General features: G+C 56.8%; 1 protein-coding gene across 1 annotated transcript; it reads left to right on the top strand.

Moving 5' to 3' along the window:
- The first annotated feature begins 12111 nt into the window (after window positions 1-12111).
- LOC121232628 (guanine nucleotide-binding protein G(s) subunit alpha isoforms XLas-like) lies at window positions 12112-47511 on the top strand. The gene is made up of 2 exons (XM_041120365.1): window positions 12112-12507; window positions 47260-47511. The coding sequence occupies exons 1-2, from the start codon at window positions 12112-12114 to the stop codon at window positions 47428-47430; spliced, it is 567 nt and encodes a 188-aa protein (XP_040976299.1). The 3' UTR covers window positions 47431-47511.
- Window positions 47512-69606: the final 22095 nt, after the last annotated feature.

Genomic DNA, 69606 nt, shown 5'->3' with positions numbered 1-69606 from the left:
CGGCCGAGCCAGACAAGAGACAGCTTTTGCCTGCGGGAAGTTTAAAATCCTTCTGCACGCTGGGCTGGTGTTATCTGTGTCAGCCCAAGCCACCCTGCACCCAGACATTTTCCAGGTGCTCTTTCAACCAGGCCACTCGGCATCCAGCCCAGGAGCTGCAGCCGATGCTCATCTCCCCCAGAGAGGTCTTCCTCACCTTCAGCAACCCCTTCCCACCGGTGGGACCTGCAAACCTCCCCCTGACCCCCCCACCGAGCTCGGCTCCTGCTCCCAGCCTCAGCACCCCAAAATAGCAGCAAACCTCCTACCTGAGCACTACTGGAAGTGCTCTCCCGGCTTGCAGCGCTAATTACTTGGCCTTTAAATCAGAGCATGGAGGGCTGCAGCAGCCCTCAAGGAGCCATTTTGTTATGTGGGTGCTGTTTCTCTGAAATGGCCTGGTTTTTAACTGCTTTCCTCTTTTTTCTTGAGGGGGTGGTACATTATGGAGGCTGGATAAAGCGACTGAAGGGAGAGCTGCACCGTAAAAGCCAGTCTGCTGCTAAATCTGTTGAAAAAATGATGCTGCAAAGTGCCTTTGCAGTTGTTTAGTCATTTGTTAGCCTGGCCAAGGGGTGATTTGTGCGGCCGTGCTCTGCTTGTGTGCACGAGCACCAGCTGCAGAGCATCATGTAGGGTAAAATGCCCTCAGTGTGTACGGGCACCAGAGGAAGGATCAGGAAAGGAGGATGAGAAAGCACTGAGAGGAGATTTTCTTTTTTCTGGGTGACTTTTTTGGCTTGTCTGCCTCACTCACCCATTTGCAAAATGATGCTCATCTTCTCCAGGGCTCCCATGGAGGTAAATTCAGCTCCCACCGCCTTGCAGCTTTTGCCTCCCCGAGAACCATGCCCGTGAAAGACACTTTTCCTGCAGCCCTGTTGTTTCTCACAGTTAGCTTTCATGCTTTAATAAAAAAAAAGAGTAGGTGCCTGGGGTAGCAGATGGGACTGGCTTCTCCTGCCTGCTATAAATCACAGAGGAGGTTTTACCTTCCCAGGATGAAGCCATGCTCTCGGAGCACCGACCCTGCTGGAGTCGGCCGGGGAGCGGTGGCACGGCCGGCTGCCAGCACCATCGCCGCTCATTGCTGCATCTTTCTGGGAGAAGACAAACCGACCTGCTGTGCCTCTTCTGCAGAAGTGGCAAGGACCTAATGGGATTGCTAAATCACGGCCGTACTTTGGAGCGTCGTTCTGCCGGCGTAAATCAGCCCCGCTGAAATCGCCTGCGTTGTGCTGATTTACACCGGGGAGCGGGGGGAGATGCTGGATGGTTCATCTGAGCATCCCTGTCCTCTGAGCGGTGGCAGGCGGCCGCAAATCGTCTGGTGGCAATGGAAATAACTCAGCAGCCTGAGCTTGGGCATTGGGATGAGGGAGATATGTAAAGTCAAAGGGGTTTTGAGGTGGCTGTGGGAATGAGTTTCAAAATATAGAATAGAATAGAATAGAATAGAATAGAATAGAATAGAATAGAATAGAATATTTTCAGTTGGAGAGGCCCTACAACAATCATCTAGTCCAACTGTCTGAGCACTTCAGGGCTGACCAAAAGTTAAAGCATGTTATTAAGGGCATTGCCCAAATGCCTCTTAAACACTGACAGGCTTGGAGCATCGAGCACCTCTCTAGGAAGCCCGTTCCAGAGTTCGACCACCCTCGCAGTAAAGAAATGCTTCCTAATGTCCAGTCTAAGCCTCCCCTGGTGCAGCTTTGAACTGTTCCCACAAGTGCTATCACTGGATACCAAGGAGAAAAGATCTCCCTGGAGAACTCCCAGGCCTGCTGGAAGCTGGGTTTCTCCAGGATTTTGGGGGGGTTAGCGTGTACCTCATTTAGCTTGCAGGAGATGCAGCCTTCCCAAGCGTGGGTGGTGCTGGATGGGGCGAGCAGGCACCGAGCTCAGCCCCGGGCTGTTTGCAGGAGGGCAAATGGTTATGAGCGGTTGGTCGCTCCAAAATTGGAAGGGATAAATGTGGAGTGGAATGCGTGCCAGCCAACTCGGCTGTGTTAAACCCGGCGTGAGCGCTTAGCTGTGACAAAGCATCGGCATCGAGGGGCTTACACGCGCGTGAGCTGGCGGCCGGCGAGTCGGGCCGTGCTTTATCGGTATTTGCAGCTGCAAAGCGGCGGCACCGGCTCCGGGGAGCAAGGCTGGCTGGGACCTGCATGCTGCCGAAAGCCACCGTGTCCTCGGGTGACCATCAGCTGTACCTGTCCCCACCCCAGGGGAAAAACTGCCTGCGGCCCTGCAGGTTGCATTTATCCCTCTAGATGACTACAGAGTCGAGGTGCCTATGTAATATAGCCTGCTATGTCTATTTTATAAGGTCCGTGCAGGATTGTATTACCTGCATGTGCTGGGGTAGACCAGGGCTGGCGAGATCCCAACCTCCCACACGGCATTTCATGCCCTGATGGTACAGGACAGGCTGCAGGACCAGCAGCAGCTCGGTGTGGGAGTGAGGGTTTCTGCTCTGCACAGGAATATCTTGGCACGTTAGGTGTGATTCCCAGGAATAAAATTTGGTATCGTGCCAAGGGCAACACCTGGGAGGGAGCAGGGGCTGTCCTGCTGCCCGTCTCTTTGATCTCTCATGCTGGGCTGAACTGGTGGCTTCTGCCAAAACCCCCATGATGGTCATTTGATTTTTTTTTTTTCCTCCGCATTCTGTGCTGCAGAAAATCCAGAGCAGCATGTCCCCAAAGTGTCAGCACTTTATACAGCACAAGACCCAATGTGATTCCATAGGCACAGAGACACAGACACGCACACAGGCAGGATACAACTCCCAGGACTCATTTACATCCCTGTGCTTCTTTATAGCACTGCAAATCCCCACGGTGGGTTACCAGGTCATAGCAATACCTGCAGCAGAAATACCTCCTTGCCTTAAGCAGCAGGTTTTTATCCCAAGACACTATTTGTTTAGTGCATTGTGATTCTAATTCAGCAGATGGTACCAACAGCTGCCAACCCTGCTTCTTATCTCCCTCCTAGCAGGCAGCATTGACCCGATCTGACCCGGAGCAGGGCTCAGCCTGACACCCATGGCTTTGTGGGTGAGGACGTCCCCTGGCAGCACCCCCAGTGTGGTCTGCACCCAGGCAGGTGTCAGCCAGGCTGGGAGCCCTGGGACCCAGAGGATGCTGCAGCCCACCCTGAGGATGCTGGTGCCCAGGTCCTGCTGCCCGGGCAGTGCCAGGGGCTGCCCCAAAGCCGGGCAGAGGCTGCCACTTAGTGTTGGGAAGGGAGCACGGCTGCTGCAGGGACCTGGCAGAGGGCCTGAGGTTGGGGACAGGCCACCCATCTGCTCCTTGGGGGGGTCCCCAGGCTCCTTGCTCACACCCTGGGGTGCCTGAGCTCCCCCGGGTAGAGCCCAGCCTGCCTTGGGTGCGGGCGGTCCCATCTAACCGCGGCCCCGTTAATTACTGCTAATGGGGCCGATGGGGTTCGTGCTCCTCCACCTCCCTGCCCTGTCCCTTGGGGTGCTGGCGGACCTCACCCCGCTGCCAGCGCTGCTGCGTAATCCCCTGCCAGCCCTGCACCCCCGAGGCAGCTGATGAACATCCTCGCCCCTCCCTGGGCACTGCCCGCATCAGCCGTCATTGCGTTTTCCAGCATCAATCAAGGCAGCCCCCAGCCCGCGCTGCTCCCCGGCTCCTGCTTGCCAGCTGGCAGAGGCACCCCAAATCCCACAGTCTGGGTGACCGCTGGCTCCAGCTGCCCTCCTGGACACGTTTCTATTTCAACAAGGTGCCTCATACACCTTTTTCCTAGGCAATGTGGCACTGAGGCACCCAGGTGACTCTGACAAGATCTCCCGTGCCTCAGTTTCCCCAGACTGTACAGTGGGTCGATGGCAAATAAGCCCTTCAACCAGCTCCCAGGGTCTTCTGGCTGCTGGAACAGAGCTCGCTGCCCCTTGGCCACATGGGGAAACTGAGGCAGGGCACAGTAAAGCAGGGGTGGGTGGTCCTGAGCTGGTCTGCATTCCCACTGCCCCGAGCACACTGGCTGCTGTCATCTCCTGCTCTTTCCCCTCATTACGGCCCGATTCCCCGGAGACCACGGCGGCAGAACGTCCTTCCCCCGTGATGTTATATTAGCTTAATAGCATTTTTCCACTCCATTTGAGAGGGGAATTTACAATGATCTCCAATTAGGACTGCCTTGGCAGCGCTGTACGTCTGCCCGCTCAGGCCGGCCACCCGGGCTCACCCTGCCCTGCTCCGGGTTCAAGGGCTGCGGGTCCCAGCTGGCCTCTAGCCGCTCATCACCCCGCGGTGAAAAAGCCTCCATCTCCCTGCGCCCCATTTCTCACCTGCTAAAGAGCTCAGGAGCAGAAAACACAGCTATTCCCATGGCTCCTTTTGCCCACGCATCTCACCCCGGTGGTGCTTGCAAAGCCAGCCGGGCACCCGTTTCCTCTTGCAAACCTTGCTCACGGTCTTGCTTGCAAACCCCACTTGCGATCCTACTTGCAAACCCCGCTCACGGTCTTGCTGGCAATCCCCACCGGCAGCCCAGCAGGCAGCCCCCCGTGCGAGAGCCCTCGCTGCGGGCAGCCCCAGCCCTTGCTCTGGGCAACCCTGGCTCTGGCAGCCCTTGCCCTCCGGAGTGCCGGAGGCTGCACAGCCTTGGCCCCCTCCTCGCCCGGAGCTGCCGTTGCTCTTCCCTCGCCTCTGCCACAGACGGTTCTGGGATCACTTACCAATTAGTGTGGCCTGCTCATTAAAGCTCATTATCTGCCAGTGTGAACTTGGATGGGATTGTGCGGGCTTGGCGGGGGATCAAAATCTTCCTTCTTTCCAATTGCATCCTGCTCAGCCTCCCCTGTTCTGGGAGCAGCCCCGCGGCCACACCAGAAGGCTGGGGGACACGATTCTGCCTTTTAGAAGGAAAAAAAAAAGCACCCAACAAATTAAGCCGACCCCTCCCCACAGCAGGGACGGCTCGCTGCGCTGCACCGATGCTGCGATAGGAGGAGGATGATGCCAGGGCTCGCCGTCTCCCATGGCTTTCCAGGAAGCTGGGGACACACAAGGGGTAAATGGCTGGACTTCTTGTCAAACCCTAAATCTCAGAGTCAAGCTTACAGCCCAACTAGTCCGGACCAGTGATTTTGGAGGCCAGGAGGCAGCTGCAGGTACCGGCATGCCTGCAAGGACACACTTGCCAACTGGCTGTGGCTCAGCCCGGTGGTGGTCCCCTGCGTACCCAGGGAAATTGCCAGGCAGGTCCTGGTCCGGCAGCCCCAGCTGCCCCTGGGCAATGCCCGAGCCCCCAGCTGTGCCCACATAGTTTTGGGCAGCCCCCAGCACTGTGTGATAGCGAGCTCAGCTTGGCTCCAGGGCACAGAGCCGGCAGCAACTGGGAAATACCAGCTGCCAACCACAGAAATTAGGTTTCTTCTCCATGTGCTATGTTGTCGGAAGGGGCTGGTCTCAGAGGTGTCTTGGCTATTTTCTGCTTTTAATTGCAAGGATAGAAGGGAAAACACAAAAGTCTGACAAAAGCATTCTTCTCCCGCTGCCTCGGTGGGTGTTTGAGTTAAGTAAGTGCTAGAAAACCCAATAGATTACATGGCTTGGATGAAAACATCTCTGCTCACGGAAGGGGACTTCACTGCACGGGGACCCCCGGCTGTGGTCCAAGCTGGCGGGCAAAGCCCCGCACCTCCGTCCTGCCCCGCTGTACCCCACGCCACGCCATCGGTCTGGGGCTGGCTTTGCTGTCATCGCACGTGTCGCAGCCTCTGCCTGACACCGGGACGTCGGTGCCTGGGGGGTGACATGGACCCAGGTCCCTGGGCAGGGATGGGGCTGTTGCTTTGCTGCCACGAGGGCCGGTCCTGGGCATCCTGCACCTAGAAGGCAAACAAGCCAAAGCCTTTCCGTGCTGGGAAAATCAACCCCAAATGCAGTCTGGTTTCATAAGAACCAGGGACATGGGAGAGGGAGTCCTGGCTTTCCCAGTGTCTCCTTCCCCTCTTTCCCAAAGCCATCCTTCCCCAGGGAGTCACCAGGTCTGGCTTTCATTAGCAAATGAGCCTGTTTTGGTGAATAGCTCTTGTCAATATTGATTAAATTCCATCTTCCCACGTGCAGAGAAATCCTCTTGCAGTCCCTTCAGCACTACCATCCTAAAATAACCGAGTAACAAGACCCGGTTTAACCCTTCCTTCCTCCTCCAAAAAAAAAAAACCCCAAGGTGAAATCACCTACTAACTGCTCCTTTGTTCATCTCCCGCACCGAGCCACCCAGTAACAAGACAAAAATCCACCAGCCAGTGGAAAGCAGCTGGTCTAAGTTCAAGCCAAACAGCCTCAGCTTGCGTGAGCCAGGGCTTTAGCACAGGCCAAGCTGGGAAGGCTGCGCCTGCATCATTAACAAAATCCCCAGCAAATGCTCCCCGTGGCATCCAACCAGCTCTCCAGGGCTGCAAATTGTGCCCAGGAGCGTATTCTTCCCCAGCTCCTCCTTGCCAGGGTGCCTTTCACCGCAGACATCAATGTGCCTGCATCCCACGCTGGCCTGGATTAACTGCCTCTTTTATTGCTGCCAATTACTGGCAGCAAAGATGCCGTGGGGATGGAGCATGCGAGATGGGTTACCACCTTCCCGGCCCTAATGACGTGAGGCTTTGCAGGCTGCAGCGGCAGCCTTAGCTCCCCACGAAGGGGGGGGATCAGCCCACAGGCCCCCCACCCTGCTTCCCTGCACACCCATCCTTTGCACCCCACTGCTGGATGCTGCAAATGGTATTGCGGAGAGAGCTGTTATCCCTGAGTTGTGGCATGGATCAGGGGACGCGAAGGTGATGCCCATCCCTGGTGACCCAGAGACCTTCCCGCGCGGGTGGGAGCAGAAGCAGCACAGGGCTGCAGGCAGCAGACCACACTCGGCTGCTGCTGAATGCTCTGAGACTTCACACTGCGAGAAGAATGAGCAGATAATAGGATTTTCCGTCTCTTCAAAGGGCGCGCGAGCCAGGCCTCGGCACTGTGCGGCACCCTGGGAAGAGCCGCCAGGAAGATCCCGCACCTCCCGGCCAGCACTGCAGCCGCAGGGATGCTCCCAGCTGCAGAGCATCCGCTTGCGTGCAAATGGGGACTGGGGACCCGAGTCCTGCGAGGGCACAAGGCTGGCGGGCACCACAGGGTTTATCGCTGCTGCTACCAAGGGGAAACGAGAGGATGCCAAACCCCGGCAATGCCACGCCAGGAGCCAAGGGAAAGTTCAGCCGCCTCCGCCGGCCGCCCCGACACGGCGCGTTTTCGCCAGGAACAGCTGCTCTGCTGCAAAAACAAACGGGAAAGCAGACAGCGGGCTTTCCACTTCATGCTTCTAACAGCCAGGGCACGCACACATCGCCACACCGAAGGCATGGAACACTCACACCTCCTCTTCTGCGCACATATGCTGGCACCGGCCCGGGGCAGAGCAGCCGCCCCCGGTGAGCCCGGGGTCCCTCGGCCCCCGACCGCCGCGCAGGGGCAGCCGAGGGACCATCTGGAAGCTCATTTGAAGAGCTCCCACGTCCCTGCATCCCTGCTCCATTTCTCCTCAGATGGCTTATCAGCAGTGACTTTCCCGACAGCAATCGATAGAAAACATTTTATCGCCTTCCCAGGCGGCAGGATCCTTGGAGTGGGTCTGATTTCTGTTTCTATGGTGACATCTTCCGGGCTTGTGAAAGATCTTGCCTTTCTTGGTTGTTGTTGGGTGGTGGAGATGGGGGGGTGGAGGGGGGCTGGTGCTATATTTTTTGTTGTTGTAGGTTTTGCCTTTTTTTTTTTTTTTTTTAATACCATTTTCAGCGTAACAAGGAAGTCGCCAGCCAGACAAACGCGATGCCCGCAGCTTACTCGCAGCGCTGCTGCTCGCTGGGAAGGGCCCCAGGGCAGCTTTCATCCCCGAAACACGCCGCAGCGTTTGAAACCTATTGAGGCTCAAATGCACGTTGGCTCGGCCAAGGCCGTCTCGCTCCTTCCTTCATCCCCGTCCACCTTCCCACCCCTCCGGGCTTCTCCTGCCAGGCCTGGAAAAAGCCACTCGGCCACACAGCAGGGATGGCCTCAAGCACAAGTGACTGCTCCGGGCGTTTTGTAGCGTAGCTTATTTTGCTCCTCAGCTCTGCTCCCTCCTCCTTCCCTTTCCTTTTTTTCCTCCCACCACCTGCTTTGGCAGAGGAGGAGGGGGTTTGCCACGCAGCCCCCCGCTGCCAGCCCCTGCCCTGCCGGCTGCGGTGGCCCTGGGACCCCACCAAAGGGGCAAGGAGGGACGCTGGGGGGTTCACTTTGTATCTCTAGGACAACGATCGTTTGCCATCTCCTGCATACAAATGGCCTGGTGATTTTGCTGAGTTATCTGCACCTGAGGATCTCACTGCCTAATTAATGTCTGCATGGTTCTCTCTCGTTAGCGGTCCCTTTACCCCAGGAATGGCATCGCCTCCTGCTGCCTGTCCCTGCCCAACAGCCCACGTGCTCCAGCTGGAAGCCAGCCTGGTGCAGCCACCCTCCTCTGGGAGATGGATGGATGGATGGATGGATGGATGGATGGATGGATGGATGGATGGATGACCTCTCGTGTCCAGAGATGCCCTGTGCTGATGCATTTAGCAAAGTAGCCCCCAGCTCCTTGGCCCTCATGGCTTGGGGACCCGAAGGGGAGCCCCTCTTCTCCGCCACCGAGTCCCCAAGGGGGTTGCACCCATGTCCTTACTGCAAAGGGAACAGACGCCCGGCTGAGGTGGCCATACCCCAGGCTCCAGCTCCCCAAAAGCCTGATTGTATTCAGCACGCAGCAACCTGGAGAGATTGAGCAACACAAGGGAGCCAACAGCCCCGTGCTCCTCCTGATGCGACACCGGCTGTGCTGCCCAACCTGGGATGTGCAACGAGGGCTGGCACAAGGGCAGGACCGGCACTGAGCCGCTGGGAGGGCCGAGGTGTTGCTGACGGCTTCAGTCCCAGTTACCAGAGATGGGTCTGAAAGGCATCGCTGGCTTAGCAACACCTTGCCCGCACCTTTCCTGTAACGATGAAGACACGCTGTTCTATTTAGTTAATGTTTCTCAGTGGCACGGCCTTCTGCCTGCACAAAAATAAATAAATAAAATAAAACAGAGGTTTCTTCTTTTTTTTTTTAATAATGGGAAACTCCAAAGCTCAGAAAGTTGGATTCGCGTCCTGGAGTTAAGTGACAGCGGGGGATTACTCCTTGCATCGGGCACAGACCCAAAGCACTTAAAAGCAAGGGCAGGAATGGCTAATGCGGACCTGCCATCACCTTACCCAGCAAAGAGAAACGCACTGCCTGTGACACAGATCAAAAACCCTGCATATTTCATCTCAACACAATGCCCTTATCTTTGACCCAAAATAAAAATTATTCCTTGCTCAGCAATCTCAAAATACAAAATTATCTACGCGTGCATTAATGCCATGTATCAATCAACTTCAAATGCAAATCCACTGAGCGTTTATTCCTAATTTTACCATAAAAGGATGGTTACTCGCCAAGCACCTCGCTCAACATTATGCTAGGGAACGGCAGTTACGATCAGCAAATCTTCTCCTGGCCATTGACAAATACTTGGATCCTCAGCTTCTCCTAATGGAAACAATCTGGCTGGCTCCTGAGAAAGGGCAAAGCACGGAGGCCAGGAAGGAGAGCAGCACGTTCTCTTCTCTCCCCCTTTTTGCAGCCTCCCTCCCAAAAAACCTCTTCAGTTCGGGAAGCCGGTGTGGGGACGGGTGCTGGGGGGGGAAGGAGAGCAGAGCCGGCTGGGAGCTCGGGTGGGAGCAGTGAGCGAAACCCCTCTTTGCTCTCCCTGCGAGGGCAGCGGGGAGGATCGGTGTTATCGGCCGCTTCGGGGAGAGCCTGTAGCCCGTCCCTGCTGACAGCAGTGCTGCTCAAAGGGAAGCCCGTTTGCTAGGACGTGTGGAGGGTAATTAGGGACTTGCAAGGCTAGGCATATTCTGCAAGTGTTTTTCTTCTGTTTTAAAGAAATGGGGGACCATTGGTGGGAAAAGGTGCTGTACGAGCAAAAGGAAAACACCAGGGAGCACTTAAAGAAATGGCAAAGCGTGGATCAAAACCAGACCACATGAAATGTCTTTCCAGGTGACTGCGAGGCTGCTGCAGGGTGCTGGCGGGGGTGCGGACAGACAGCAGCACTACCACAGGGCCATGACAAATATCAGCAAGAGCTCTGGAAAGGCTAAAAGTCCTTGGGCACGTTCCATGCTCCAGCTGCGAGAAGCAAGAGAGCCCCCTCAAGCAGATTGTCCCACCAGGGTTGTCCCACCGCTGCCACCAGCGGCTCAGCTGCCAGACATGGGGTTTGATGAATTCCCAGCCTGATCCGCTTCAACAGCTCCTGGGTCCCGCTCACAGCCCAGGATCAGTCCCCAGCAGCGCGGGGAGGGTGGCACACAACAGGTCCATCCCAATTTCCACCCCTCGCGCTCAAGGAACAATGGCCCATGTGTCCCTCGGAGGCTCCTCCTGCCGCACGTGGCCGCAGCCACCCTCCAAACACTCTCCCTCTTGTTCGCTTTGGCCGGGGAAGCGGCGGAGCAGCAGGTATTTCCTGCCATCGGCCGCCATCCCCGCCTGGCCGGCCCCGCGGGGGGGACACGCTGGTCCAGCCCACGTCCCTGGAACCCCCAAGGGACCTGACACCCCTCGGGGACAAAGCAGGGACCCGCAGAGGTTGCTGTCTCTCGGCAGGCAGGTGGCCCTGCTCCAAAGGGACACCAGCAGCTCAACGCGCACACCCCCCCCCCCCCCCCTCCCCGCTGTGCACATCCTGCTGGAAAAGATTTCCCTTCTGCGGTTCCAAGTCCCAGCTAAAACGAGGCTAAAAAACGTGCAAAACGCTGTTTTTGCTTCGTTTCCTTTGTGCATTTCACAGCATGTTCTGCAAACAGGGCACTTCCTCATAGTTTCGCTTTGGCTCTCACGTTCGGGAATAAGAGAGAGGCTTTTATTTTAATAGGAAAACAGGATTATAAATTAGCAGCCGGGCGGCGAGAGCCCAGAATCTTCCCGTTAAAATACCTGCACGCATCGCCGTGGCCAAAACCGGGTGTCAACACCAGGGACACAAGCAAGGAGGGGTCCTGGGTGCCACCCCTCTTGGTGCAGAGCGGGTGCCGGCGGCCGGTGGCGCATCTTAGATGCAAGCGGTTAACCAGCTGCAACCGCTGAACAGCGAGGGCTTATACCAGATACCTGATGGAGAGGAAAATCCCAAGCAAGCATTAGGCAGCAGCGCTGGCTGCAGCCAATTTTCCTCGCTTAATATGTTTCCTGCACTCGTCCCCCTCCCTGACCTCAGCTCCTCCTTGGAGCACGTTCAGCCCCAGACGCACCGCTGAGCAACAGCCAAGGCCAGCGGGACCGCTGCCATTTTGTCCCTCCCCTCGGCTCGGAGGCCAGGGCTCCTGCCACGGCTGCTGCAGCCCCCGGCTTTCCCCCGGGGCTCCCCAAACCGCCTGGGGCAGGGTAAGCGTGCAGCACCCTTGGGTGGTGAGCACCCCGTGGCGTGAGGGTGCTCTGTGCGCCCGCTGGGGCTGCCGTGGGATGCTCGGAGAGCGGGGAGGGGAGGGTCGGACATGCCACCTCCATCCTTTGCAAAGGATGCGTGTTCCAGATGCAGATCCAGATGCGGATCGGAATCCAGCTCCAAATGCAAAACCAGATGCGGATCCAAATCCAGACCCAGATCCAAGCGCAGACCCACATGTGGTCCGACCCCGATCCAAATCCAGACACCGCAGACCCGGATCCAAATCCGGACCTAAGCCCTGACCCAGGATCTGGCGCACGGTCCCCGGTGCCCGGCGGTGCCTGGGACCTCCCCGGGCCCTGCAGCACCCGGTGCCCGGTACCAGCAGCACCCGGTGCACCCACCGCCACCGGTGCCCAGCACGCGCAACCCGGTAGCTCCCGTCCGACGCCCGCTGCTAGCGCCCAGCAACCCCCTACCCGGTGCAGCGTCCCGGTGCCCCATCTCTCCCTCCCCAGCCCCTAACGTGAAATCCCCGGTACGCGATGCCCGGCTACCGGCTGCCCGTTACGCGATGCGCGATCCCCATCGCACCGGCGGCCCCCGCTGATCGACGGCCCCGCCGCTACCGCTTGCCCGTTACCGGGCCGCCGCGCCGCTCGCCCGTTACCGGCGGCGCCCCGGCGCGGCCGGCAGGTGTCGCCGCCGTCGCGGGCAGGGCGGCGGGCGCGCGTGCACTTCCGACGGCGCTCGGTCATGCCCCCGACTTTCCTCCCCTCCCTCCCGGCGCCGCGCGGGGCTCCCGCCCGCTGACACCGCTGAGGCGGCTCTCTGCACGGCGCGGCGCGGCGGAGAGCGGCGCGGCCGCCCGGGGATGGCCGCCGGGGCCGCCCCCGCCCAGCGCCGCCGCTGAGACGCAGCGGGGCCACACGGCCCGCCAGGTAAGAAGCCTCCGGTTCCGGGGCGGGGGGGGGGTGGTGTGTGGAAATCCGGGTGGGCCCCGGCTTTAGCCCGCCGGCCGCGTCGCCGAGGCTGGGCCCCGGGGGAGGGCGGGGGGGTGACAGCCGTTGTCTGGCGGGGGGGGGGGGGGGGGAGAGGAGGGAAGAGGGGTTGGCCGAGCGGGGCGGGGGCCGCAGCCCCCGTTGGCCTTGCCGGTGTACCGGGGCGGGGGCCGCGTTACCACCCCGCTTGCTTCGCGTCGCAACGGCGGCTGCAGCCGCGGCTCCCGCCGGGGCCGCTGCATTCCTGCTGCCGCTGGAGTGGCGGTGGCATCGCGTCTCCGCCGCGCTGCCGGCATCTTCTTCCCTTCCCTTCGCTTCCTTTCCCTTCGCTTCCCTTCCCTTCGCTTCCCTTCCCTTCGCTTCCCTTCCCTTCCCTTCGCTTCCCTTCCCTTCCCTTCCCTTCCCTTCCCTTCCCTTCCCTTCCCTTCCCTTCCCTTCCCTTCCCTTCCCTTCCCTTCCCTTCCCTTCCCTTCCCGCTGCCCAGCCTTGCGTTCCGCCCGCGCTCCCATCGCACCGCACTCACATTTACAACCGCAGCCCGCTTCGGTCCCCCCCCCCCCCCCCCCCGGCCTCGACACCCCCCCCCCCCCCAACCCCGCCAAGCGCGAGCCTGGCCCTAGCTCGGTGACGTCACGAGGGGGGGGCAGCGAGGGGCTCCCCGGCCCCCTCGGCCCCGCGGGTGGCCGCGGTGTTCCCGCCTGGCAGCGTGGGGATGCGGAGGGCATCTTGGTGCATCTGAAGCCCCCCTGGAGGAAGGGGTGTGTGTGTGTGTGCCCCCCCCGCCAAGCCCTTCTGCTGCAGCTGCTTTTAAGCTGCTAAATTCCAGCTAAATTCCAGTGTGTGTGTGTGTCCCCCATTCCTACCACCCCCTGGAAATGTGCAGCTGGAACAGCAGCCTGAGCATGGTGGTGCTTGCACCGCCGGGGATCCCAATGGAGATGGTGACCGGCCTCTTCCCCCCGCCCCGGCCCAAGGGTCGGCATCCCGAAGGCTCTCCGGCCGATGGCGAAGCGTCGTGGCTGACGTCGCAGACCTGCCGGAGATTTTCATTGACGTCAGAGCGGCGAGCTGCTGGGGTGCGCGTTCGTTCCCCGCCGCCTTTGACGGAGCGCAATGCCGTCCCTTAGATGTGAGCAAATTTGGCTTGGCAAAAGCTCTTGTGGCCACTGGTTCCCGCCTGTTCTCCCCTTAGCCGCGAGTGGTGCCCGGGCTGGCTGCCCTCAGGTGACCTCCCAAAGCGATGTTTTGGAGGAACAAAAACAACAGTGGGGGTATTGCGTGGGAGAGCGCTTCTAGGGCCCCGTGCAAGCGGAGGGAAGGCATCTCTGGTGGTGCCAGCACCTTCCGAGGGTTCTCCCAGCTCAGCTCCAGCTGCCCCAGCTCGTGGGTATCACTGGAGCCTCCTTGAGGGTCCAGAAATGGTTTTCTCCTGGCTGCTGGGATTTGCAGATCACTCCTACCCCGCAGCCGCCTTCTGCAGGGTGGCAGCTCATGTTCCCCAGGTGGGCAAGCAGCACCGCGGTGGCTCTGCGGATGTGGGTGCCGGCACCCGTGCGTTGGTGGGAGAGGTGGGGACCCACGGGGGGTAAAGTGGAGGTTGGCTGTGCATGGTGACCTGGCGTTGCACGGTCAGGTGCCGAGCTGGTGCTGAGACTGCATCTCCTGGTGTCTGTCACTGGCTGATGAAAATGGAACTCGAGCTGCTGGGGGATGGAGTGGAGAAGGATGGGAAGGAGCCAAGTGAGATGGAGAAAAGGACACATTCCCCCCGAGCACTCTTCCCTCCCCGTTTCCCGTGGGATCGAGGTGTGCCTTGAGGCATGGCGAGACCCACGGTGTTGGGGGGGTTCAGCGTGGGTCTGCGCATCGGGCTCAGAGCCCAGGCTGGGGGCATCTGCACCCTGAGCAGCAGCTCTGCAGCCCGGGGCCAGGAGCTGTGTGAAGTTCAAGGCAGGAAGTGAGAGATAAAAAAAAATAAAAAAAAAATCACAACCGGTAGAAACTGCCAGGGAGATTTAGGGAAGCAGCACGGCTGTGCTGTGGAGCCCAGAAGAAGTGTGCATCCTCATCTGATGAGGAGCTGCCCGTGCCAGGGACCGCAGACCCACCTCTCTTCTCCCGGCTCTGTCTCCTCTGCAAGCCCCAGGGAACAATTGCATACAGAGTGCTTCGTTTCAGAGCCGCCACAGTCATTTCAGAGACCTTTTAGGCAGGAAAAGTGCTCTGTAGCGTGTAATTTGAAGGCTCTGCTCTGAACCTTCACTGTCGCTCTGCTAAATGATCCTCTGCTCTTCCAAACCTTTGCTGCCTGGAAACCAGCGGCAGTGACCTGGTTCCTGGCCTTGTTTGGTCCCTGGTCTCCCTTCAGCCTCGTGCTAAGGTGAGGGGAGTCGTGGGTTGCAAGGAGCAGCCCGGGGTGTTTCTCTGTCTTGCATGGGGCCTCTCAGACGTCAGAGTCCTGTGAGATTTCAGCCAGTCTTAATCATCTCTCGCCTCTGCCTGAGCTGCAGAGGTTGTCACAGCTCGCTAAGGATTTTCCAGCCTGGAGGGTCGAGTCTTGTGAGGGCTCTGCAGGAAAATCTAGGGACCCCGACTGATTTCCTGCAAAATGGGGAAGCTGCAGAATTCTTTTCTGCACCTTCCCTCAGGCTTGGAAGCTCACGGCAGGGAAGGACGGTTTGTTCTGCCATCAGAGGATACAGCGCAACTTTGGTTTACTTGAGGGACCTGTGCCGTAGCCTCGCCGGGGGCACGGCGAGCTGAGCCCGGAGGTGACAGGCCATCATTTAGCCAGGGAGTGTGATATCGCCGGGGGTTTCCTCACCCTCGTCTTTCCTCTTCTGCCCATCCCAGCGCGAATTGCCCTAAAACTTTTGTCGGTTGGAGGCACACCTGCAGGAACAGAGCAAGCTGCGGGTTTCCTCTCGCCGTGGGCGCTGCCTGCCCTGCCAGATGCAGGCAGGGTTTTGAGTTCCCAGCAGCTGGGGTGTGCAGGCAGCTTCGCAGTGGGGCGCAGGCAAAGGGAAAAAGATGGGGAGAGGGAGAAACATTTGCATGTGAAGGGCTCGGCTGTCGCACCTCGGCCTATTCCCGGCTGGTCCGATCCCGTGCTGCGGCACAGGGCTGAGTGCCGGGCTGGTGTGGCGGCAGCATGCCGGCTGGCACCGTGCAGGCACGTGCACGTCTCCTCTTGCCTCGCACGGCTTCGCTCTGCTTTGGATTCGCTCCTGGTTTCCGCCGAGGCAGGGAGAGTCCCGGTGACAGCGGATTTATGCACATCACCGAATCAGACACGCGGCCAGGGCAGGAGGAAACCGTCTTGAGTCCGTCCTAGCGGGCTGGATCCGCCATGCCAGGCAGATACCTGGGTCTAACCTGCTCTTAAAAACTGCGGGTGTTGGGGACCCCACCCTGTCCCCAGGCAATTGCTGCCACTGACTAATGACAGACTTCCAGCAAGGCGACTTGGCTTCCACTCGCATCCTGTCCCCCGCAGCAGGGCACGAGGCAGAGGAAAGGCAGTTTCCCTTTCCCTTCTTCACCTCTCAGAGGGATGCTCCGCAGCTACAGCCCTTCCGAAGACCAGGCAGGATGCATCCCAGCTGGGTTGGAGCGGGCAGACCCACGCATCGTCCTGCCGGCGTCCCGTCCCACCACCCGCTTGGAAACATGCTTAAAATCCACCTGCTCAGCATCGTGTGGATTTGGGATTTTCCCCAGGAGGGCTTGTACAGCTGCTTGGGGCCGGCAGCAGCAAGGCTTTCACCCCGGGCCCGGTGTGGAGGAGGAGGAAGAGGAGGAGGAGGGAGGCAGGTGCAGGTGCTGGGGAGCTGGCGTCACAGCCGAGTGCAAAGAGCTGGCTCCGAGCAGCAGTGGCCACCTGCGCTCGCCAGCGGCCAGCCGGCAAAAACTACACGTCCCAGCAAGCTGAGGGCCACCGCCAGCTGTGCAAGATGGAGAGCGGCTTCCTAGGGCTGGCAGTCACCCCCGGTCCCCAGTGGGAGGGTGGGCATCGCTGCGGGGAGGCCACTTTGCTGTGGGAAGGCGGCCGCTTGGTTTTTGCTTCGGTTGCACGGCCTAGTTTTAAGAGCTGGAATATGCTCAAAGATGGGCTTTCTGAGTTGCTTTTTTTGGTTTTGTTTTGTTTTAAATGACAGCATTTCCCCTTTAAATTTACATCTCTAGCTGGGGAACACAGAGCCTGGTGAGAGAGGGAGTGTGAGACTTTTATAAAAAGAACGAGTCGGGTTTTATTATCCCTTTGAGACGAGCAGGGAAAATCTATACTGAAGGCATGAAATAGCAATAAAAATGGACTTTTTGCCAAAGCAAAATTAATTGAGTGAATCTCAGTCCTCAAGCCTGAGCTCTGAGAGGCTTATGAGTTGGATATGAACCACGCTGCCCCCTTCCAGGCTCTCATCCCCCGAGGAGGGGAGGCAAAACCTCCCTACGGTCGTCAGCCCCGAACAACGAAGCGCAATGTGATCGGCGCACAGGAGCAAAGGACTCGTGCTTGGGACACAGGCATCCCCACCGCTTGCGAGGCTGGGGTTGCTTCCAGCCCTGATGGTCCCCAGAGCAAGGACCTTCTCCAGATCCATTGGCTTGGGGACCTGCTCCAATGGCATAAATACGATGCTGACGATCATTCAGCGGTCACCTCTCCGGTGTTGCTGCTCTCCGCCATCATCATCAGTCACCTGAATTGCAGATTTGGGGGAGTCTGACATGAGAAAGAAAGAAGGCTGGACGAAGAACCTGCTGTCTTATCCTGGACCTGGGCTTGCTCTTACTAACCATTTTCCTCCCTTGTCTCTGCTTCCTGCTCCTGCCCCACACTGGGGTCTGGCTCTCCAAGGCGCTTTCTGGGCAAAACCTTCACAGAAAAGGAAAACCCCCTCCTGGGTTCGTCTGGATGTACACGTGCGGTGGCACCAGCTCCACTCTCCCCTTTTTGGTGGGGGAGGATGGCAGGAGGAGCCGCCGGACAGAGCAGCAAGGGGAAAGACGGATTCTTTTCAGCAGATGGTGCAAAGAGGACGAAGCTGCGTAAACCTCCTGAGTCTACCAGAGAGACAGAGATTAAATAGCGAGAGGGCTGAGAGGCAGCTCCAGGCGGGAGAAGGAAGGAGAAAAAAGGAAAATGGGGGTGGAAATAGGATTGGAGAGTGGAACTGGGGAGAGGAGTGTTGGTTTGAACAGGAATCTCCTCCCACTTGATGTCTCCCCTCCAATTCAGAGGGCCTAGATTCCGTGCCATAAAAATATAGCCCTTTTCAATCCCTTATCTTGCAGGAGCAGAAACAATTGGCCTGCAAAGAAGGAGAAAACAATCTGTTTGACTGACAAACAAAAACACATTTCTGCACAAAAGGAGGAGGAGGAAGAGGCAGCTGTCTGGCTGCTGCTTCGGCTTTTTTCCTTTCCCCTCCCTCTCCTGTCCCCTCGCTCATGGTGTCGGAGCAGAGCCGCTACCCTTGCCAGCAAAACACCCGCCGTTCTGACTGGCTGGGTTCAATGTCAGGCTCCCGCAGCAAATGTCATTGTCCGCCCCGCTGTCACCAGCCATGGCGGAGATGCACAAGCCCTGCCGTGATGTCCTCCTGGGGATGGTGTGGGGAAAGGTGGTACCCAGAGCATCAGTGGGACAGAGACCAGCTGCCGGGAGAGGTGCCTTTTGGGTGCCAGAGACACAAACTGATGCTCAGGAGAGAGGGACCAAGGCCAGCAGCTTGTGGCGGCTCAGTTGGGGATGGAGGGGATGCAGGAGATCCCTCGTCCGGGGATCTTGGGGAAGTTCAGCCGGATTGTGGGCGATACACTGATACTGCGGCATGTGGGCAGCGTCGTTGGAGCACCCGAGTGCTGCAGCTTGGAGATACTGCTGGAGCCTCGGCCATCTCCAGAGTCAGCTCTGTGCCTCGGTTTCCCCGTCTGCAGAATAAGCAAGATAACACGCAAATGCTGTAAGAGAGCTGGGGCGTAGAAGTGCCCTGTGCACCCTAAGTCATTATCCCAGCAAGTTGTTGTCCCAGCAAATGGTTATCCCTAAAAAATAATTATGGCAACCACCATACCAGCCAAATTGGTGCTGGGGGGAATCTGTCAGACAGGCGGGAGCAGAGCCCATGGGATCTCAGCAGTTCTCCATCTCTCCAGAAAAAACTCCTCACTCGGAGGCTTTTTTAAAAGAAAGAGAAACTGATTTTCCCCATGTGATTCCCTGACCAGGAGCAGCAGCAGTTTCCTGCCTGGGACAGCCTTCCGAGGGGACTCTGCTCTACAGGGACACATGAAGCAAACACCCATGCTCCAAAAACAGGCAAATGCAATACCCAGTGCCTGCCCAAACGTGGAAAAGCAGGAGGCTGGAACAGGGCAATCTCTGCAGGGGCTGGTTAGTGCTGCCACTAGGGAATCTACAGTAAATAAAGGGGCACAAGAAGAGAACCCTGAAGCCACCAGGATGATCTTAATTGGTTTTGATCCAGGTTGCTGGAGACCTGCTAGAGTCCACTGGAAAGATGATCCTGCACTAGTGGACAATTCGCTTTTTCCTTTTTTTTTTTTTTTTTTGAAGGAGCTGTTTCACTCCGCAGCCAAATAGCAAAATAACATGTAAGAAATCACAGATTCCAGGTGAGTTAATAACAAATAATGACTCTCAGTTCCTGAGTGGTTCTCTTGATGCCTCAGTCCAGGCACATAACAGCCAGGCTTTCCTGTGCATACTCAGCCAGGCTTGTTGAAATGCTGGTGCAAAATGATAGAACCATCCTGAATTCAAGTGAATTCAAGAGATCCAGCCTCTGCTTTCTTAGAGTACCACAACAGAAGCTTTGGGGAATATTTGATCTGAAACATTAGAAGGATTTGATTTTTATTTTTTTTTAATTCCTGCACCTAAAATGCAGAACGTTCTGCATTTTCCTTTCCTCTTTCATTTCAAAGTAAGATGAGAGGAACCGTCTCTCCACACGTCAAACTGCAGGCAAAAGAAGATACGAAAGATGACTGGACTCCTTTTACAACTTTGGCGCTTGACTTTCCTCCCCAGAAGGGGAAGATGCATTGTCAGCCTGTCTTGTGATCGGGCTGTAACCTTTTGTTACCCTGATAAACGTCAGCTGACCAGGCTGGGATGTAAAAAAGCTCCATCTCTACCAGACCGTTGCTGCGCTGCCTTGCACACAGTATTTGGGCAGGAAGAGGCCCAGCGTCTCCCTGCCTGAGCGGTGCTTGCAGACTTTGCCCGGCGCGGGGGCAGTTGCATGCTCTGCAGGGAAGCACAGACAGCGACTGCAAGAGCAGGTTTTGCCCGTGTTGAAGTGGGTGGCAGCACCCTTCAGGGACCGTGGTTCTCAGCGTGTGGTCATCCAGGCTGGGCCGAAGGAGTCTTTGCTGGGATGGGTGGTCTGCAGAGAGTCTGTGCACCAGAGAGGAAAAAACAGTGTTATCGAAGTGGCATGGCTAGACCCCTACCATCAGTGCTGCTCAGGGGCAGTTGTTCCCTTCCATCTCAGCAGTGCCACGTCCTCTGCAGCCACCTGCCCGGCTTCCCTGTGCTGGTGCCTTCTCCCAGCTCCTCCATGCCCTGCTGTGACCCCCAACGTCCTCCAGCGCCCTCTCTCCTTCTTTACTTACTCTTGCCCCCCAAACTCTCCCTGCCTTTCTCCCTCTCAGCTGAACCCCGTTGGCAGAAAAGCAAGCCTGGTGAGGGTTTAGCCTCCACACTCAGTGCTGGTAGATGCAATGCAAAGCTAATGCTGTGGTAAAGTAAATCTAACAAAGATGTGGAGTTTGGCTCCCGGGCAAGAAAGACTGTTCAGGTTTTAGCAGACGTCTGCTTCTCTGGTCCTGCACGCTCTGAGCATCAAAGGTGGCCATGGACAGCAGCTCTCGGGGTGAAGCCAGAGTTTGGCTCAGCCCAGGGCTTGAGGAGAGGTGGCTGAGACAGGGTGGGATCTGGTGAAGCCCCGGCTCTCAGCTTCAGACCCTGCAGAAGTCTGGATGCTTGCAGCCTCTGGCCGGCAGGACGGTATTTCCCATTGCAGAGCCAGTATTTGGTGAAGCAGCATCTACCCGTGTTTTATCCAGACCTACCTGGAGCCTCTCCTTTCCCTGCTGCTGCCCTGCTTGCCAGCCATGCACAGGAAGGGAGCAGGCATCTCCCACCCCCTTCTACCAGTTATAGTCACACAGTCTCGAAGCTCATCCTCGATGTTACTCTGCGCTAGTGCCTCTTGGGATTTGGCCAGCGTGTGTCAGGGCTACGCGCCTCTTCCTCTACAGCTGCTCTCCGCTCGGCTGCGTCACCCAGAGCATCCCTTCCTCCTGCCTGGGGTTGCTTTGTACATCCCGTTTCCCGAGTTATTTCACCCTGATTTATACCAGGTCACGGGCGCGTGGTCCCTTACTTGGCCGTGGTAGCACAGCCTCTTCGATTAGGTGTATTTCCAAGCATGACTTCCATCTGTCCGTCAGTCGCTATAGCTAATTTCTGCAGCGTTTACAGCCATACAGGGGCATCGTTCATATGTAATAATCGCTGATGGTGGCAGGACTGTGATAAATGATCTATTCCACGTATTTCACCTCTTTTCTATTCACAAATTGTTTGTGATTTTTTGTAGTTGCATTAAGTATTCAAAGTGACTGCGATTTCCACCATCGTATTCATTATTCAAAATTGTTCTCCAGATAATTTCTGCAAATAATTCGTGGTCTTTGCTCTTTTGTGAATACTCGGTCTCAAGAATGAGAGTCGTTTTAATTGGGATCTTACATCACATGATGGATTTCGGCTTCCCGATTGGGCAGGCTTAATTTTTAGACTTGAGGTTTGGGGAGGGAACTGTTGCAATTAAGAATTTGAAATTCACTTTCTTCCAATATCTTCAGTTGCCGCTAAAAATTAACAGTCTGTCTTGTCTTTTTTTTTCATCCCTTCCTGGCCAAAAATCCCTGCCGGTAACTTGTTGGCAAGAAACACTTGGAGAATATAAACAAAAAGGTGGCACCAAAACAGCTAAATTTAACATATCTAAAAACTGGAGTGATGATTCACAGTGGTTTGTTTTGTATTATTCACCTCGCTCTGGTAAAAATAATGATCAAAATAATTTAGAAACATAAAAAGTCACATAGCAAGGGGACATTTATAGCACTCGGTTTCATAAAATCTTCCATCGACGGCTCTCTGGGTGCCTGAGAAACATCCTGTGGGCTGGCTGGCATGTGGCGGTGAGTTGGTACCCTGGCCCTGCTCAGCGCTCTGGCCCCGGGCTGAGGCTGCTGCCGGCTCGGTGGAGGCGGAGGGAAGGAACGTGCAACCAGCCTGGCTCCACATACTGCCTTGATCCGCACCCACAGCAGACAAGACTCCGGTTGTCTCGCGCAGAGCTCGACTCCAGGCAGAGGGTGACCGTAAGTGGCTTGCCCAAGGTCGCGCTCCAGCTCCCTTTTTCAGCTGGAAATAGCTCCAAGGTCTCCTGATCCCCCCCCCGCCCCGCACCAGCCCCCTCCCGCTGCGAGGCGAGACAGAAAGGTGCAGAGTTCAGATGTTTTCTCTAACCGACAGCCTGGCTCCTGCCACCTCTCATAAAGCCTCCTTGGCTGTATTTTCTGTCCCCCACCATCAGGCTGAGTCAATGGGGCCCCACTTGTCCCCCCCTTAATAGCGTGAGTTCCCGGGGCATATTTATGCCTCCAAAGTGGAGCGTTGTGCTGGTGTTCCCATTCGTGCAGCACCCGCACACCCCGGCTGCTTGCTTCCACCAGCTGCTGCTGCCGATTTCCCTTAAAAATAAAACCCCTCTAAAGGTACAGCAGGGACACCTTAAATGCAGAGCTGTGGCGTGCAGTTAATCATATCCTCTTAACGGGTTTATTCGCTCATTAAATATTTAAGACTCGTTTCTCTTTATCAATAGTGTGGAGGCGTGCAGGCCCCGGTGCAAAGATTTATGCACACAATAGGATCGGTGCATTTAGATTTGTTTGAAGGGATCCGAGAGCCATTTAAAACTCGACCGGGGGGGACGGTTTCTGCTGCTGCTGTTTTCCTCCGGTGAGGTTTCTGCCTCCTGACTGCGGTTGGGAGGTAGCAGGAGGGAAGGTCAGGGCGCATGGGCTGATGGCTGCCTCCAATACCCCCTTGGTTGCTTTTGAAACAGCTGTGCCCCTTTTTGAGGGATGCCGAGGTCTCGGAGGGGGCCACTCGTGCCTCACGCGAGTGTCCTGTAGTGATGAGGATGGTCCGTGGAAAATGCGGCGCATGGATGCAGGACCTGGGGCTGGGAGAGCGGTTGTGGAAGTGGCATTTTGATCCCCGCTTCCCACCGCTGTCTGTGGGAAGAGCTTTGCCGTTGTGGCTCAGATGTGAATTCCAGCTCGTCTGGCGCCGTTCGGGAGCTGTCATGCAGGTGCAACATCTGTTGTTCTCCTCTTATTAGCTGGGCTCTGCTCTTCACGCAGGTGTAAGAGCGGTGGTGGCCTTTTTGGTTCATAGGATTGGGAGGGACCAAACCCACACCATCACCTTGATCCTGCCTCCTCATCCTTCCCATCATCTACCCCCCTGCCCACCGCAGCTCACCAGCCCAGACCACCATCCAGAGCATCCAGTCTTCATCCAGTACCCACCATTTCCCACCCTGCCCCGTGCCTGGTCTCCAGTCCCTATGCAGGGTTCCGTGGCTGCCAGCTGTGTTGCTTGCCCTCGGTGCAGGGAGTTGATCCCTTCTGCCAGCGTGCACCCCGCTGGCACGTGCGTGTGTACCTGTTCCCCAGGCTCTGAGGGTTGCAACCTTGTGCTGGAGCAATGGGGGGCCTGAGATGGGGCCATGAGCCTGACTGCGCGTCCGATGCAGTTGCACAATGTGACCTGTACCCGTCCTTCCATTGAGCGCGTTGCCGGAGCTTGCAGGGACAGCAGGTCCCGGCACGCAGGACTCTATCACCGTCTCAGCAGCCTCTGCTTAGATCAGGAGGGAACATCTCATGCCAAGACCTGTCCTCCCCAGGCTGCAGCTTGAGTCGGAGATGGCAGCAGCTGACGCCCATTTTTTTTGGCCCCCTGTGGCATCCCAGTGGGTTCTTCCCACAGCTTTGCATGCAGCCAGACGTGCCCGTTCCAAAAACTCCTCTCCGGGAGGTGCTGGGGTGGATGGGGAGGGTGAGTGGCTGCAGTGGCAATAGGCAGAGCTGGCAGCTCCCTCCTGGGGGTGTGAGAAATACCCCGGCTGGCTTATTGACAGCCCAGAGCACGGGAAGAGCGTGCGTGCGTCAGATATTTCCCCAAACCTCTCCTGCTTTGCAACGTGCCCACTGAAAAAAAGGATCTGACAGCAATAAAACTGTCGGGCGGCTGCTGCTGCTTTTTTTTAAAGTTCTATGATAGCTTCTCCCCCCCTTTTTTTTAATAGCTAATGCATCTGTCACTACTTTCCTAATGAGCTTTCCGAAAGGGCCTTGGGGACCTCTACCTATCCATGTGGGTTCGGATAGGAGCTTACTCAGGGGAGGCAGAGAGAATTCAGCTCCCTATTTCACCCCCATCTCCTCCCCACCGCCCTCCCAAACTCCTCTCCGAGGGCAGGTTGTCCAGAGGGAGGGGAAGACAGCAATATCTCAGCACTCGGCAAGCTGGCATGCACCCCCTGCAATCACAGCCAATAATGACAAAAAGACGGGGCTGCTGCCAGAGATAGAGAGCTGAGCTCCAAGCGTTACAGCAATGTCACAGCCTTGGGACTGCTGCTGGCTGCTACTGGAAAGAAATTTCCTCACAACAGGCAGAGTTATAGGAAGGAGCCATTGATTGCATTAAAGAACACCCTCCCCACCTCTTTTTTTTGGCATGGATTTTCAAGGCTTTTTTTTTTTTTTTCTCTCTCACCCCCCCCTCCATTTGCCATTGAAGTTGCGTTCAATAAAACCCATCGCCCGAGAGCGTCTGTTCGCATGTTCTCAGCAGTACAATGGGCAGAGGACTGCAGTGTGCAGAGGCTCAGCCAGCCTCATGCAGACAATGAGGGGGTGGGAGCGGGGCGGGGGGGGTGGCTTTTATTTTATTTTATTTTTCCCCCACCTGCCAGCCCCCACTACTAATTGTAATCACAAAAGGCAAATGGGAAGGGACTGGGGGAGCAAGGCTGTGGTTCACTGGGGTCATGGTCTCCATCAGTCATTCTCCCAGCCTGTTGCTGGGTAAAAGCCTGGCTCCTTGGTTTATCAAAATGACTGTGCAGCAAAAGCCTCTTCGCCCCAAAAAACAACAAAAAAAAGCTGTTTCAACTGACTCAAAAAGCATGAACTTCCCATTGCCATCCATGGGAGACTTTCCATTGACTTCTCTAGGCGCAGAAGGGAAAACAGAGGATTTGGTGACTCAGGCACAAACCTGGGATCGCTTCCTCTCTCTGATGCTGTTGGCAAATCGTTTAGGGCCCGATTCAGCAAGGATTCAGCAAGGGGCTGAACACTGCCATCCCTGTGCCATTCGATAGGGCACGAGAGGATGCACCACTTGGCAGGACTGAATCTCTAACTGTGCTGTGCCCGAGTTCCCCTCAGCTGTAAAATGTAACGGTGCTAACCCTACATTGCATGATGGTGGAGAAGCTAATAACTATTAATGCCAGGGAGATGCTTCCAGATCTCTAGATAAAAGGTGCTCAAGGAGGGAAAATTATTATCAACGTGGGCCAAATAGCTACAGGGGATTCGAAATCTGTTTGTATTTGTAGGATGTAACCACTAAGGAGGGAGAGACTGGGACAATGGAGCATGCACAGCACTAATGGAATGAGCATAGGAAAGAGGATATCTCTGGAGACCCTTAGAAACCATTTCCCAGTGGTAAGATCTGCTTGGGTTGTTTGTTCTTCTTCCCAGATGAGAGCTGCAGTCATGGACGCTTTTATCACTTACGAACTGGACTAGACGGAGGGCCAGAGAGTGTACTGTAGGGACGAGCCTGCATGGCTCTCCAGTGGGTGGGTCTATGGATTTAACAGGTCTCAGCTTCCATTTCTATCTTTCAGAGCTGCACTTTATAACAGAGGAATCTGGACTGGACATTTCAGACCTGTCTTTCAAGCTTATGGGATGCAGGTTTGGCCTCTGGTAGAGATGCAAGGGCATGACTTGGGCATCTTGAGGCTGCAGCAGAAGGGTTATTCAGGGTGGGCACATCCCTGTCCCATCCCGGGATGGAGCCTTGGGATACGGTTTGGGCTGAGGTGTGGATTTGGAACAGACCTGTAGTAGCACGTGAGCGTGGTGGTTCATTGAAGCCATTTCACTCAGAGATTCACTTTTTCCAGCTGATTCACGTTCCTGGTGCAAGCCCATTTCTTGCCGTGGTGACAGTAAAGCTTGCTGAGGTTCTGCATACTAACACCCAATGGTCCAGGCTAGAGTCTCCTAACAGGCTCTGAGCCAGGTGGTGCCAGGAGCTGTACAAACACAGGTTGTTCCCTTGAGATTAAAACCAAGTCAGACAAGCTGTTTGTTGTCTGTGGTCTGGCAGCGCTGGGAGACCTGTGCATTGCTGTGCAAAGCATTGGGCAAGCATGTAAGAGACAGGCAGCGTCCGTCTCGGCTCCCCTGGAGCGTACATCCTTGCTTACCCACAGTTCCTCGCTCGCGGTGGCATGGACTGCTCCGAAATCACGACGTCGCCTTTCCTTTGCGCCCGGAGACAGCCCCATTTTGTGCTCCGGGGAGCTGCTGCCTTTCTCACTGAAGACCTGCAGCACACCATGCTTTTTTTTTTTTTTTTTCTCTCCTGGACACTTTACTTAGGTTCTTTCTTCCCTCTCATTTTCTCTACCATCAAATGAAAGCCATTCAGACCAAAACGGTTCAGTCTGCTCTTTGTGTCTGGAAAACAGAACACCAAAGACAGCTGGACCTACCCGAGATGGCCACGGCCGTGGCAACAGTGGCTCTTTGTTAGCGCTGTTGTCTCTGCCCCTATCTCCAGTGTCTGGGGCCCTGTCTCTTTAAAGCTTTAGTGTGCTGTGTCAAAGCCAACAGAGAGTTCAGCTTATTAATGGATTCGCTAGGTTAATATCCCAACAGTTTGGTTTTTTTTTTTTTTTTCCACCAGCATAATTTAGAAAGGGGGGGAGGGGGAGAGAAAGATAACCCAGTCCCATTTCTGGGGAGGAGGGCATGGCATGGCTCATTGCTTTGGAGAAATGGAGCTGGAATGGTTGGTCGGGGCCACGAGGAGGTGGTGGCCCAGCCCTTCGCCTTCCTGTCTGGATGTACATCTCTCTCTATATCTCCTTCTCCTGCGGGGTTCCCTGCATCAAAGCTTCTTCCAGTTCTTATGCTAATGAGGTGCATTAATGCTTAATGACTGTGAACAGGCTTGTTTAATTGCACCTATCTGAGCAGGAGGCACGTTGCTGTATAAGAGGGAACGACCATGTAAGCAGCTGCATGCCCTCCTGGACAGTCTTAATTACATGTAAAACTGATGTGATCTAAACCACCAGGCTGGTGATTAGTTTAGTGAGGCAGGTGGTACTTTGCAATTCAGTGCCTCAGAAACTCTAGAGCAAGTGAGATCAGATTCTTTCGTAGGCTATGGAGGATAAGGCAAGCCCTGATCATCCTTGAATTTGATGTTGGGTGGGGACAAGCACGGCATAGTAGATTAATTTAATTAATTTATTGCAGTTAGTTTGCAAAGACATTATCCGCGAGCGTCTGTGCAGAATACTGAGCAGTCCCATTAATGCAATGCTATTTTGCCTGTAAATCCTCTCCCCCCGCCCCTTACAGGAGGAATGAGCTGCGATGGTCTCAGCTTTCTGCAGTGTTATCTCGCGCTGTTTGAATACGACTGATTGTCTGAACTACAAAGGGGCCCGGCGCTAATGCAAAGCCATCCCTATTGGCACTAGACCTAGATTAATGACTCTGCATGCATTGCCTTGGCTCTAAACTGGATTTCCCTAAAGCAGCTCACGGCGCTGCTGTCTGCACTCCCGTATCGGTGCCTCTAGCCGGGCTGCGATTGTTCAGCTGGCGAGAGCGGCGGATCTGGGAGCACCTCCAAGTGCGAAGGCTGTTAAGTAGGGGTGCACAGGTATGAAGGTACCTGTTATCGCGAGCCATCTGCTGCTAATTACCCGGCCTCTCGCTTCTTGCGATTATTTGTTTTGCTTTTATTCACCGGAGGGGGGATTTTAAAAAGAAAAAAAAAAAAAGCAACCTTTTTTTTTTTTTTTTTTTTTTTAGAAATCGCTTTGGGCAGGGGAGTAAACCGAATCCAGCAGCATTTTGGGGTCGGTTGTGCTGCCAGGGCAGGCGTCTCCCAGCACACCGCTGCCCCGGGGGTTCACCCCCTCCTCCCCGATCCCACACCGGACCCTTCCCCTCGGCCTCCTCTCCCTCGAGAGCTTCCTCCCCGTCTCCGTCCTGTGAACTCTCTGATCTTCCCTCTCCCTGCCCGCCCGGGCCCCAGCGGAGGCTCTTCCTGACGTTACTCCCACAACAACCACTTCCTTCCCGTCCCGGCAGCCCCTGGCTCTGCAACCGTCCCTGCCAGGCCCTGGCCAGCCCCGGCCCCTCGCTATCTCCCCGAGACCCCTCTTCTGTTTCTCCACTTCCAGCCACCGCTATTTATTTTGTAAAAAGGGCTTTATCTCGGACGCGGAGGCTCTTTCCGCACGGGGTGAAACCCTGTGGCCTTGGGACCGCCGGGTGGGAGGTGACTCACGGCCCCGCTTCTGCCAAAAAAGCCCTCTCCTGGCATCCACAACACCCGCAGGGTTTTGGGGTTAGAAACCCACCACGTGGGACATGTTTTAGCCAACTTGCAGGGACCAGCTCCCCAAAATTAAGCATCCCCCCAACGCTGCCATGCCCCAGGCTTGTTGGCAGGGAGGGAGGGCCCAGCCATGGCGGCCGCCTGCTTGTGGCGGGAAGGCAGCAGGGCAGGAGCTGGGGAAGAAGCAGGCTAGGTGCATGGCAGGGGGATGAGAGTCCTGCGGCGTCTTCCTCGGCATCTTCCTCCCAGTCGGCGCGTTTCCTGGCAGAAGAAGGCGCGCGGCCATGGCGAGGGCAGCGGCTGAGGAGAGGGGTTGGCAGGGGGAGATGCAAGATGGCGGCTACCCTGAGGGGAGAACAGGGCCCTGCCTGGTTTGGGGTGGGAGCTCTCCCTCCATGAGAGTGAGCCCCACTCCGAGGGGCCGCAGCTGCCTGGTTCCCCACGGGGGAAGACAGAGGCCCCGCTGCCATCTGCCTTCTCCTCGCCCACCCCGTCATGGCTGTTCCCACCCTTGTCCCGCCGAGACGCGTTTTGCTGTGCCAACCCTTGGCCTTGCGATGGCCCCTAGGCAGACTTTGGGTGGAAAAGAAGACTTTTCCTCTCAGAAAAGCCACCCGAAGCACAGCCCCGTGGTGGCAGCGCCAAGGCAGCCCCTGAGTGTCATGGCATTACCGCTCCCAGGGGACCTGCCCCGGTGTAACACCACCACACCAGACCTCGCCGCCCCGGCGGGCATGGCTGCCTGCAGTGCCGTCCCCTCGGGTGGGCCGAGCACCCCAGGACACGCCATCGCTGTGAAACCAGGAGCGTTTTTGCAGAGAGATGCTGCGAAACCGGCACCGCTGTGGTGGTGGGGTGCGTCCGCCCCGGGAGTTCAGCCCTGCCTCGTCTGTGGGCAAAACACCCTCGCGCCAAACCTGAGCCCCAGCGAAACCTTTTTTTAGCGCTCCCCTATTTGCCAAGCGTACTTCCTTTCTTTTGATTCTTACCACCTACATACAGTCTGACTGCAACGGCAGAAAAAAAAAAAGAAAAAAAAAAAAGAATTGCAACATTCAGTAGAAGGCTTTTCTGTCTAATGACGTTAAATTTATTAACCAAAACTCCAGCTGCACCAGGCTGGGATCTAATAATATTCAGGCTATGGAGACATCAAGTAGAAAGAAGCTTAAAGCCCTTTTTATTTCACAGTAAAACTGTCAGTAAATAACTGGATTGTCTTGAGACTGAGAAAATGGGGATTTATCTTCCTGAACATGAAAAGTGTGCTTATTTTTTTTTATCAGCTTCAAAAAGCCCCAGCAACCTTGATTTTCCTTCCACACCGTTCTCAGCAGCTCTGCCAAGCCCCAAAACCACACAAATCAAGAGACAGGCTCTAAAGATATTTTTAATTAAATTAATTCCTTTTCCTTCCTTCCCCATTTCTCCCTTGTCCCCTCCTCCATCCTCTCTTTCTCTCTCCCTGTGTCCCCAGCTAATGACTTCTAAGCACTGTGACATTTCAGCACTGGCTGTCACTAACACCACACCTCCGTGCTGGTTATAAATTGGGCACAGAGACATAAAATTCCCCGCAGAAGGTCCCCGTTTGATGATATTCTCCGAGGTAAATCTCCAATAGCTCCCTGTTTTCTTTAATAACGCTAATAGGCATAGATTAATTAAACTGTTATATTACTTCCTTCTTTCTACCAGCACCAGTTAGAAATCTTATTACCTGCTCCTCTCCGCTTGCCTTTTCCCCAAGGTGGTTATATTCCAACCAGTTTCCAAGGTTTCTCAGAGGCTGTAGCACAAGGTGAAACGGCAGACATCGTCTCCGCGAGGCCAGATCCTGCCCCCAGCCCGTGGCTCCGAAACCCCACCGACCTCGGCAGAGTCCGGGCGGGCGTAAGCGGGGTCAGGATTAAGCCCGGTTTGTCTGAAGAGGTTCTGTCTTGAAAGCAACAGCGGGGCTATTGTTGAGTCTGGATGCCCCCTCTAAAAGGGACCACAGCTGTAGGAAAGGGAATTGTATACATCCATCAACTCCTCCAGGGCCCCAGGATGTATTAGTTAAGATTGCGGGATAACATGTCTCGGCTCCACTGAAGGGGTCCTTTGAATGACATGTTGGATATACTGTTGCACATCTGGCCGCTGTATTATTGAATTGCTCTACGGTTGCATTTTCCAGACCGCGGGAATGTGTTGGTCGGGGTGGGGGGGGGGGGGATGAAGGGGACGACATGTGGGAAAATTAGAGGGACGCATCCCGCGGGGTGGGGTGGGTTTGGATGGAGCCGCGTGGTGGAGGCGGGGAGGGAAGGGGGGGAGCAAGGCAATGCTTTCACACAAAATGCCGTGTTGCCATTTGAAATCCACTCCAGAGCTTCCTGCTCTAATTAAATTTGTCACCATCGTTACTATAATGCCTGCCATTCCTCCGGTGCTTTTTGTTCTCAGGGATCCCAAAACACAACAGAGGCAAGGGCAGAATTTCCAGGTCCTCCGTGTTTCTTCTGCGGGAGCTTTTCTTGAGCAAAACCAGGAAAACCAGTCGTGGGAGCTGCTTTGGGGCAGGAGCGCAGCTACTTCTGGTTTGGGGACACTGGAGCAAGGGACACTGAGGCTGGGGGATCTGGGTAGCTCTTGCACTTACACATGAGGTGTCTTCTGGGACTGCTAATTTGCAGGAGCTTGGGCAAGCACCCCGGGAAGGCCCGTTGCAGCAAAGAGCCCTTCTGGGGCTCTCCTTTGGCTCGTCCTGCTCTCAGCCCCTCTGGACCCGCGTGGGAGTCCAGCATCCCCACAGCCACTGCTGCACCTTCGCTCTTGGCACCGTGTATGGCCGGCCAGCCACCGCCAGCCTGCCATGAGGTGCCGCGTACGGCTGCTCCGCGCTGCGCTGGGGCAGGAGGAATTCACTAATTACTCGTGGCTCTTAATATGGCCCCTGAACGATGCCAGAGTGGCGTGAAGGGCTCAGAGCAGGAGACACAACCTGCTCCATCGTGTCTTCTGTGTCAGCTTGCAACGAACTGAATGCAAAAAGGCTGTCTGAGCTGCAAACAGCAGAGCCCTTGGAAATTTAAAGGTGCAGAGCACAGAAAACAAAGGCGAGGCGATCGCGCTGCTGAATATTCATCCCAGCGTCTGATCCTGCCAGGAGCAAAGCCTGCACAGCTCCCGTGAAAGCTGGTGGGAGGGAACCTTGGTCTGAACCTCATCTTGGGCTCCAGCCCAAATCTGAGGGGGGAGGGCAAATTAGTCCTTAATGCACATATATCTTAGACTAAAACCTGATAAGGGAACTCTCCTATGTTAATTTACCTGAGTTATTTACTATACTGATTGCTGAAGGTACTCTGATTAGCGCATGAAATATTTCTATACCTTCGGTCTGATTAACCCATATCTGCAAAATAAATATTTGTCTCATTATAGTTATGCGATCATGCAATCAAAGACCCTATCATAATGGGAAAGGGAGAGAGTATCCGTGTGGAAAAGGCAGGGAATGGCGACACAGAACGAGCGAGTTTGAGAGCAGGGAGATGAAAAGCAGGGGCATAGCTGGAGGGGGAGGCTTAGTGGTCACAGCCTCCGGCCGGAGGGGTTGAAATGCCGGGGAGGGCACGATTCTCCTCCCGTTTCACCGGTGCTAATTGGGACTAACTCCGTTTGACTCGGCAGCGTTGCGCCAGTCCCAGCGAGAGGAGGGTCAGACCTTGGGAACCACAGGGGTGAGTCCCAGCAGGGTCCCAGCCTCCAGCTTTTTTGAAACAGAAGCGGGGAGTTCCCAGCAGCGCGGTGAGTGTGCCAGTCTCCCAGACGAGCTCTTAAAATAACCCAGCACACCAGGCTGTGGCACCAGGGGAGAGCGCAGAGGATGAAGTGTTCGGTCCTTCTGGCCCAGATCCGGGGAGAGGGGGGGCTGGCAGCTCCCTGCCCAAGGCGAAGGTGGCTTAAAGTGCGGTCTGGGGAGGAGAGCAGCCGGCACCCCACGACCAGGTGGCAGGGAGCGGAGGAGGTGGCAGCCGGCGATGCTGGCACCGTCGTGTGTGCTGGACATCCTCCCTCGGCGAGGGGAGCTGTAAGTCATCTGGAGGAGAGGATCCCCCCTCTGCCGTTACAGGGCTGTTTTGCATATGCTCCGTTAGGAAAAGAGAGGAGTTTTATTGTGGCTGTGCAGAAGAGCTAAGTCAAGAGGTTGCTTTATGGCTCGCGGATCCCGGCGTAGAGAGGAAAGCGTCCCAGATGCAGCATATAGTAAGCCTGGCAGCGTTGTATAGCACTGCTGCATCGCGGAGTGGCTGCGAGCACTGCTCTGCAAAAGAGCTGAAGTCATTTTTCTTCTAAGGGCAGGGGGTAGTGGGGAGGAAATATGAAGGCAGCCCTGTTGCTAAGGAAATCTGCTCTTTGTATGGTCGTACATTTAGGTAATGCTAATGAAAGGCCATATAGTAGCGAGGTGCAGATGTCAGCACTGTGCACTCCTGGATATTTGATTAGCATTTCTTTGACTTTGCCTCCTCTAACAGAAATACCTGAGTACATGGATATTAGGAAAATAAAATCCCCCTTCTCCTCTGCCAACAGCCCAACAGCACACATTACGCAGAGAAAGGAAAAACCTTACCAAAATAAGACACTCCATAATGAATGTGTGTTTTTTTCCCCCCCACACACACCCTGGGGAGGATGAGAGCAAACATGTGATGAGAACAGAAATAGTCACATTGCTTAATGCATTGCTGGACGGTACCCAGCCAGCACAGTGATGAACCTGGCGTAAGACCTGATAGCAGCAAACCAGCATAGCATCCTATTTAATGGCTGGTGGCCCACAGATGTTTTAAACCTCGAGACTGCATCTCTCAGAGGTTTCCCTTTCAACTCGAGCATCAGCGGGCTGCTTTTGGAAGCAAAGGCTGCGGATGCTCTATCCAGGGACCCAGCGCATCCGTGGATTAGCTGGTGCGTGCGTACGTGCGTGGTGTCCAAGCTCGGATCCGGTGATCTGGCTTACGAAGCGGGAGAGGACCCACATTGCTGCTACAGAGCGCCGTGTCCTGCTCTCAAGCATCACTGGAAGAATGAGTCAGCCGTTTTCCTTCACACGGGGGTCGAGTGGATGCCCCTGTCTGAGTGTCACGAATAAAAGCACCCAGAAATGTAACTGCTCTGTGCTTGCATGTTGTGCTTGCAACTGTCTTAAAGACCAGCTGCTCTGCGTGAGACTTCCAGAGAGCAAGAGCGCTTGAATGAAGCCCTTATATCTCTCTTTTGCTTTTGCCTTTTTTTTTTTTCCCCCACACAGTGCAACGTGGGCTCTGTTCCTCCTCGCCTTTTGCTCTTGCTCCCTGGGGCAGCCCGCTATGTCTCAGAGGCATGAGGAGTGAGTCCTCCCGGGAGTCCTCCAGCTCCTGTGAGGAATGGCCCCTCGGGGGCTAAATCCAGCAGCGGGGCCCCGAGGTGGCAGACACGTCTGTGCGGGCAACGCCAAGCGTTTCTCCTCGATGACAGCAGTGCCTGGGACGGAGGTTTGCACGCCTTTTGGTGCGGCAGCCGGGGACGCCTTCCTCCCTGCCAGCACCTGCCCCTCCCTCTCGCCGTTGTGCAACATCCCAAGGGCAATTACAGCAGTGCTTACGTGGAGGAGTGATATTGGGAAAGTATTTAGTCATTTTTAACTGTTCTGCTGGCAGCTCCCCTCCCTTAAGGTGGTTCCTATTTCTTCTTCTCCCTCTCCCAGCATGTCGTGGCAACTCCTCGCAGCAGCCCCTGGCCCGACGACCCTTCTTGGTGCATCCTTGGATACCGAGAGCTCCTCTTGGCGAGGGGGAGCCCACGCTTCCGCAGAAGAGCCACATTCCCATCGAATGACTCTTTTCCTTTCCTTTCCCCATCCCTCTTGTGCTTACTACAGCAATTTTAAAGCTTCCGCGCCTTGACAGCAATGGGGGGGAGAATGGTTTTGAAAGCAAAAGTAAGAGGCAGGAGGATGCAGAGCTTCTCCTGCTCTCAGAGGCGTCTGGATGCTTCTCTGACTCCACCTCTGGAGTGATTTTCCCTGGACCCAGTGTAAACAAGGCAATCCGTTACAGCAGTTTGAGCGTTACTCCACAAACACGCCATCAGCCCCTGCCCCCACCGCAGGCTCCCTCCGCTCCTTCTCTTCCTGCCGCCGTGCCGCACGGCGAGCGTTGGCGTGGCGCAGGGGTTATCAGGCAGTGGTCTGCACGCAGAAGCAACCTCTGAGCATTGGCAGGCGAGGAAGGCTCCAGCGGGAACTGGAGTCGAGTCTGCAACGGCACCATCCCTGTGCTGCACGGTTCACCCCGGTTTGGAGGGACAATTGCAAAATTGAGCCTTCAGGGAAGTTCGGGGACGCTGATGCACTCCCAAGGAGGGACATGGAAGAGTCCGGCTATTGTTTACCCCAGAAAGACAGTGAAAGGCAGAGGCCACGGTAAAAGAAGATAAGCTCATGTGCGCTCAAAACCAACACTAAAAAATACATGATTAAGGTTACAAAGTCAGGCACTGAATGCGTAGGAAATCCCTGTATTAAAGACACCTGAGCGGCTTACGTCCGGCAGAGTGGCGTGCATTCATTAGGGTGCAGTCTTAATTCTATGGTCACAAGATATTTCTTCCGCAGGGGCTCTGCCTCAGGGAGTGTGTGGGATGGATGGAGCTTGGTTAAAAGCAGCTCAGTGTCCAGTACGTGGCTGTTACCCCACTATTTGGTGTGCAACCGCAGTGCCTCGTTCACTGTGCATCATGCAAATCCTGCTTGGATGATGAAATTGTTCCTCCTGGACTATCCTAAACTGCTAAGTCTGCTCTCACCTCTTGCTTTCCCTTCCTTCCCTCTGTCCCTTCCACCTCCATGCTGCTCGGTGGTTGGCAGGGGGGAGTAGCAGGACCCCTCCCAGCAATAACCATTTTGGGGAAGGCTGGCTTTACCCTGGGACCCCGGAGCAGGAGGGAATACACTCTGCAGCTCCAGGAGGGCTGATGCAAGTGCAGCCCACATGCTTCACGCTGCCAGCATTTGATTTTTCCATCTGTTTTTTGTTTTGGTTCAGTCAAAGGCAGAGAGGAGAGGTGGATTTTGGTGTGAACCTCCTGTCTGTCTGCATGTGGTGTGCAGGACAAAGGCGGCTTAGCATGGAAAGCCCCAGAAGCACCCAGGAGTGGGCTGGGGGACTTAGCAGACATCATTTCTTCTGAAGCTGCGGGAGAACCGTACATTTAGGAGAAGTAGCCTTGCAGCCTGCTGTATGTATTCACCATCTGAGAGCCGAGCCAGCCAGAGCCTGGAGGGGACAGATGGAGGAATTAAGGACATCTCAGCTGGGCAGTAGGACCAAGGGATGCTTGCAGGGGAGCTGGCTCCCATACCTGAACCACTTTGGAGACAAGGCTGGGAGTTATAATAGCTTTTCTTAGCAAGAGAGCCCTCCACCGGAATAATGTGTTGTGGACATAAAAGGAGATCTGGAGAGGGAATATTTTCACCCTGGAAGCTGCTAAGGAACTTGCATTTAGCTGCTAGCAATCTGTTTCAAACTGGGTTTCTGTCCCAGGAAAGAGAAAGCAGAGCAATCTCGCTGCTCTGACCAACTGTAAATTCTTTCCTGGCTTTGCTGGGGAAAAACAATGGGCTCTCAGTGAAAACCTCCCAGAAATCCAGGACATGGGTATTTTATATGTCAGCCCTTTACCACTTTGGAGAGAACAGCTAAGGAGACCAGTCAAGTAGATCCTCTGACTTTTATTTACTGACAAGTCAGTGGAGTGTCTGGTGAAGGACGAAGATGCTGCCTCCCTCCCTGAGCTGGGCAGGTCACGGTGACTCACGCGTGACCGCGGGAGAGAGGCCGAGAAACCATTCCTGAGAGAAGAGATTTGAGAGGCATATGTGTAGCAGAGCACAAAACGCAAAAGCCATGTTGAAACTTTGCATTTAGATGCCTGCAGCAGCAAACTGGGGAGCTTTCCACGAGGACCGATAGATTTCCCGCCTCACAGCATTTGCTTAAAAAGTATTCATAAATATACCCACCACTACTAACCATCCTTTTCTGCTGGGAATTGCCATTAGCAGCTAAATTCAGCGTTTTACATATAACAAGCACTGAGACTTAATTCAGTGCAATGCTTTCTTCAACGTCCTTGTAGAAGAGACAACTCCAAGCTGGATTCCAGCTAAGAGTTACAGCAAGGTGTTGGGAAGTGGGGATTGTAACGCTGCTCAACGTATGATCACAGCACCTGGGAGGTGCATGTGGTACGGTCAAGACGAGATGCCACGAAGGATGGAGTGTACTCCTCGAAGATGGACCTGTCAGACCTGTGAGGTGCTGCAAAGAAAGCAGCCTCCATCGAGCGTGCACAAACGGCACTCACTCAGAGGCCAAAAATGGACAGGATGGATGCTGCGAGAAGCACATCCCTGACGCTAATTATCCCATCGCATTGCAAATCCCTGCTGCAGCACAGGGGGCTGCGTGAGATGTTCAGCCTTTTGGTTGGGGAGGGAGATTTCTGTTCCCTCGGCTGCTTTCTCAAAAGTACCTGGATTTTCCCAGCTGAGGTTGTACCCGTGCCGAAATGAGCCTGGAGAAAAGGTCCCTGTGGAGTTTCTGTTTTGGAAGTGAGATGCAGTCTCGTGCTCTGGTCTGCAGAGGAGTTTCCAAACACGGGGAATTAGGATGGGATTTCAGTGGAAGCGGATTATCCCGTTTCTCTCTTCTCTGAGCACATTTCTTCCTCCAAAGCAGCACATGACAGGCAGGGCAGCAGCCGAGGTGGCTGGTGGGGCAGCTCCCATGTGTGCTGGAAAAGACCAAGCCCAGAGCTCCGGAGGGTTCCCTGTGTTCCTGGTGCAGCTGGAGTGGGAGCGGGGATGGCAGGAGCGGGATGGAGGGGGAGCAGACGGCGGGCACGGAGCTGCGGTGCTGAACGGGCGGTACAAAGCGCCATCAGAACAGCAGGGGCTCGCGCTGGCGACGGCTGCAAATGGAGATGGAAAGGGCTGGAGAGGAAAGGATGCGACACAGCTGGTCCCCTTCGGCTTTGATCTCGAAAGCAGAAGGGTGTTGGCCACAGAGCAGGAGCGGGGAAGAAGGGGGGTGACTCATAAAAATATTGGTGTTTCCATGAAGATGCAGTTACCTGAGGACAGCAAGGAGGAAGGAACTTCCCTGCAAATGTGGGGGGAGCTGGAAGAAAAAGTCCCACTTGTGTAGAAATTGCCAGCCTGCTTAGGAACACAAAGCTGTTTGCTTTGGAGCCAGCGGGTTGGTTATTTGCTATGAGTTGCTGGTTATGTGCAGAGCAGAAGGTGGTTTGTGTGCTTGTTGCTTCAGGGCAAAAAAAAAGACAGGGAAAAAAAAAAAAGGAAGAGCTGATTTTCTTGGAGGCCTGTGTGGTGGAGATGTCTTTGGAAGAGAAAAGAGAGATCTCCTTCCTGCTGCTGAGTGAGGGAGCGGGTCGAGGGGGATAATCCAACCCCGGGTAGCTGAGGAGAAGTCAAGCACACCCCAGGATCTTCGTTTAGAGGCTCTGGCCACAGGAGGGCTGAGGTTTCGCCTTCCTGACCACCATGGGGTTTGTGCTGGGAAGAGAATTGTGGTTTACTCACAGGCATGTGGATTTGCTCTGAGTACCCGTCGCTTCCCCTCGCAAGCTGAGAGAAGTGCCTTGTCCTGCACAGGAGGACACAAGAAGGATGGATGGACACGGCTGATGCCTGCCCGGCGCCAAAGCAAGCTCAAAGTTTCTCTCGCTGCTCCCTCCATCAGCCCTTGGGGGATTCCAGCTCACAGAAGCCTTATATGCAGCGTAGGACCAGCTCTAATTTTTATCCTGGAGGCAAAGATCACTGGAAATAATGCTTCATCACTCTGAAGGTCCTGACACCACCCTTAACCACCACATCACGAACCTCCTGTCGCAATTGTGATCTGCGTATGTGTCAAATCTTGCCGCGCAGATAAAAGCTGCTCCGCAGGCACCTTTTGTACTAAAATACGGAGCCTTTAAAATGTGAAAGAAACAACAAAATGTAGGACGCCACACAAAGCTGACCCACTGGGGACTGGGGGGAAAAAAAACCGCAAGAAGGAGGGCTTGACACACAAAAATTGTTTTGTTAACAAAGCATCATTGTTCCACTCTGAATCGGTTTGACTGGAGTGGTAGAAACACCCCATCTGGAGACAGATGGAGAGTTTTCTGGCTAAAGAGACGGTGGGAGGAGGGACGGCTGACAACCCAGCAGATAGCATTGTCTGCTGCTACCTTGGCAATGGAGAGGAGAAAGGGCGGGTGGCAGATTAGGCGTCCCCTTTGCAACCCACCCGTCGCGCCGGCTCCTTCTGCGCCCTGGGCCCCGCGCCCGGAGGGAGGTGTGCGCCCAGGTTGGCAGCTCGTACCCCGGGATAATCCTCCCTCTCTTCTTGCGGGGCTGGATGGGTGCTCCTGCGGACCGGCAAGGTGTCTGGGGACGCTACGAGCAAGCGCATTCCCCCTTCAAGGTGCTTTTGGTGCATGCCACGCTGGCAGAGCCCAGCGTGGTGAGATGGTACCGTACTGCTTGTGTGCTGTGCCAGGGCTTTGTGTGATGTGGTTTTAGCAGTACTGGGGGGGTCCAAAGTGGAAACGGCTTTCCAAAGTAAGCACAGAAGGCTTGCTCCTGCTCTCGCATCGGTTTTGCCACTAACTTCCAGGAGAGCAGGATTTGGGCTGCTGGGAGGATGCTGAGTGGAAACCAGCATGGTCAGAGCTGCAGGGAGTGAAACTGATGACAGCAGGAAGAGTTAATGCAACGCCGAAACGTCCAGGGACGGGAGGTGCTCGGGTGACCCGGCAGGTCTGCAGGACGCCTGAGGACCAGCACTTTGAATTGCCCTGGCCACCTTGCTGAGGTTGGGAATGAGTGAGGGAAAATCTATGCTTGAACGCCTGGGGCCTCTTAGCTACAGCACATGCTAAACGTGAGATGGTTTATGGCAGCAGGCTCCGCTGGCACGGTATCTGCTCTGCTTGCCGAGAACTCACCAACAGCCCCTGCTCCCTCTGCTGCCTTCCATGCCTGATGGGAAACTCTGGGGTGGGTTTTGCTCCTGCCAGAGCTTTGAGGGATCGTATCCTGCCCACCCTATCTGAATTCCTGATTACTTGCTAATTGCTTGACACACTCTACTTGCAATGCAAGAGACAGGCTCACGTCATCCTCTGTGGTTTGCCAGGGGAGAGTGTGAACCTCTTTTTGACTTGCCTTGAAATAGATGAAATAGAATAGAGCTCGATATGATTAATGTGAAAACTTCAGCTTGGTTTCCTGCCTTGGCATCTGGGCCTCAGTCATCTTAGCATCACCGTGCCTTGTTTTTTGAGGGTTTGGGCTCACGTGGGGGCATCTGAGAGCTGATGGTGCGGGCTGCGGTGGTCTGGGTGCTCCTCTGCAAGGTCTGTCCATAATCCCCAGCTGCTGGAGACATTTCGGGTTTGTGCAGCAGTCACGGAAGGATTCAGGTGGTTGCCTCGAGGCACTGCCGAGATAATACCTCAAGGGCTCCTATTCAAACCCACTGGGGCCTTTACATTTGCATGGTGGAAATCTATTCAGATTCACCATGGCTTTTCACTGAGCCGAGATGAGCAGGCCAGCTCGCCCCACTTGGCTGCGGGCAGGCGGTGGCCCATGCAGAGGGGATCAGGGGACCGGCACGGCTTAGATACAGCCCTGCAAAAAAACCGAAAGTAATAAAGTGAAAGGTGGTTTTGGTTTTTGAGCCTTGGGGCTGCAGATGCAGCAGCACAGCGGTGGCAAGGGGTGTCCTGCTGATGCCCTGGTGTCCCCAGACCCCTCCAGTGTGTGCCCATGAGCTTTTGAAGGTGGATGTAATACTGGCTTCCCTGCCTGGCTCACCAGGTTTACCTCCCGCATCACCTGCTCTGGGCCGGATCCTGCCTGGTCCGAGCAGTGCTGAGCTGGCCCAGAGGGATGCAGCACAGGAAGGAGCGTGAGCGTGACGGGAAGGTCTGCGTCACATCGTGCTGTTCAGTGCACGAGGTCCCAGAGTGTCTGCATCCATCACGGCACCGCAAGTGACTTTGGGATGAAGCGTGGCCTCAGGGAGGAGGAGCGAAGGGTGTCACTGAATGCGACTGAACACGCAGGATGGAGTAAAACATCTCCAATCTATTTACCTGAGCAAGGTGTCATGGTTGTCCCAGAGGGAAGGGACCTGGACTTTGGAAAAGTGGGATGCTTGGACAGCCAGCCCCTGCTTTTGCAGCCATTTGCCTGTCCTGGGCTGCTGGGAACACCGTCCCCGCAGCCTCCCCCGAAAAAGCATCATTTTGCTGTCTCTGATTTCAGGCCTGCTGTGGGCAGGGAGCGCACCAGATGCACCGCGCTGGCAGGAGAGAGGAGGCGAGACAGGGCGGGCAGGTTCGGCTCATGCCGACTGCTGTCACGGCGCAGCGCCCTTGACGTGGCTTTCGATGCCAGGAGGCCAGCCGGGGTGCAGACCCCACTGCCGGGCACTGGCTGCCCTGGAAGGAGGAGATGGGGCCCGGATTGCTGGTGATGCAGCAAAGCATCCACGAGCGAGGACTCTGACACATGCACGGCGGCAGGTCAGGGTGCTGTTTGCTTTGCCCTACCACTTGGAAAGCAAAGTACCTCCCTGGGGACCCATGTGCCATCCACCCCACCTCCTGCACCGCTCCATCCCCGCCGTCCCCATCCCGGGAGTCCTGGCATCTTGATGGGTGGTGCTGGGCACATGGCGTGAAATCTTTCACTTTGCTTTACCCTGTGCAGAAAGGGGACAAAAATCAGCATGCAAGCTCTCCCGGGGAGCAGGGGGGAAGAATTCACCTGGCTGAGAGGGGAGGGAGTTGCTCGGTAAGAGGTGCTGGAATAAGCACAGAGCGGATTAATCTGCCATGACTTTGTTGTCGCTAATCACCGGTGTAAAAGCACCCAGGGAGGTCGGGTGCTTTTGGGTGGCTTTGCGCAGAGGCAGCACTGCCTGCACAGGCAGCAGCAGCCGGGTCGCTCCTCTCTCTGCCTCCCAAACGCCTCCTGCGCCGGGCTCTGTGAATCAGCATTTCTGCAGTCGAAACGAGACAGCGGGGAAAGGCGGGAGGCTGTCGGGGCACGGGGAGCCTGGCAGGGAGGAGGATGGGGGGACCTTGTTAAAAAAGGGGCAGCCTGTGAGTTGGGGGTGGTCTCATGCCGCGGATCTGCAATCTGCTCCCTCTAGGTTTTTGCTCATTACTGCCGTACACCCCTCGTGCGCGGCAGCGAGGTAAACAAGCGCTGTGAGCAATGCCTCCCCTTCTCGCTTGTCCTCTCCCCGCCATCGGCGACGGGGGAATGTGACAAGCTGGCACCGGGAGAAGGTATGAAAGCGATGTGATCCGCTGCGGCTCCTGAGCCGAGAACCTGGGGAGATCCAGTTACAGCAATGGGGTTAGAACAAAAGAGATTTGCCTCCGGGATCAATTCCTCTCCATTTTCCGGGCTGTGCACGTGCGTGTGCGTGCACGCGCGTAACAGCCTCCGTCTCTGGTCGTTAGCACTGCCGGCTCTGCAGTACGAGCAGCCCAGGGCCCGGCCAAGCACCAGCCAGGCTCTTCTCCAAAGGGCTCCGATGCTCTGAAATGCTTCTTTTTCCCAAAACAGGGAGAGCAGGGTGATCCCCTGGGACAGGTCTAGAAATAGCAAGGCCAGGCCAGGCTTTGCAATGCTTGAAAACCAGGAGCAAAGCTGGGCAGTTGGCAGTTGCCGGAGCTCCAGCCTTTCCTCTGCCAAGGGCCGAACCGATGTGGGGCCGAGCTCCGGGTCTGGGGCTGAGAGTCCTCGTGGTCCCCACAGATCGCTCCCTGCTCCCCAGGCATTTTGAGGTGACACCTCCTCCCCTCCATCACAAGGCTGGCCAGCAAGCAAAAACCAAACCCCTAAAAAGCCTTTTCTGCGACATAACAGCTGTGCCAACACCGTGTTAACCGAGATGCCTTTAACCCGCAGCCATGGCAAAGCTGGGGGCACAGCGAGCATTTCACACATGCTGCAGGACCGTCTCGAGGAATTAGCGAGGCCCTGCACCCTGGGATGCTCGTTTCGGGGGGGATTGGGCTTATTTGGGGTTGGGTTTTTTTTGGCATATTGCCTTCTCCCAAATGCCGCTGGGGATGAGCCGTGGAGAGCACAGATGTGCATCCCAAGCATACTGCAACGAGGTTCCTGATTTAAGGACTGTGATTAACCTCTTTCCGACAGTTGCTAACCAGGTGCAGAATTGTAACGGGAAGAGGAGAAAGCTCAGTGAAAACAGCCAGTTTTCTTCCGTCACCTGGAAATGCACACGGATGCCATTTTCTGCCTGGAAATCAGGCAGGATTTAGGATTTATAAAGGGTGCAGGCACACCCCGTTTGTATCAGCACTGCCCTGTAGCTGCTTTCCAGAGCCGGTCTCCTCCTTTCTGGCTTGGGATCCTGCAAACAAGACATGGATGCAGCATGAATCCAGCACAAGGCATTCCAGTGCACAGGATGACAGGCTGCGGAGCGTGCCCCACTCAGGGCTGTGTATGCAGGGGTGCTAACGAGAAACGAGGCAGAAAATCACCCTGTATTTCCTGCCCTTCATCTCGTGAGTCTGAGCTGGAAGAGCACCATCCCTTGTGCAAAAAAAGCTATGGCATCTTCCAGGTGTTCCTGCGTGGGGTACGTGTGGGAGCCATGACCTGCATGCATGGCTGTGCACGTGGATTTGCCTGGTCCAGGTTTCTGTGGGACCTTGCTCTTTGGAAAGCCGGGTATTGGGAGGAGAAAAGTGGTTTTCCGTGATTAGGCATGAAAAGGGGAAGCCAATGCGGCTTGTGTTTTGCAGTCAAGGTTTAAACCAGGGGCTGCCAAACTTGCTTATTTTCAGGAGACCTGGCATCTGTGGGACTCAGGGCTCCTCTGCCCAGGACTGTGACTGGTCTCCCAGGTCTGGTTTTCACGTGTGACACTCACAAGTGCTGTATCTCACCCCAAATACTACTCTGGCATCACGGTCAGTTTTAGATCGACTTCAAAGTTGCCCACTGGCCAGCCAAGTGCTGCGGTGTGTGTGCGTGCATGGGCTTCTGCACCTTGTTTTTCAGAGGGCCGGACTCTTACTCTTGTTCCAGCCGCTGGCTGGCTGGTTGTGGGACCCCCCCCCATTGTATCTCCTCCCCTTTTCATCTCCCCATCTCTTCACTGCAGCCAAATCCCTGTATTTTCCCCCAAAGAGGAGGCTGCAGGCTGTGTTTCACACTGGGGCATCCCCAGGCAGAGAGCGGTGGTCGTTGTGCTCCAAACACTTTGCAGAGTTGAGAGCTGTCTCGTCCCTTGGGGGAACGGCAGGGAGGGAGTGGGATGGGGGACCAGGAAAGAGGGGAAGCCCCAAAGAGGGCGAGTGGATGGTCTTGGGAAATCTGAAGAGACAGAAAAATTTATTAAAAACAATTAAAAGCTGCTACAACCAAGGATTTAAACTGAAACCAAAGCCTTAGGGCGGGAGGAAATGAAGTGGCTTATGATTGTTATTTTATTGCTTAATTTTTTTAAAAAATATGATATGCTAAATGCAAATAAGCATTCTTACGGAGCAGGAGAGGGAGGGGATGGAAGACATGCCGGGAAAAGTGAGTGGGATCTAGGTTTTGCATCGTTCGCTGAATTACTGGCAGGTCCTTTGTAACATCTGTTAAAAATAAAACAAACATTCATTTCCATTTCTCGCTGCCTGAGATGGCTTCTGCAAAAAAATTTCAACCTGTCCAGGAATTTGTCTTGAAAGTTGCCCTCCCTCTCCTCACGCCTCCTCTTCTCCAGGGGAGATTTCCTTCCTGGACTTCCCAGGGGCTCCATTAGCCCCACATTAAAGCCTTTTTACTTTGCTCTAAAACTCTCCATCGAAGTAAAAGGAATTCTAATAAACCGCTGGGAAGACTCTGCTATTCACTCTTTCCATGGAAACACGGCACTGCCTCGGAGCAGAGCTCCTCTCGACGGAGCCTGGGTCACGGCAGGAGGAGACCAAGGAGGGATGGAGAGATGGTTTCCATTATAAGAGACCTTTTGAGAGAAATAATCGCTGCTCTCCCACCAAGGAAAGCCTTCGAGACGATGGGGGCCTCGGCACGCCGCGGGAGCGGGGCTGGCCTCGGAGGGGGTGGTGGCGTGAAGTGGTGATATGCCGGGCTCTGAGAAACTCATTAAAACATCTGATTAGCAGAAACGAAGGCGCCCGGGACCGATTCCTCTCTCTCGATGGGAGGAACGAGTCCGGGAGGGTAGATGGACCCGGTGCTGCGGGCAGAGGCTACGTGGTGGGCTTGGGGCTGGGGACGTGGGGTGCAGCGAGGGGACGGGGTCGCGGGAGGACATTGGTGGCTCCTCGCCCAGGGCCACGCTGCACCGGCCAAACATCACACCAGGCAAATACATTTTTCAAGGCCAAAAAAAAAGCCTCTTTGCTGTGGGAGGGGGTTTCTGGCTGTTTGCTGGGTCCCAGGCGGGAGCCGGTCTGAGGAGGTCAGTGCGATGGCCCCCCTACCTAAAGTGACTGCGATATAATTAATTTCGAGCCTCCTCGCAGGCACAATCGTCCCGAGCATTGCTGCTCCGACACCGCGCTGCAAGATGAAGGATTTATTTTTTTTTAAGCACGAGGAAGCTCGTTAGAAATAGCCCAAAGGGCAAAGTTAGGAAATGAAAATCCATCGGATCTGCTAGGAGCCGGTGCACGGAGCTTGATGCGAGTTGGGGCAGGGCTGCCTGCTCCCTGCCTGTAAGGAGCCACGAGCACAGGGTGTGCAGCACGGGGTGAGAGGTGTCACACGGGCCAGGGGACGAGAGCAATCCGTTGGGATCATCAGGAGTGGGGCTGGGGAAAATCAGCCAGAAAGAGGGATGAGAGGAAGAGGAATGAGAAAGAGCTGTCTCAGAGCATCCCACATAGGTGCTGGGGAGGTCCCAGGGACCCCAGGCCAGCGGGAGGGGAGGCTGCTGGAGAAAAGCTCATTTTTCTCAGCACTGAGGAGGATGCCTTATCTTTGTAGGTCGCAGTGGCAAGACACTAAGGAAGCCAGAGCGCCTTTGTCTTAGCAGCTCCAGAAATGACATTGCAATGAGTCATTATTTTTTAGCCCCCTCCCCGGGGCAGGAGGTGGGGGGGGTTACTTCCAGGGAAGCCTCCGACTTTGATCAGCAAGGTGAGCCCTGCTCTCGTGGCGGGGAAGATGGGAACAGGCTTTTTGATGCCGGTTGTGCTGGGTTTGCGGTAGCTCAGGGTGAGATCTGCTCCGTAGAGGCAGCCGGTTAACACAAGGGACACGGGGCCGTATCCACACCCGTGGCGGGGGGCTGTGTGCCATGCACAGGAATGCTCTGGAGCCGGATTTTGTCAAGAGGATGGAAACTTTCCCATCCACGCAACTGCACAGCAGCATCTTATGTGAACTCAGAGGCTTTAACGAGTAAAGTTAATTGCTGCGATAGGCGATGGTCTCCCACCCAGCCGGCAGTTGGGCTGAGACAGACACGGCCATGTCACGCAAATGGAGATGACGTGGGTTCCAGCACCTCAGAAGTGCTGAGAAGTCATGAAATCAGCCTTTGTGAACCCGTAAATCAGAGTCACAGAACTATGAAGCTGCCGGAAAAATCACAGCGTTTAAAAAACAAAGCGTTTGGTGGTGATTTAATTTGCATATGAGGCTCTCAGGGGGCTTGTGGTTTCAACCTTTCTCCTTGCCACAGCAAGGTCAGGGTTTAAGGAGAGCAGGGCTGAGGTTCTCCTGAAATCACAGGACTCCTGGAGTTGGGGATTTCAAACATACCAGGGCCAGGAAACAACCCGGATGGACCAAATTGCTGAATTTATGGGACTGTAGTGTAAAAATAACAAATCCTTTAGTATTCTCTCAGTCCCAGCGGAGAAGCTGGGGGTGATGCCCATTGGGTATGTCCCACCTTGGCTTTACTAGGGCGGCAGTCGCAGCCCGTGGTGCCAAGCGGTGGAGGAGCTCTTCCCTGTGAAGGGCAGGGGGGATTGGTGGTTATTGGGGATAAACACCAAGTCCTGGGGGAGCCGTGAGGTCCCGGCTCGGTTTACCGTCCTGCGGAGAGGCACGTGTGAAGTCAGAGGTGGCTGGGAGCGTGCTGTGGTGTATTGGCTATAAACAGCCAGGATGGGCTGGGACAGGGGTGGGGGTGTGGATGAGGATGAGGAGAAAGGGGATGGGGGAGATGAGAGCAAGCGGTCTGCTTTGGCGATGCTGGGTCCCCTTACGAGGTTTGGTCTGTTTTGCAGCTTGATGCCTGCTATCTCGAGTAATTAATAGGGAAAAGAGAGGGCCTGGTTATCCATCCTTCAAGAGCAAGGGGTTGAATTGAAAGGCAGCACCTTGGAAGTGGATCAAATAGCTCTCCAGCCCCCCGCGTACGGCTCGGAAACTTGCTGCCGTGCTGCGTTATCAAGGTGAACAGCTTTAGTTCAATTAAAGAGAGGCTCAGAGCGGAGTCGTGGGAGGAGGCAGGGCTGGGCATTTGCACCCTTCAGGCAGGAGCCGGTGCGCACGGAGCTGCACGGCAGCGACCCCGGCCAGCCCATGCGGGCACCACTGGCGGCAGGATGCGGGCATCCCGGTGTGCCAGGGCCACCAAAGCCCTCCCTCCCCGCCTCTGCGCTGGATTTTATTTACTCCTTGGAAAAAGCAGTGTGTGGGGAAGGATTGCTCTTTGTTACCGTCTCCCTTTCCCCCCCTTCGTAAAATAAACCCCCCAAAAGCAATCGCTTCCAGCGATGAGCTACCGTCAGCTCACTGTGCACCTAAATCCCCGCAGATGCACGACGCTGGGAGCCCACGCGCCTGTATTTTTCCTGCCGGTCCCTGCCTGGGCTGCAGCTGGCTACGGCACGCAGAAAGCTGCAGGTGTGATTTGTTCATTTGCCTCCAACCCCCCGCGCTGCCTCCCTCTTGCTTTCCTTCCCCGCTGCCGCCCGAGCCCACCTAGCTCATCCCACCCAGCTCATCGCGGCGACGAGACCCGCATCCCCACGCCGACTCCAGCATCTCCCCGGTGCAGCGCTGGTGGAGGGCTGGGATCGCTGGGGCTGGCGTGTGTGTGTGTCTGTGTGTGCGTGGAGGGGAGGGGGGGTTAATCTGATCCTACGAGGCTGGAAGAGGAAAAAAATCAAAACTATAAAGAAGGCAGCAGCCTCCTCCTTTTCCCTCTCCCCCGCTCCAGAGGATTAAGCCTACAAAAAAAAAAAAAAAAAAAAAATGTCTGCAGCTTTCTGTTGACCCTGCATGATGGCATTTTTGCGCTCTGTGTGCTGCCTCTGCTGATTGCTATTCCTGGCACAAACACACACACACGCGCACACACACACACACACACACGCAGCCCCAGCACGGCTCACACGGGCACGGCGAGCCCACTCCGGAAAAAAAAAAAAAAAAAAAAAAAAAAATCCCCCCCCCCCCTCCAAAAAAAAAAATACCCCAACCCCAAAATAACCCCAACCATCCCCAAACCAAACCGGTGCCGCTGCCCCTCGGCGTCCCTGGCCACCCTGGTCTCTTCAGGGAGAGCCGCCAGCACCCGCTGCCGCTCGCCCTCTCCTCCACCCCACTTCTCACCTCGTCCCCAGCTCCACCGAGCACTTTCTGCCGGAGCCGCCCGCAGCCAGAGCCCTCCACCACTCCTACCGCTGGCATTACATTTTCAGGCTGGATGCTATAGGGCCGTTTCTAATTACCTTATATCCCCTAGTGGTCTATGAATAATGGTTAGTGAAGGAGCTCAGAAGGGCTGCTGAGAAGGGAAGCAAAAAAAAAAAAAAAAAAAAAAAAAAAAAGGGAGAATTGTGCTATTTCTCACATTTTTTTTTCTAAGGATCTAATCTGGCTACTGTGCTCTGGAAGAGGAGGAGAGCGAGCCAGCAGGAGAGAGAGGAGAGAGCGAGGACCATCGCAGGTATTGTTGCAAGCTACATCTTTGTGCTTTTTTTTTTTTTTCCTTTTTTTCTGCCTTTTTTTTTACTGAAGCCGCAGCAGAATTGGAAGGGGGGGGGGTGCAGACGGAGCTTTTTCCGGATTTATTTTTCTCTTGTGCAACTCGTGTGCCGCTGCAATTGAATGGATGCACAGCGCCGGCATCGCGGAGTTTGGGGCGGGGGGGGGGTGTACGTACATGTGTGTGTCTGTGTCCGTGTGTCCTATTTGCAGCAGCAGCGGAGGAGGGGGGGGGGTTGTTTTGCTTTTCTGGAAGTAATAAAGAAATTTGCAACCGGTCCAAAAATCCTCCTGACTTGCCGATTGATGGGTGTCTGAACAAAGATACAGCTGAGACTTGGAATATTTGTGTGTGTAAGGGATGGATTCATTTTGCTTGTCCTGACTCCTACTTTTCCAAAGTTAAAATAATAACGGGCACGGGGCTGCGAAAGCCTCTGCAGAGGGAAATCTTCCAGGGGAGGCTTATTTAATTTAGGAGTTATCAATGTGCGTGGTTTTATACTTATAAAAGTTGCGGCGGTGCCGCGGTCGGGCGCCTGGCTATCCTTGCCGTTGTCTGCACGTGAGAACGCTGACTTGATGGATTTTCTTTCTTTTATTCGGTGGCTGGCGGGGCAGGAAAAAATGGATCTAGCAGATAACCCAAGGAATCGCAGGGTTTGCACATCTGGTTGTGCCTTTGGAAAGCCCCTCGGTGGGACTTTCACCTCCCGCTCCCTTTCTCCCACAGCAAATTTTACCCCAAAATCCTCCGTTGACATTAATAAACAAACAAACCAGGGAATAACCGAGGAGCCCGGCGAGGGGGCTCGGAGCCTGCTGCCGGGGGGGGGGGCCTGTGCTTTTGTTTTAAATAACGAAACGGCGATGATTGAAAACATATGAATAGGATGCAATGCAGAGCGGGTGTGTTACGGGGGGGGGAGAGCTGGAAAACTGCTTATACGACAGAAGCGGAGCTTGAATGAGTGTGGTGAGATGAAAGGCGAGGGGTCCGTCCCTCGCCCGGCTGCGGGGCTGCGGTGGGGGGGCGATTCCCAAAGGCAGAGGAATGATCTTGGGGTGGGGAAACGGGCTGGGGAAAAAAAACCCAAAACCCTGGAGTGAAGTATGCGATTATATCCCATCCAACTTTGCCGGCTGTGGCGTTAATGGAGCTAATTGTACTCGAAAATAATAAAATCAGAGGAAAATACGCCTGTGCGTGGAGTGGGGAGATGTGCGGGGGTCCCGAAACCCCATCAGCCCCCCAAAAGCGCCGCTGAGGTGGGTGATACCGAGGCGGTATCCAAACGTGGCCGGATTGTGTTTATTTGGGCAGAAATAAAGATCGAGCAACTGCCCCAGGGAGGGCTGTAATCCCCCAGGGAAGGGCTCCGAAACCGCGCTGGTGCTGCCCTTCGCTGCCTGCCCTTCGCTGCCTGCCCTGCCTGGCCTTGCTTTTGTGTTTGTTTGCTACCAAGGGAGGGGGGAGAAGGGAGCCGGGGGGGGGGGGGGGGACGCGAAGGCGGGGAGAAGCCGTGAGGGCGGAGAGCCGATTTAAATTGGACTTAATGGATTCCCAGGGCAGCTCTTTTAGATGAAAGTCAAAATAAGAGCCAAAGTGAATCTCAGCAGACCTGTCTGTTGCATTAGAGATGCAGCCTTCCTCTCCCTCCCTCCCTTTATTCTTTAAAAGAGAGGGGGAAAAAAGTGTTATCCGTACAGAAGACGGCGTGGAGTTTCTCGTTCCTATAATGAGAGCTCTAATTGAAGAACTTGCAGCCTCTTGGGAGAGTCTTTACTGATCGCTGCTTTTGTTATTCATGCCGCGCTCTGTTTTCTTGGGTTTTTGCGGGGGGCTGGCGCAAGTCTGTCTGCGCTGGGGTCGGGGTGCGATGCTGTGTCCCCCCCAAACTGGCTCCGTGGGTTGCCGGCAGGTAAGACCCCCTGGTCCCCTCTGGGGGGGGGGGCCATGCCGGGTTCCCCCAGCTAGGCTGGGTGGCTGCTGCTGGCTGTGTCGTGCTTGAGGAGGAGATGGGTGGCTGAACCCCCCCAGGAGCCGGCGGGATGAGATGCTGCAGTCTGGCTGCGGGTGCCTCTCGTCCTCGCAGGACCCCCCGGGCTGTGGGACGGATCCTGCCCGGTGTGGCACTCGGGGATGGCTGGCAGTGAGGGTGCATGGCAAGGCTTGAGCCTCCTGCCTGGGCTTGCTGCAATAGTGGGGAACCCCACGTGGCGGTGGGGTGCCGTGGGGTGCCGTGGGGTGCCGCAAGCCCGCTTGGTGCAGAGGGCACAATGCGGCCCTGCCGTCATGGCTCTCGTGGCCCGCAGGGGTCTGGGGTGGCTCTCTGCAGCTGGAGCGTCACCTGGAAGGGACAGGCGTCGTGCCAAAGCCACATGGATCCTCTGCCCACCCAGGTTGCGGAGTGGGACACGGCCACCAAGCCGGCAGGACCTGTGCCGGGCAGGAGAGGTGAGGTTACCCCTCTCCTGCATTTTCCGTTGCCCAGCAATTTGGGATGGGGATGGGTGGGGGGACCCCACAGGGATCTCGTCACCCCCACTCCCCCTTCCAGGCCCCCTTGGGTGGCCAGTGTCTCTGTGACCACGAGGAGGTGGTGGCTGTCCCCAAGCCCCATGTCCCCATGTGGTCCCACGGCGATGCTGCCTGTGGCAGCGGGCTGGTTTGGTGCAGCTGAAAGCTCCTGGAGGGCAGGTCCTTATTGCCCGCATGTCCCTTTCCCAGCCCTGGACACCTTTCGCAGCTACGCTTGAGCTCTACATGGATGAAAGCAAGAGCCACGAGCCCTGGGGATGCTCTCGGTGGCATTTGGTGGCTGTGGGGCTGCGTCTGGCTGGGGTCGAGGATGTGTGAGCAGGACGGAGCTCCACCAGCCCGTCGGCTTAGCGCAGAGGCAAAGCAGTTAACCTGGACATCTGATCTCCCCGAGAATTGTGTATTGACCCTGACAGCGATGCATCAGGAGCAACAGACTCTCCATCATCGATCCCTCTCCTCCCATCACCAGGTGTCGACACCGACGGTCGTGGAGCCGGCTTTAATTTCAGGCCTCTGGCTCCAGCGCGTAACACTTAGCCGTGGTCCCAAGATGCCGCCAGGCTTTGCAAACACCACCGCGGGCAGGTTGCCATCCCCATTTTGTGGCGGTGATGGCACTTGCTGGGGGTGGCCGGCTGAGCTGGGGATGGGGCTCATGGAGGACCCAGGAGCCCTGGCTCCCGGGGCCATCGGCAGGGTGGTCTCCCGAGGTAGCATCGCAACCTTTGGGGGAGGACCCAGGGGGGCACCCGGAGCTCCTGTTTTGCTGGTCTTTGCTAGGAAAACCCTCTGGTCTGGTCCCCCCGTGCCATCAGTGCCGAGCAGCAGAGGATGTACCCGGGCTGGGGAGTCCCGGTCCTTCTGCAGCCTTTGCCGGGTGACCTCCTTTGGCCAGGATGCCTCTTGCCCTCCCTGCCTCCGAAATGGCCACGGCGAAATCCGATGGGGATGCGGTCACATGTCTGTGCCACCCCACGGAGACCTGGTGGGGAGGGTGGTGTTTTTCTTGGGTGCCTTGATTTTGGGCAGGACGAAGCCGCTGGCGGGGGCCGGCTGGCACGCCGCCTCTCCTCCTTCCCAGCATCTTGAGATTTCCGAGACGCACGCAGCCAAGCTGAGACTGAAAAAGCTGCTTGTGGTTCAAGAGCATCTCCTCGACAGAGGAGAGAGGAAGGCTTTTCATTCCTCCCTTTCTTTTGGAGCTAGCCAAGCTCCCTTTGCTGGTGCAGGGGCTCTTCCCACTCTCCCCTGCAAGGGAACGTTAAAAGCCAGGGGCAGCGGATATCTTGACACCCCGTCAATCTGAGCCTTTTACAGCAGCAGTCTCTGAAGGCTGGCACTCTGCTGCACAGAAGAAAACAAGTGAGAAGAGGGGGGGAGGCGAGAGCAAGCCTTTGCAGCCGGCAATCGATAATTGTAGTGTCAGTCACTGCCTAGGAAGTTCCCGCATCCCCACTGTCGCTGGCAAGGGGGGGAGTAGGGGAGGGCGAGAGCTCGGCTGTGCCCCGCGCAGCATCGGGCACGGGGCAGGGAGCGATTGCGGAGGGCGAGAGCCCGGCCCTGAGCAGGAGCCTCCCGCTGCATTACTCACCACTTGATGTAGCTTGAACCTTTCAACTCCCTCCCCTTGGGGATGGAGCGGGCTGGGCAGAAGGTGTCGACGGAAAACGCTCTGCTTTCTTAGGTTTGAGGGGGGTTTTTTTCCCCATTCCTTCTTTTTTTTTCCTTCCTCACCCTGCTCTATGTGCATTTTGGGCTCTCATGTTCTCCAAAAAATATAAAAGAAACCCCCCCAAACCCCAACCCAGCTCCCCCTCGTGTGTGTCTCCGTCTTAGCAAAAGCCGAGGCAAAAGATCAAGGAATTCTCCCTTTTGTGCAGCTTTCAAGACCAAAGATGCGCCGGTGAAAAGCGGAGGCTCAGAGTACCAGGCACACACAAGTGTTAAAGGAGAGGCTTCCCTTTTGTCTCCAAGGCAATCAGCCGGCGAAGGGATCCACAAATTAATTAAAAATTGCTCTGTCTTGATTGAGTTATTCCTGCTCGCATCCCACCTGCCTATCAAAAGACTGGGAATGGCAGGAGGAAATTCCTATTTCTTTCCCAAACAGCTCAGACACGTACTACAGGCCGTCTCGCTCGCCTTTTATCCCAGGCAGCAAAGGAAATAAAAAAAGGAAGGGCTGGCGCGGTATCCAAAGAGATCTCTCCCGGAGGATGCGTCCCTCTCCTGTGCTAACAAATGCTGTGGTATTTGGACGATTCGGAAGAAAAATGAACAGATTTACATGTCACGCATGGGCCAAATTGTGGTTGTAACTCCATGAAGTTGATGGAGATCCATCGGAGATTAATTTGGCCCAAGGTCTGGTGCTTGCTCCGCGGGGAATAGCCTGGATCTCTGCCTTGGTTGAAACAAGAGGTATTCAAATGGGTTTGTTGTGGCTGCGCTATGCCCAAGTGGTAGAGCCGAGCAAAAATCCCAACTGGTTGTATCCCTTGTGCCAAAGCACCATAAATACACCTCGATCTGTCAAGTCGTGCATGATCTCTACCGCTTTTACCACTGAGAACATTTTAAGGGGGTAGATTTATATGTAGGGGCTGTACAGAAGTCTCCCCGTGTGCTTTGCTAAGAGGCTTGAACTCCGTCCCAGCGTCCTGATGCGGGCAATCCTTTCTCCCTTCCCAATTACGGGATTTCCACCCAAACCGAGCCTGTGCCAGGACCGAGCTCAGCCCTAGCCCAAGCGAGCCCGGCTCCCCGTCGCTGGCTCGGCTCGTGCCCATGCAGGGCTCGGGCTCCATGCTGGTTTGGGAGAGCATCGTCAGTCAGTGCCTTCGAGCTGGATTCGGGGGGTTGGTTTGCTGCTTTGCAGTCAGACCTTGCTTCCTCTGCTTTATTGTCATCTCCGCTCTTAGTCACCGCTCAATGCCTCACCAGGGGACACCGCTCCTGCTGCATTTATGGCAGCCACTAAAATTGGCGCTCAGTGCTTGTGCTCCGACGGGGAGGAACGCTGAGCATCAGGGAGGCTCTGCCCAGCTCCGTTATGGTCCTCGACATCTCGTGGGGCGTGCAGAGGAGCTGCAGGGCAGGTCGGTCACCGGATGGGACCCCTGTGCCGGGGACAGACCTCTGGCTCCGCTGGGTCCCATCCGGCTTGTGCCGGGAGGGGATACAGGAGCAGCGCTGGAAAGGAGCAGCGCTGGACACGTTCTCAGGTGGAGATGGCCAGCACGTAAATGAAAATTAGATGCTCGATAAAGTGAGAAAGACTAATTAAAAACATTCACGGCTGCTGGCTCGCAGAGGCGTGGGCACTCACTGATCCAGCGAGGCACGGCCGTCCCCCCCCAAACGCTGCGTCCTTCAGCTTGGCTGTCGCTGGGTAAACCCCCCGCACCGCCTCGTCCTGTAATAGCGTGTCCTTCACCATGCCTGTCGCTATATGATCTATAGAACAAGGCTGGCCTGTTCATACCACCGCCTTTCACCAGGCCGGCGACTGGATTCTCCGGAGCAGGCTCTAGTCCTATCATAGCATGTCCTTCACCGTGACTGCTGCTGCGCGAGAGGCGCGGCGGCACGGGGCTCTAATACCTTGTAATTCACTGTGACTGCTGTGGCAGGACCTGCACCATGCTGCGCTGCGGCAGCCCTTCAGACCCTTTGGCTTTTGCATCTGCTCTAGCTTCGGAGCAAGGGCCGGGTGGGAGGGGATATGTGGAGGGGGGACCTTGGAGGTGCCTTGGGCTCGGACCCCGCTCCCCAGCTCCCAGTGGGCACAGGGAGGGTGCTGAGCATCTCTGGGGCACGGTTCCATCCTGCCTCCTGGGTGGTTTGCAGGGTGAGGTCCCTGTGGGGAGGGGGTGCTGGGGGCCAGACCCTGCCTGGGCAGGGGAGAAATCCCCATCTGAGTGTGCCAGGGTGAGAAATGGCCCTTAGATGCAAGAAAAGCATCCTTCCTCTGGGTGGTTCTTGGGCAGTGTAATAAATGTCAAAAGCCCAGCGCACACAAAGGAGAAGGAGACATTTGGCTACTGAGCGCGTTTGTTCCAGGAGCTGATTTACTTTGAAGACTTAAAGGGTTCTCCGACGCTTCCCTCTTCGCTGGTTAACCCTGTTCCTTTGCCAGTTAAACAGAAATGCAGCCGTCGTCAATAAAGCCCTTCTGGAGGCTCCGCCGTGGACATTTGGCGTACTGTTCTCTTCCCCACAGAGGTGCCGTGCTGGACATCGCTCCCTCTTCCACCGATCCGGTTTAGCTCCTCCGTCGGCAGAAGGTGGCTGTACCCGTGAGCTTTTGGTGCCGTGAGAAAGCGAGGGTCCCCAGGAGGGGCGAGGGTTTCCTGGCCAGGCGATGGAGATCCCCAGTGCTCACCGCTTCCCCGCCATGCACAGAGGAGCCGGGAGCTGTGGTGCCATGGTTGTGCATGGCACGGGGTGCGGGCGACTGCGGCTCGGCCAGGAACCAGATTCAGGGCTGTTGCTTTGTGTTGCTGGGTTTTCTTTGCAGGGGAGGCGATGCAAAGCCATGCCGGGAGGTTGGAGCCTGCAGGAAGAGCGAGGATGAAGGAGAATATCCTCGGAGGGCTCCCAGGCTGGGAGGAGGGCACGTTTGGCGGTGAGATGGATGAGGGGGCAGATTTTTGGAGACAGTGATTCCCTGCAGCACGATGCTCAGTAGCAAGCGCCGGTGTGTGGCGTTGCCGGCAGAGCCAGCAGCCTGCCGATGGCAGTCCTGTTTTTCCGAAAGACGGGGGTTGGCATCGCCCGTTTCGCTCCCATGCAAATCGGCAGCGACGCCGCTGCTTCTGCTTGGACTGGGGAAGGGGAAATTTGGCTCTTCTTCCTCCCGCTTCCCCCAGCAGCCTGGGTTACATATCTGCAAACAGCTGTAAGAAGAGCAGAGATCATTAGCTAGAAGGATCAGATGAGATAGTTTCTTAAAAGGATTGTCTGATTTCTCTATTGATCAGCCTGATTTAAAAGGGGGAGTTGGGTCAGAGGGCATAAATTATCATTGAAGGAGGGGTGAAGGCCTCAAAGGCTGTGCTGCACTTAGCTGCAGTGCTGAGGAATGTGTCTCTCGGTAGGGACGTGCATAGCTGAGCGCCGTGGCTGCCGGCCAAGTTGGGTCTCCTCTACGCTGAACTGGGAACTGAGTCAAGGGAAGTGCATTTAAACTTGGTTAAAGAGCCTGTCTTCGCCAAACTGGTTTCTGCAGCCCCTGCCGGTATTGCAGGGGCGGGTGTTTGGGGTCATAGGGGGAAGGGGTGCAGCATGTGGCCCCGCGTGAAGTTTGGGGTGCAGCGATGGGTCAGGGGAGCTCTGTGGTCCCGCTGTCTGCGAGCGAGCGAGCTCCCCGGGGAGAGGATGCTCTTGCCCCGCAGAGACCTGCGACCTCTCCCTGGCTTTCCCCAGGCTCCCTGTGTGGTCTCCAGCGAGATGTTGAACCACGGGAGGTTTCTGCCTCCCTGGCTATAAAATGAAGCTAATCTGCAACCTGAGGTTGCTGCTTTCCCTGTTCTTGTGATCGCTGCCTGGGGCTCCCGCATCTCCTGCCGACGGAGTCATGGGACTTGCAGCCTTTACTGCGACCCCCCTGGCCCTCCGGCTTATGGGAAGAGGAACAGGAAAACATCCAGACAAAATAAGACGCCGTCCCCATTAATTACAGAGGGTCCAGTTTGGGGGGAACACATCACATCGCCCACACCAGCTTGTTCTGCAGCAGCGTGGATCCTTGCAGCACCCATGGAGCTCCCTGGGCAGCCAGGGCTGTAGGAGCATAATTACTATTCACTCAAGGTACAGCTCCTGTAACACACGGTGGCACAAGCCAATTACCGCAGCATCGCTGGGCAGCAGCGTACTTGCATCTTTCGGGGTGCAGGGAGCACCCGTTTCCCCAGCGGGTCTCGCTATTGCCCCCTTCTTGCTCCTGGAGCTCCATCTCAGCCCCCACTGCCTGGACGTGGCATCTCCCCGAGCCGAGCTTGGCACAAGCCGGTCGGTCCTTCTTGCTGGTTTGGTGCCCAGTGGAGGTTTTGGCTGAAGCAGGAGGGGCTCAAGCCTGGGACGTTGTGAGCGGGTGGGAACCGCAGCCCTGCAAGGTGCGTGAAACCCAAGGCCAGCCCTCTGCATCACGCTCCTCCTTTCCTCATCTTCATCCTCATCCTCATGATGGCAGAGCCTTCTGTGCCCAGGTCAGCGTCCGTCTCTGTCTTCTCCTGGGGTTTGCGTCTCACGCCTCTGGCTGCGCTGGCCCGGGACGGACCGTGGGGATCTGTGACAGGGTCGTGCCACCCCAACGGGGCTTGAGCTGGAGCTGGGACAGGCTGGCTGATGAGGAGAAGCTGCGGGAGCAGTTGTGGGATACCACAGCATCCTCCGATCGGGGTTTGTGCCCTTTCCAGCCCCGATGGGGTTTGTTCCTCTTTTATTTCTGGCTGTGCTAAAATAAAACAATGCAAGAAATGTGGTTTCTGGGACATCATCGGGGTGAATAAAAGCAGAGCCATTCCCGGGGGCTGTGGGCAGGCCCGGGGTGCCCCGGCAAGCGCAGGGTCGGGGCATCTGCTCAGAGCAGCACCGTGGGGAAGACTGATACAGCTGCACGGCTGGTATCCCCAAGCTGGGGACGTGTCCCAAAGGTGGGCTGCGAGCATCCACTCGCCTTTCCCCGGTGCTGCTCTGTGCACCGGCAGTGCCACCAGTGCGGTCGAGGCTGCCGCCTGCGCCGGTGCTGCCCATCGTCTTGCTCCTGCCCTCCCGTGCGCCCCGTCCCCATGCACGGGGGCTGTCGGGGATGGCAGCGTGGCGGTCCCCTGCGGCGTGCGACTTGGGGCTGGGAAGAGACGAGACAAGTTGTTATCACGGATCACCTCTGCCAGGCAGAGAGCACGGGACTGGCACCCCAGCCTGGAGCATGGCCGGGTGCGGGCAGCGTCGGGCAGAGAGTTTGGATCCGGTGCAAGGGCTTGTGGCAGCCCCACGCTCGCCGAGGAAGCAAGCATCTCTTCCAAGCCTCCACGCGGCATTGACCTCCCAGCACGGCTGCGGTAGCGGCCACTGGCGAGCGGCGGCTGGGCCAGCATTATCCTCGAAATGTCAGCCGAACGCCAGCCCGCCGGTGAGCGCCAGGACGCGGCGGGAGGCAGTGACTCGGCTTGCTGGCATTGGCTACCATTTTAGAGGAAATGTGGAGCGGCGGGTAATTATTTCTCTTTCTTAATTGAAATTTCAGCCTCAGTGGTTTGCGAGAGCGGGCGGGAGAAGGAGCACAGGCGAGCGTGACACGAACACGGGGCTCGTCGCGGGACGAGGGGGAGTGCGAGCGTGCTGAGCCCGTGGGGTGGCAAAGCATCTCATGGCTCATGCGGGGTCCGGCACCGCTGGGAAGGGATTCCCACAGCCCGCGGCACGACCTGCTCATCGTTGCAAAATAAAACCGACCCCCAAAATGCAGAGATTTTAATTTTTTTAGGGGGGAGGATGCTTTATTGTTTCTTTATTCCTCTATTTCTGTTTTGCTTCGGATGGAGGGCCAATTAAATGAAATTACGCGCTGCAGTCTGGCACCCCGCGTCGGCTCGGAGCAATCAGGTGTAACGCAGCATGGCTGATGAGAGCCAATCAAGATGTATAAATGAGGTGTTGACATTCAAACAGCAGGTACCCGCGCCGCCCAGCCGCAGCCACGCTCGCGGGCTGTTGAGCCCGCGCCACAGATTCAGGCACGGGGCTATGACAGGCGGCAGAAAGGCCAGTGCCCGACGGGGCAGCCGGGCTCTGCTTCGGCTCCAGAGCATTTTGTATTAAGCGTGACAGCGGGGATACGCTGAGCAACCCATGCTGGGGGCGGCGGGCACAGGGACGAGTGGTGGGCATCAGTGCCGGGGTCTGTTTGCTGGCAGCCCCCGTGCCCGGTGCCGACGCATCGATGCATCCCGTGGTCAAGGAGATGCAGCAGCCGCCGAGCCCTTAGCACTGCCCCAGGCTTGGCAGCGAAGCAAAACGCTGTTGCTTTGGGGAAACTGAGGCACAGGGCAAGCTGGTGGACAAGGCCCGCAGCGCCAGGGCCTGGCTCGACCCTCTGGGTTTTGTATTTCCATTGCCGGGGTCAGTTTTGTCCCTGCACATCCCCCGGGGCCGAACGGCAGCAGGACGCATCCGTCCCCGCGCAGAGATCGCCGCTGCCCAGGGACCGTGGATGGGGACCTCGCCGTGACCACCGCGCTGGCAGGTGCGGGGCCAGCACCCTCCGACGGTTTGTCGCCGTCGGCTCTCAGGCTTGCCATAGCTGCCGCCGCAGGATGCGGTCCCCGCGCCAGGAGGCGGGGGCCGGGGGGCCGGTGGCGTGGCAGCACCGCACAGATCGGAGGAACTCGGAGGCCGTCCGGGGAGGAGAAAGCAGCTCCGTGGCGAACAACCTCATCAGCGTTTCCTGTCTCACGATGGAGAAATCGCATGTGGTGAGAGGCTCTAAAAATAGGCTCGGCAAACTTTTAACCACATTTGCAGATGTTAAAGGTAAAGCCAGAGCAGTCACGGGGGAGAAAACATCCCCGGCCGTGCCTCCCTGGCATTAACCCTCGGCACTGCCGGCCCTGGCTCAGAGCCGGCGCGGCTACGGGAGAGCCGCGTCGGAGGGCAGCAACCCCCGGATGGGCAGCGGGGCCGAGCCGCCGTCTCGCCACGCCGTTCTCCTCCGCGTCCCCATTAAGCGTGCCGGGGAGGACATTAGGAGCAGGAGCACGTAGCGGCAGGCTCTGTCTAACAGCGCTGCCGCCTGACCCTGATTTGTAGCAGGGCTGAGCGGGGAGGTTTGCTGTAGCGTTACAGCTCTTCCTGTGGTAATAGCCGGCGAGGCGTCACACGCACGGCGCTGCCGGCGGCACGGGAAGGCCGCGGCCACCCGGGGCGGTTGGAGTGGAAAGGAGAAGCCGCCGTAGCTGGGTCGCGGGACGCTTGCTCGCGATGGGAGGGAGGGGGCACACGGGGACGCACGCTCCCATGGCGCAAGCGGTGTTGCCGTCGGGATTGCTTTTCCCCGTGGCGACGGTGCCGGTGCCCGGCACGGTGACAGGGAGCTGGCTGGATGCCGCCTGTCCCTGTCCCCACCAGCGCCGTGGCCGCGTGTCCAGCAGCTCGCCCCGCACGCTGCAGCGGTGCTGCCGTCCCCTCACCGCCTGCCCCTGTGTCACGTCGCCAGGGCTGGAGTCATTTGGGGACGGTGGCCGGGGCTGCCGGGTCCTCTCCCAGCCGAGGCGTCAGCTCCCTGATGGCACCCAAGGGATGTTGTTTCATCTTCCCAGTCTCCGCCAGGACAAGGGTGACGAACTGTCGGAAGGTGCCAGCCCCACACCTGCCGGCGCGGTGGTCACGGCGAGGTGCCCGTCCACCACCCCTGCGCCGCGGCCATCTCCACGCGGGGACGGATGCGTCCCGCTGCCGTTCATCCCCAGGGACTTGCAGAGGCAAAACTGACCCTGGCAATGGAATGGAAATACAAAACCCGGAGGGTCGAGCCGGGCCCCGGCGTCGCGGTCCTTGTCCGTGGAGGGCTGGCGAGGGGCGTTCTGCCCGCAAAAGTTGGGAAAGGCAGCACTGCCTGCCAGCGTCACTCCACGGTGCCGCGGTCCCCCGCGCCTGTGCCGGCACCGCAAGCCCGAGCAGGAGAGAGCGAGAAATCTTTAACCTCTCAAACCTGAAAGCTTGACTTGGACCATCGGAAAGACGAAAGAGCCAGAGAGAGGGAATGATTAAAGGGAAGAAAACGAGATTCCTCATGTTACCTTAGCTGCCCGCTGCTTGATGCTGGCAACTTGCAGGCCCTCAGCACCTCTCGCATGCAGCTCAGTGCCGGTGCACAGGAGGGTAGCGTGGCTTTCTCTTTGGGAGAGGGCTCCCTGGGAGGTTTTTAATAGTTGCTTTTTGTGCAATGGCTGAGGGGAATCCATCGCTTTCTGTCTGCCGTTGCGTGGCTTCACCTCTCCTCCTGCCTGCAACTGCTGCATCCTCACGGCTGGGTTTGGGGTGATGCTTTGCATCGTCATCAGCCTTTATCTGCAACCCTGGAGGGGAAAACTGCCCCTCAGAGTTTTATTTAGCTTAAAAAAAAAACCAAAACCAACCCTCAAACAGGCGCAAGCTGTGTGGTGCCTTGCAGCCGTATGGCCGGGGTGCCGAGGAGCAGCGCTGGTCCCCAAGGGTCTCTGCGGGCGAGAGACGGCCACGTCGGGATCAGTGTTTTGGCAAAAGGCATCACCTTGCTGGTAGGAATAATAACCAGGAGGGGGAGGGGGCCGGGGCAGGCAGACAAGCAAATCCGTTTTATCAGACGCCGCATATTTTATGAAAGCACATTTCAGCTCTTCAGCCTTGGAAAGCTTTTCATACCCTTTAATTTTCTAATAAAAAGGAATTACGTTTGCTGAAAAGCCAGTAACAAGATTCACTGTCATTGTCTTTTGTACAGACCATAATTCCTGGCTTGGGCTCCTGCTTGCAGCCCCGTTGTGTGGTCCTAGGTGTGGGTCTGGCACGCTGGCAGGGGGGCACGGGGGGCCACGGCCGAGCCAGCAGTGGGCAGAGGAGAGCTTTGCCGGTGGGAGCTTGCAGCAAGTGCCCGGGGATGGCGGGGACGAAGGCGAGCGCCGCGTTCGGCTGCAACCGCAGCGATGCCTCTTGGCGCCGTGCACCGAATGCGGCTCCCTGCGAAAGCAGCATCTGGTTTCGAGGCGCACTGAGGTGGTTCTCGCTGGCTGTGCGTGCTGGCGAGCCGTGCCAGGGCGGCTCCGGCACGCCCAGACCTGCAGGGCCTTTCCATAGCCCCTTCCAGGCTGGGAAGGCATTTTGTGATCCCCCCCATAGGGTACGGATTTGGGAAGGTGCGAAGGACAAGGCGCAGAGGGGAGCGTCGCTTGCTGCACCCCACGCTGCAGCAGGATCTGGATCGGGCCCCGCTGCTGTGCCTCCCCCTGCACCGTTCTGCCCGGTTTTACACCGGCAAGGCGGTGGGGGTTCCCCATTCCCGGCAGCCCAACGGCGGACACGAGAGCTGCCGGTCCTCCCGCCATCCCACCCATCACATCGCCCATCGCAGGTTTTTAGTCCAACGGGGAAATGGTTTTATCCTGGTGGGGAATCGGCACGGCACCATCTGGCACTGATCCCTCCTTTGGGCATAGGTAGCAAATCCGTGCATGTAGGGAGGTGAATCTTCATCGCCTGCTGCTTGCATCAGACGGGGTAAGGCTGGAGCAGGGACCTCGTATCACCCAGCTGGGAACTGCTGGCACCTCCCAAGGACCCAGATGTGCCGGAGCGGCTGCTCCCCTCTCTGCCCCACGCTGGCTCCTCTCCAGGAGCACCAGCTCCTGCCGATGGCCCTGCCGGGACATCCCTCCCTGGCAGCGGCTGGCTGTGTTTGATGCAGGGGGGCCAGCCCCAAAACCTGAGGGACTCATGGGCTGGCAGGGAAGGGCGAGCACTGGCACAGGCTTGCTTCCCAACAGCTTCACCTTGGTTAGCGGCACGCTGCTAGCGTGGCAGGTGGGCTGGCTCTCGAACCAAAAAACAGGGAATTTAATTGCCCCGTTGTTGTAACTGCGAGCTCAAGAGCGGTGCGAGGTCTCGGCTAGGCTGGTGGCTGGAGAACAGCTTTCCCAGTCTTTGATGGGGATGGGGCAGATCACGGTTACACATGTTTTGGAGCAACTGGGTGTCTTTGCAGGCGGCTGAGGACAGCGAGCCGGCGTCCCCCAGCTCTGCGCTGGCACTGCGGACCTGGCTGGTAAAGAGGTTTGGGGGGGCAGCCGGCGCTTCCCGGTCATCCCCCACCCCGCTGAGCATCCCTCCTGCAGAGTGCAGGATCCGGCACGCAAACAGCAGCCACAGAACATGAGAGCTCGGCAAAGCCCGGCTGCCCAGGGCACCCCTGAGATCCCGCAGACCGCGGGCCGTGCCGGCGAGCAAAACGTGCCTGGGTGCCGGCGAGCAGCAACGGTGCGGTATGGTTGGGGCCGGCACCGAGAGCCACCATCTCCTCCCAGCTCCCCCCAAAGTCCCCAGCACATCCCGGCAGCGCTTGCGGCGCCAGGAGTCCTTCGCAGGTCCACTAGCTCCTCGCTTGCCTCTGAGGGCGCATCTTTCTCCGAGCGCTCAAGCCGCAGCTCTGCCTTTGCCGCGCGGGCTCCCGGCCGGCTGCCACGTGGCGCCGGAGCCACGATGCCGCAGCCGCCGGCGCTCCGTCTCCCTCCGAGTTGCTCATTTGAAGTTTCAGCTCGCCGGCTGTTTTCTTGCAGGGGGGACACAAAACCAGCCCGCAAACACCAATAAATATCTTCTACATCCTCCCCCCCTCTAATTCTCGTTTTCATTCTTACTTCCCAGCTGGTTTTGGGGGGGAAACGGGGTTTTCAAAGCTTTCCGTAAACGTGCGTAACAATAGGAAGCGTTGCCTTTTAGCCTGCGGCCGGCACAGTTTTAAATGAGGTCCCAGGTAGTCATGGTTACCTCTCCTCTTCAGTAAGAGATGACTTTTATTTCCTGCCTTTTGTATTTGCACATCTCAGATATACATTCTCCTAAACCATAATTGGTATTCACAGATAGACGGGGACGCGGGAGCGAGCCTCCGCAAGAGGGGAAGAGCCAGATGGACACAGGGGGTGTCAAGGTCTCCAAGCCCCCAAACATCAGGAAATCTTAATTTCAAGTCATTTTTTCTCCCCTGGCAAGGGCGGGGAGGCAGACCTGCCTCTCTGCAGCCTCAGGCCTTGTCCTGATCCCACCTCCCTCGCAGCATCCCGGTTGTTAGCCTGGATGCTGCCCCGGGATTCGGGATTCACCCTACCCGCGAGCAGCGGTCCTGCAAGCCTCTCCTTGCGGAAGGGCTCCCCGGCATCCCGCATCCCCTCCTAAGCATCCCTCCGTCGTGCGGAGCCGGGAGGGTGGCAGAGGGGCTGCCCTGTGCCCCCCGGCCCCGAGCAGGGTCTTGACCTCATGGGCACTGGAGGGGCCAACCCTACACCCTTTGATTTTTGGAGGCGAGGAGGGAAAGCGGAGCGGCAGGGCCGTACGCTCGCAACGGGCACGGCCCGGGGAGCGGGCGCGGGAGGGAGAAGCGCTCGGCAATGATTGATGAAAGATCATAGCCTCATTCCACAGGATCATTGCTCAGAGTGTGGGCAAAGCTGCGCGTCCCAGGGGGACCATCGCCGGGATGCGTGCAAGCCTGTGTTTCAGGGCAGAGGGGATGGAAAGCCACATATTTTATGCCTCTCTTTTTTTTTTTTTTTTCTCTCTCTCTCTAAAGCACCAGGAAAACAAAAACCCAAGCTGTCTAATCAGAGACAAGCAGATTCCACCCACTTCCTTGGAAAACTTGCATTTGCTAGGAAATCATCTAGCTGCATTTACAGCAAGCAGAGTGCCCCAGCGGTAGCTCGTGCCTTTCTGGCAGGATGATAACCAGCGCTGAACAATTATTGCGCTGGAGCGGGAGCAGCAGACATATTGGCTTTTCTCAGCCAGCAGGAAAGAATTTGCAAAACTAAGCAGGCGACTGGAGCAGCTCGGATTTGCAGCGTTGGATGCGCGGTGCCGGGGATTCGCAGCTCACCAGATTTGCTGGTGGCAGCATATCAGGGACTTGCACACCGCATGCACCTGGGCTCCTATTTACATTTTTTTTTGCAAGGGAAGGGCCTGGTTTTGCTGCCTGGAAAATGCCTCCAGTTGCCAGCTCCCCCCGCAGACACTCAGCCCCCCAGGTGTGCGCTAGGGCCGGTGGGGAGAAGTTGTATGCTGCTTTATTTTTTTTCCCCCTTTAATGAGAAAAATGTGTTCTTGTCACAGAGGTTGTCCTTAAAAAATACAGCGCTGGGAAGAAAGGCAGCCGGCTCCATGACATTTACCTCTGCGGGGCCACGATTGATGTGCAGCACCCGGGAGCTTGCCCTCTGCCAGCCCGGCTGCCCGCAGCATCGCCGGGAGGAGCGGGGTCAGTCCCGGGGTTCCCAGGGGAAACCCTCCTGGGGCATAACCCCAAATGCCTACTCAGGGCAAAGCTCCTTTGCTCAGTTTTAACTTCAGGCAGGGATGTATGGGATTGCTGGAGCGACTCCCATCCCGCAGAGGTTTTTGGTCCTTCCCTGGGCAAAACTCCCCCTGATTGTAGGTCCCGTATCTGCCCTCGGCTGCTGCACGGGCTGGGCACGGGGGAAGCAAAGAAATCGCTTCTCTACAGCCTTGTCGGGTTGGGAGCCGGGGTCTGGCCCCACTCCCTTCTGCCCGCTCACAGCAATCCCCTTCCCAGCTGGAGCATTTCCGAACGGGATGCTCCAATGCCGAAAAGTGGCAAGGCATGGTTTTGACATGGATTTGAACCCTGCTCCCACCACGAGTGCCATTCGGCAAGGACAACGGGGCAGAGCCTGGCCCGGGATATGCTACCTGGCCCTGCTCTGGGTGCAAACTGCACATCAGTTGCAACAGCACTGATGGAGACTCCAGTATATTAGCAGCATTAATTAAGTTACAAAAATTATGCATGTTATCAGTTATGAGACGACCTTTCATAAACTCAGTTATTAAAGCAATAAAGCATGACCCGCTGGTCCTAACCAGTTTAATGGCTGGCTAAGAGTGCGGTTTTTCACATAATACTTTTAGCAGGTCATTAGCTGAGCAATAAGATAACATGGAGAGCCTAAGTGATGCGCACGAATGGCAGCAGACACGTCGCTCAATGGGGGGACGCGGGGCTGGGGGTCACCCGTCCTCCCGCACCACTTTCACGGGTGTGCACGGGCTCCGGTGGTGGCTGCAGCGGGTGACGGTGATGTGGCGGGTGCCGCCGGGGCTGCTCCCAGCCTGGCCGTGCCGTGCCAAAATCCCAGCGTTGTAGGGCAAAGCCATCCCTGGGGGTCTGCGGGGCAGGTTTGGGGCTGGTGCTGGTTTCTCTGCAGCCCCGGTATCGCTGGCCAAGCCCACACCGCAGACGGGAGATGGGATGTCGTGACGTGGCCACCCAGGGGCTCCCAGCTGCGGCACTGGTGCTGCTGTAAGATGGAAGACCCCGACCTTCCGTGGGCTTGGGAAAGGGATGGAGGGGCCTGGGTTCCCCCCACCCGGTGTACGGATGGTGCCGGTCTCGTTGTACAGATGGTGTTGGTCTCTCCGGGCTGAGACCCCAATTCGAGGGTGTCCGGGTTGGTCCCTGCGTCCCCGCCATGCCCACCGCAGCACCCGTGGGGATGCGTCACGCGTCCAGAACCACCTGGAAGAAGCCGCCGAGCCCTGGCCGCCAGGTCCCGCTCCCTCCACACGCCGTTACTGTTGCCGAGCGCATCCCAGCTGGGTGGCGATGCCCTTCCTACCAGTGGCCATGCCGCGGTACCCGGACCCGCCGAGAGCCACACCGCGCCGCTGGCACCCCCAGCACCCCCAAAGTGCCTTTCCCGGTCCCTGCCAGCCGTTTCCAAGCACTGACCCTCTCCATAAACAAAGGAGAGGGAGAGGGAGGGTGGCTGGCATGTTAATATACTCTCCCCCCCTCTTTTCCTCCCTTCATCCCTCTGGGAAAGGCCTTTGCAGATATAAGCAAACCTTGATTAAAAGCTGCCTGACAGGCAACGGCAGCAGCAAGCAGCAGGCAAGGAAGCTCTCCAAGTCCAAAGGGAGCTGCTTCTGCTGCTGCCGCTGCTGCCTCCATTCTCAGATGTCCCTGATCCTTTAATCAATCACAGCCGCGGAAGAGAAGAGCAAACACCCGTGCCGGGGCAGAGGTATGTGCATGCATTCGTTCCAGCCGCAGCCGAGGCAGCAGGGCGGCCGCACGCCTTCGGCTGAAGGCACGGAACCGTCCCCGAGCTTGGATCTGCCCTTTCATCTCCTGGAGACAGCAGGGGCTGTGTCCCCGCTGCTCCCTCCGATGTCCCCACGGGACCCGGCACGGAGGATGGTACCCCACGGGGTGCGGGCAGCAGAATGGGTGCGGGCAGCAGGATGGGTGCAGGCAGCGGGGTGGGTGCAGGCAGCATCTTGTCCGCATCTGCCCCCCTCCCTGGGTGCTCTGGTGCAAAATGCATCCCCGGGAGGGGAGGATGCTCCCAGCTCCCATCCCATGGGCTGTGCCACACCGGCACTGACGTGCCTGGGTAGCAGCGAGCGGGGAAAATGGGGTGTTTGCAGATGTGGTACCCCGCCGGGGAGCTGCCGGGATAGGGACGGCCGCGGGGCACCAGCCTGGGCATTGCATTTAACACAGGGCTGGCCAAAACCCAGCCATCCTTCGACGGCAAACCGTGGCTGGGCACGTGGTGCTGCGGCCACGGCTCCCGGCGCGGCAGCCCTGGGGACGGCCCCGGCGGGGAGCAGAGCCCCGTCCTGGGCTGCGTGGGGCTGGCGAGGGGTCCGCTTCAGCCCCAAACCGTCGGTGCGTGGAGAAACACCCTCCCCCGGGATGATTTGTCACCAAGTCCTGTGTGTCACCGCAGGGCTCGCTCCCCGGTGAGGCTGGAGATGGAGGCGGAAGGAAGGGAAAAACGCGTCGTTTTAATAAAACCCGGCAAAATCCTCTCTTTCCTGCCGTGCTTCCCCAGCTCGCGTGCGGCGGCGGGGGCTCTGCCTGCGCGAGGCCGGCAGGGGCAGGCAGGGACTGCGATTTCCTTGCTTATTTTTGCTGTTGCTTATTTTTAGCGCCGCGTCTTAATATATTGTGACAGTGCCCTGGGACGTACTGCGCCTCCGGTCGTATGAGAAGGTGTCTGGGGCAGAGCCGCTTGACGCCGCAAACGAGTTTTAGCCAATCGCCGGCATGGCGCTGGCTAACGAGGCACCCGCCGCTAACGGGGGTCCCCGGGGGGGGGGGTGGGCAGGGGGGAGTGGCAGGGCTGAACCGGTGCACCGAATTTGTCGGGGCTCTGCTGGGAGGGACTTGCTCTTGGGGGAGTCCTGGGTTTTAAAGCCTTTTTATGTTTTTTAATAAGGCGGTTCTGGTAATGACGGGCTGATCGCTGGCAGCTGCCGCGGCGGCTGAGCCTGCGCCTGGTGGGAGCGGTGTCTTCGGTCGGGGCCGCGGTGGAGAGCGGGTGTCCACACGGTCGGGGACATCCAGGGGTTTGGTGTTTCGAGCAGGGACCTCGTGGGGTACCGGGGGATGCCGGAGCTGCGCTGGCCTCAATCTCCCTTCCTGGAGCTGCTTTTTGGGAAGGGTTGAATGGTTTCCATGCCAAGACGTGCCGTGCTGTTGTGTTTTTGGACCTGCAAGTGGTTTTTATCGCAGAGGGGCAGCCAGCAGAGACATGGGGACATCGGGATCTTGCCAGGACCCAGGTGGGAGCTCACCAAGCCGGAGGTCGCCAGCACCGGCTCAGCCACGGGTGTAAATCCGGTGGGGACCCCGTGGTTGGGGGAGAGCCGGGCGTATCGTGGCACTGGTTTTGGCAGCAGGCATCTGCGCACGGGTGCTGCCTGCCCCCAAGCCCATTAGTAACGGATCTTTGTGGAATAACCCTCCTCATTAAGGCGAGCTACCCTGTGTGTCAAAGCCGCTTTATAAAGAAATTATACTCGGCTCCGGCCAGGCTGTGCATATGTAAATGGGGCGATGCACAAGCCCTGATTGAGACATCACGGGGCAGCTCAGCCTGGGCCCCCCGGGAATCCCCAACCCTGGGGGGGAGCAGCGGGTTCTGGAGGGGCCAGAGGGTGCCAGCGGTGGGGGACGTGTCCCAGCCACCTCCCGGGGTCCGGCAGCCCCTGTGTCCACTCGGGGTCTTGGCAGGAGCCACGGAGCTGTTTAGGGCTGGGATGTCTCCGGGTGTCGGAGGCTCCAGCATCCCAGCTCCAGCCCCCACGTCCTCTCCGCTTCAAGTTGTGCCGACAGCATCGTGATGCGGCTCCTGCCCTCTTCACCGCGGCACCTCTCTTGGTTTGGGGGAGCAGAGGGGGAATCCCCTCTCATCCATCCTCCCCCCCCCCCAAGTTTTATCAGGACATCACCATATGCCCAGCGCTGGTAGCAGAGGTGTGGGGTCTTGCTCTGCTCCTCACCTCGTGCCTGACCTGAAGCACTGCTAAGCTGGGATGAAATCCTCCTGATCACACATATCTGGGGTGTTGGGATGCTCCACACACATATTTGGGATGTTGGGATGCTCCAGGGTTTGGGAGAAGCTGGAACAAGGTGCTGGAGCTGAAGCCATCCCAAGCACTGGGTAGCTTTGAAGCCCTTCAAGGGACATTGAGGGACACCAAGGGATGCCGAAGGACACCGAGGGATGCCGAGGTCCCTCGCACGGTGCCGGCACTGGTGCTCACTGCTGCTTTCCGAGAAGGAGAGCTCAGGCCCAGAGCGGACACGGCAACACCAGCCCCCCTGGATCTGGCCGCAGCATCCCCACATGCCGGGGCATCGGCACCTCTTTGTAAAAACACGGCGGCAGCAAACATGGGAAATAAGACCCTTCTTTTTTTTGGCAGCGTGTTGCTAATCAGCACGACCCAGCGCGCACCGCCGCGGGCGCGCGGCTCGCTGCTATTTAAGGAGCCTACTTGAAATACACCTGCAAGAGGGGAGAGGAGCGCCAGCAAGTAAATAACCCAGCAACC

The sequence above is a fragment of the Aquila chrysaetos genome, chromosome 25 (assembly GCF_900496995.4).
Source record: "Aquila chrysaetos chrysaetos chromosome 25, bAquChr1.4, whole genome shotgun sequence".
NCBI lineage: Eukaryota > Metazoa > Chordata > Aves > Accipitriformes > Accipitridae > Aquila > Aquila chrysaetos.
The sequence above is the reverse complement of the archived record's forward strand: the minus strand, read 5'-3'. Positions and strand labels throughout refer to the sequence as shown.

What these genes read in the sequence shown, in the direction of transcription:
- LOC121232628 (XM_041120365.1), top strand. Translation starts at nt 12,112, where the DNA reads ATGCCCGGCTACCGGCTGCCCGTTACGCGATGCGCGATCCCCATCGCA. An exon ending in GGGGCCACACGGCCCGCCAG is followed by an intron (nt 12,508 to 47,259) that starts GTAAGAAGCCTC and finishes AAATCCCCGCAG; the next exon opens with ATGCACGACGCTGGGAGCCC.